The sequence below is a fragment of the Aegilops tauschii genome, chromosome 7 (assembly GCF_002575655.3).
Source record: "Aegilops tauschii subsp. strangulata cultivar AL8/78 chromosome 7, Aet v6.0, whole genome shotgun sequence".
NCBI lineage: Eukaryota > Viridiplantae > Streptophyta > Magnoliopsida > Poales > Poaceae > Aegilops > Aegilops tauschii.
The window spans coordinates 254,346,990-254,418,218 of NC_053041.3; the positions used below are offsets into that span (position 1 = coordinate 254,346,990).

At 48.2% G+C, this 71,229-nt stretch overlaps 3 protein-coding genes across 4 annotated transcripts; 2 read left to right on the plus strand and 1 right to left on the minus strand.

The window, feature by feature from the left end:
• Nucleotides 1-3,482: 3,482 nt before the first annotated feature.
• Nucleotides 3,483-12,703, plus strand: LOC109781614 (chitin elicitor receptor kinase 1). Its single transcript, XM_073502830.1, has 11 exons — nucleotides 3,483-4,318; nucleotides 9,294-9,329; nucleotides 9,562-9,714; nucleotides 10,202-10,401; nucleotides 10,678-10,767; nucleotides 10,924-11,017; nucleotides 11,099-11,250; nucleotides 11,330-11,424; nucleotides 11,523-11,661; nucleotides 11,902-12,000; nucleotides 12,241-12,703. The coding sequence occupies exons 1-11, from the start codon at nucleotides 3,661-3,663 to the stop codon at nucleotides 12,403-12,405; spliced, it is 1,881 nt and encodes a 626-aa protein (XP_073358931.1). The 5' UTR covers nucleotides 3,483-3,660; the 3' UTR covers nucleotides 12,406-12,703.
• A 13,346-nt stretch (nucleotides 12,704-26,049) lies between these two features.
• On the plus strand, nucleotides 26,050-28,196 carry LOC109781615 (uncharacterized). The gene is made up of 4 exons (XM_020340203.4): nucleotides 26,050-26,865; nucleotides 27,023-27,181; nucleotides 27,500-27,764; nucleotides 27,880-28,196. Exons 1-4 carry the CDS (start codon nucleotides 26,050-26,052, stop codon nucleotides 27,912-27,914), a joined length of 1,275 nt encoding a protein of 424 aa, XP_020195792.1. The 3' UTR covers nucleotides 27,915-28,196.
• Nucleotides 28,197-29,094: 898 nt separating this feature from the next.
• LOC109781617 (retinoblastoma-related protein 1) lies at nucleotides 29,095-35,282 on the minus strand. Of its 2 annotated transcripts, none has more exons than XM_045231722.2 (18): nucleotides 34,863-35,282; nucleotides 34,031-34,135; nucleotides 33,818-33,945; nucleotides 33,636-33,732; nucleotides 33,478-33,524; nucleotides 33,112-33,307; nucleotides 32,919-32,985; nucleotides 32,565-32,747; nucleotides 32,264-32,457; nucleotides 31,302-32,172; nucleotides 31,019-31,154; nucleotides 30,852-30,924; nucleotides 30,592-30,768; nucleotides 30,380-30,499; nucleotides 30,144-30,279; nucleotides 29,935-30,047; nucleotides 29,705-29,820; nucleotides 29,095-29,627 (listed from the first exon to the last, which is right to left on the minus strand). In XM_045231722.2, the coding sequence occupies exons 1-18, from the start codon at nucleotides 35,013-35,015 to the stop codon at nucleotides 29,477-29,479; spliced, it is 3,063 nt and encodes a 1,020-aa protein (XP_045087657.1). In that variant the 5' UTR covers nucleotides 35,016-35,282; the 3' UTR covers nucleotides 29,095-29,476. The 2 variants fall into 2 exon arrangements, with proteins under 2 accessions (XP_045087657.1, XP_020195794.1); XM_020340205.4 differs by having other exon boundaries at nucleotides 29,935-30,050.
• Nucleotides 35,283-71,229: the final 35,947 nt, after the last annotated feature.

Genomic DNA, 71,229 nt, shown 5'->3' on the forward strand with positions numbered 1-71,229 from the left:
GCCTAGAGTATATCTCTCCTGATCGGAGGGGCAAATCCCATCTTGCTCGACCATGTCTCGCAGCATGGGTCTGGACAAGCCTTAAATCTACCTCTGTAACTACCCAATCAGGGAGTAGCGTTTGGTTGGCCCAAAGCAGGTCTGTCACCATCCCGAGTACATGTGCCAGCCCATGTCTTAGGACATAGAACGTATGTTCTACTATAGACTCACAGATGACCTATCACTGCGTCTCATAGTCAGGTATGTCCAATTCGGACCTTATCTCGACTCGGATCTGACTATGTCGAATCCGACCAGATCCTTCTGAGTCCATATTATCCGACTAGCATCCAATGCTCCATGGCTAGTGAGACCGAGCCATCAACCGTGTCATATGCTAGTCTAGTTGGTTGTGCGTCCACACAGCCCGACCAGGGACATTTTAGGATAGTCATCATACAATGCATAGTCCCACAAACAAGTCACGTACTTGCTGATACACATCATTGATAATGTCCAAGGACTATCTTTATTCATAAACACATGGGAAATATCATCATACATGATTGCCTCTAGGGCATACCTCCAACACGCGCCTCCCAACTTGTGCTTTCGTGGCCCAAGTTGCCTTCCACCACTTGGCCTTTCTAGGCCCGTTGAGGTGTTCCAAATATTTTAGACCTTTTTATATATTTTTTAACAGCCCCGGAAACATTTTCCACCTATATATATTATTTATCGGTAATACTCGGTATTATGCTATACTCTCCAAAACCCTTTCGGTGACCTTGTAACGCTTCCGGATCCTCTCGGAACTATTCTGAATATCAATGAAACAATTCCACAAATATATTCTCATTGCTCCCATACTACTAACACTCAGCGCATCATGATCGCCTTAAGCGTGTGACCCAGTAGGTCGGTAACTCATAGACATGAACGAAACTCCTTCGTTCAATGACCGACATCAGAACCTTGGACGTCCATATCGATCCCTATGAGCACACAAATGATATTCGAGTGAAACTTTGGTTATCATGTGATGTTCCCTTTGCTTCACGATACTTCACAAAACCCGGGATGCATCAGTATCCTCTCGAGTCATCACATGCTCACTGTACCGTTATCCTCAATACCGGTTTTGTTCTTCTTTCTCGTTATTGTGTTCTGGCATCCCATGACATGGTCACCTGTGTCTGGCTAGACGATGATGGATGTCGTCACACCGAGAGGGCCCTAAGAATATGTCCCCACCGAGAGGGCCCTAAGAATGTCTCTTGAGATATCTAGTCCCTTGTCAAACTTTCCGATGAGCCTGTAAGTTGTGTTATGATCACCATGTTAAATGTGACGTTTGAGAAACCCCAAAGTCCACCGAACCATAAGAAGTGACTACAATACTCTCATGGTCTAAGGAGCAAAATCACATGTTAACACTCTGAGTTATTACAATTTATTACAAACAATATAAACTCAATTCATAACAGACAAGTTTGGGTCGATTCAATATGATCGCTCTTCCAACGTCATAATCTCAATGTTGTTTTAGGACTATCGTTTAACACTTAACGATATCCTAAGATCCAAAAAACATGATCACCAACAACATTTGAGCTAGTCCGAGAGGCAAGACTAGGAACCTTTTATTTAACCGTTTATTTTTCCACACGTGCATATGAGTTTTCCACTGAATCGCATATTCCAGAATTCTTTAACTATGAATCCAAAAATATAATAATACAAATATTATTGCCTCTAGGGCATATTCCAACAGACACCGCAGAGTTGGCCACACGAGCGTACGACGCAGCGACGCTCCGGTACATCCGAAGTCGGGCGGTGATCAACTTCCTTGAGGAGGATGACTACGCAGAGTTCCTCGCCCCTTCGGTTCGGGTCGTGTCCCGTGAGGAGGAGAAGGCATGCCGTTGGGCTGAGGCGCAACGCAACGCCAAGACCAACGATGTGCTTTACATGGCGAAGTTCATCCAGGCCCATCGAGAGGTCGTCGTGTGGAATTTTTCATTCTTCGTCGAGAAGGAGGCGCATCGCAAGGAGAGAAAAGAGGAGGAGGAGGAGGATCACATGATCTTTTGCCAAGTTTGCTGAGTTGTTTGACCAGCTTGAGATGGAGCTCTCCAACGAGGAGGAGAAGGTGAAGGCGTCTACCGGCAGTGACCACGAAGCAGGCCCTTCCGGCGAAGGTGTGATCAACACCGACTCGGACTTCGATGCCTTCGACCCGTATTGTATGCGTACAAAAAAGCGTTGGATCCGTGATGGTCTACTGTGGCAGTGTCGCCGTAGTAGTGATGTTCTATCATAGTAGTGTGCAATTGTGTGTTTTTAATATTTAATGTTCAACATTTTATAGTAAACTTCGTAATTTTGAAATATGCAATGAATTATGTTCAAAATTCAAAATCGAGGGCATTAGTTTTAAGGCATTTGTTACAGAAAAAAATAGTGCTCTAAAACATGTTCTCATCACCTATAATCAATTTTAGGGTATCTGTTGAAGATGCTCTAATAATCAACCAACAAACCGGTCTTTGTCTCTCCCCCCCCTCTCCAACACGCCATATATTTAGGGGATATAATTAGTTGGGGAATGTCAAGCTAGCGAAAAGCTCTGACATACTGGATATCACAGAACACATTCTCATTCATGCTAGCCGACTCAAGCTGTGCCTAAAGCCGCATAGACAAGAATAAAGAGAGTTCGGGTAGGAGCTGTCTCTAGTTTGGTAAAGAGAGGAAAGGCCCGCGACGATTATTCGGAAAAGATCAACATTTCATTATTGGACACTTGAGTTTTGTTGAATATAAACATGAGTTGATATTAAATTTCCTTGATTCCATTCCTCATTTCGACGATTTCGCTGACTAAAACAGACAACCAAGTAACCAACCACATCGTGCATGCGTCTCGATCACACAACGGCACTAATAAACCAGTCTTTATTTCTCTTACTCTCCGACACGCCATATAATTAGGGGATATAATTGGACGGGGAATGTAAAGCTAGCGAATCACAAACCACCGCATGAACGGCCGCCGTCCAGCTTTGCTCCAGATGGTAGTTCCAGAGCACACGACGCCGCCGTCGGCGCCCAAGTCCCAAACAATCCCCGAAATGAATAGCTCCAAATGTCACCGGCCGACGTGCCTACGGCCGGGGGGAGGTTCCGGAGGCAGCATACATGTATACCTCGAGAGTTGCTTTGCCATGAATTATTCTAGTAATACTAATTTAATCCAGAAGCGAACGTGTAATCGCATTACAATAGTGCATCAGGTTAGAGCCTAATAATCTCGCAATTAGCAGTACGCGCGACGGGAACATTCCCCCCGGATGGGATGGGACACCACCCCGTGCCCAGCGCAGCGGGACCTCAGGAATTCGTAGCACGCTTCGTTTGACCGCGCGGCAACAGCAGCCGCCGCGCTTCGCTTCCCTGGCACGACCGCGTCCACCTCCCGCTGGCTGTTTCGCCCAGACCCGCCAGTGAAACGCCGTGGCCTAACTGCCGAGTGCCCGCGACGAGTCAAACTCCCCGACGCGTCAGCGTCTTCTCCCCTCGCTCCCAGCCCATCCCCTCTGGCTACAGACTGTCGAATGGTGCCAAGCTTCCTCCGCCCCTCCCGCTAGGGTTCCGGCTCCGCGCCACGCCGCCATGGAGGCTCCGCTCCTCCCCCTGCTCCTGCTCTTCCTGGCCGCCGCGGCGGGCCCGAACGCGGCCACCGCAGCGAGGGACGGCTGCACCTCGGGCTGCGACCACGCGCTGGGCTCCTACTACGTCGCGTCCAACCAGAACGTCACCTACATCGCCAGCCTCTTCGGGTTCTCCGACTACCGAGTGCTCGGCAAGTACAACCCCGGGATCCCCAACCTCGACTTCGTCGCCGCCGGGGACCGCCTCAACGTCCCCTTCCCCTGCCAATGCATCGCGCCGCCGTCCGCCCCGGCCTCCACCTTCCTCGCCGCCCCTATCCGCTACGACGTCCACACCGGAGACACCTACATCAGCATCGCCGACCAATTCAACAACCTCACCACCCCCGCCTGGCTGCAGGCCACAAACACCTACCCGGCCAACAACATCCCCGACGTCGGCTCCGTCAACGTCACCGTCAACTGCTCATGCGGCGACCCTGGGATTTCCACCGCTTACGGCCTCTTCCTCACATACCCGCTCAGGGACAGAGAGACCCTCGCCTCTGTCGCCGCCAATCATAGCTTCTCGTCGCCGGAGCAGATGGACCTGCTCAGAAAGTATAACCCCGGGATGGATGGTGTCACCGGGAGCGGCATCGTGTATATCCCAGCCAAAGGTCAGGCTTCACAACTCCATCGTATATAGATTTAGCTGACTCAACTGTGGCGTGCAGTTTCAGTTTAATTGAATTGAATTCAAATAGTGCTGCTATTCGAATTGAATTGTGGGGATAAATTGCTCTAGAGAAGTGCGGTGTGCAGTTTTATGCTCAGTTGTAGAGTGATATTGGTGCTCTGTTCAAAATTCCTAACGAAGTTATAAAATGGGCACCAGAAACCATTTTGGATTCTCAAGTTCGATCTATATTAATGATTGTGGGTGTAGAATGAACCGATTGGACTCTGGTTATGATGCCGGCGGCATATATTTCTTCCTTCATGTACCATTTTGTTCCAACATATTGATTGATATTGTTCTATGTTGCTGATTCTGTGGGTTGGGTCATGCCAATTCTGCATACTAGACTATACCCCGCACATTGCCACGGAATTGGATATATAGTTTCTAAATATTGTCTAGAATACTAGTTAAGTCCTTACATTTAAACTATGTGAGAAATTTCTGCATAAGCAAAAAAAAAAACTTAACATGAGAAGTTGTGCATGTCACAATTAAATGCAATTTGATTAAAAACCCACTTAAAATGTGCTAATGCATGTTGCATAGTATAGGATTCTCATGCGTAGATCAGACAGATGCTGGTGGATCAAGCTAGTAAGTCTACAAAAATGCTAAAAAACTGACGTCAGATTTTTAGCATGGCAAGTCGAACGTTTTTCATGGCAATTTATGTTGGCGTGAGGATGTCAAATCTGGTTGGCGAGCACGGTAATTTCTGGCAAAAAAATAAACTGAGGCGGATTTGCCATGCTCACCAACTAAACTTGCCACCCTCGGTAAACATAATTTGCCGTGAAAAAACTTTCAGTTTGCCATGCCTAAAAATCTGACGTTTGCTGGATATTCGGGTCCTAAATCTAACGACTACAACAATTTTGATGATGTGGAAGCACACATGTTCAGATAACTAGAAGTAGTGGGGATCACTCTTTTAGGTTTATAGGATACGGTAACTTTAGTAAGAAAATTGCCTAATATTTCTGGGGACCCAAACGATCTTTGCATAATTCGTGAATAGTGCTGCTATTCAAATTGAATTGTGGGGAATTCGGTTAAATTTTAGCTTTTGTTTAGCTGACTGAAAAGGAGTATTGGGGACTAATTGTCATACTAGGGAAGTGTTATGCAGTTTCATGCTCAGTTTTAGAGTGATACAGGTGCTCTATTCAAATCTTATTATGAGGTTTTGGATTGTTAATTGTTCGTAGTTCCAGCTATATTAATGTTTGTGAGTAGCAAATAAACTGATTGAACTCTGGTTATGGTGCTGACCCCACATATTTCTTTCTTCATGTGCCATTTTGTTACCACATACAACAAGCCTTTAGTCCCAAACAAGTTGGGGCAGGCTAGAGGTGAAACCCATAAGATCTTGCGACCAACTCATGGTTCTGGCACATGTATAGCAAGCATCCATGCACCCTTGTCCATGGCTAGTTCTTTGGTGATACTCCAATCCTTCAGATCTCTCTTTACGGACTCCTCCCATGTCAAATTCGGTCTACCCCGACCTCTCTTGACATTATCCGCACGCTTTAGCCGTCCGCTATGCACTGGAGCTTCTGGAGGCCTGCACTGAATATGTCCAAACCATCTCAGACGATGTTGGATAAGCTTCTCTTCAATTGGTGCTACCCTAACTCTATCTCGTATATCATTATTCCGGACTCGGTCCTTCCTCGTGTAGCCACACATCCATCTCAACATACGCATCTCCGCCACAGCTAACCGTTGAACATGTCGCCTTTTAGTCTGCCAACACTCAGCGCCATACAACATTGCGGGTCGAACCGTCGTCCTGTAGAACTTGCCTTTTAGCTTTTGTGGCACTCTCTTTTCACAGAGAATGCCAGAAGCTTGGCGTCACTTCATCCATCTGGCTTTGATTTGATGGTTCACATCTTCATCAATACCCCCATCCTTCTGCAGCATTGACCCCAAATATTGAAAGGTGTCCTTCTGAGGCAGCACCTGCCCATCAAGGCTAACCTCCTCCTCCTCGCGCCTAGTAGTACTGAAGTACTCGGTTTTAGTTCTACTAAACCTAAAACCTTTCGATTCCAAGGTTTGTCTCCATAGCTCTAACTTCCTATTGGCCCCCGTCTGACTATCGTCAACTAGCACCACATAATCCGCAAAGAGCATACACCATGGGATATCTCCTTGTATATCCCTTGTGACCTCATCCATCATCAAGGCAAAAAGATACGGGCTCAAAGCTGACACCTGATGTAGTCTTATCTTAATAGAGAAGTCATCAGTGTCGACATCACTTGTTCGAACACTTGTACAACATTATCGTACATGTCCTTGATGAGGGTAATGTTCTTTGCTGGGACTTTGTGTTTCTTCAAGGCCCACCACATGACATTCCGCGGTATCTTATCATAGGCCTTCTCCAAGTCAATGAACACCATATGCAAGTCCTTCTTTTGCTCCCTGTATCTCTCCATAAGGTCGTACCAAGAAAATGGCTTCCATGGTCGACCTCCCAGGCATGAAACCAAACTGATTTTTGGCCACGCTTGTCATTCTTCTTAAACGATGCTCAATGAATCTCTCCATAGCTTCATTGTGTGGCTCATCAACTTAATTCCATGGTAATTAGTACAACATTGAACACCCCCCTTGTTCTTGAAGATTGGTACTAATATACTCCGTCTCCATTCTTCTTGCATCTTGTTTGCCCGAAAAATGAGGTTGAAAAGCTTGGTTAGCCATACAATCACTATGTCTCCGAGGCCTTTCCACACCTCAATGGGGATACAATCAAGGCCCATTGCCTTGCCTCCTTCCATTTTTTTTAAAGCCTCCTTGACTTCAGACTCCTGGATTCGCCGCACAAAACGCATGTTGGTCTCATCAAAGGAGTCTTCCAGTTTAATGGTCGAACTCTCATTCTCCCCATTGAACAACTTGTTGAAGTACTCCCGCCATCTATGCTTAATCTCCTCGTCCTTCACCAGGAGTTGGTCTGCTCCGTCCTTGATACATTTGACTTGGCCAACATCCCTCGTCTTCCTCTCTCGGATCTTGGCCATTTTATAGATGTCCCTTTCGCCTTCCTTCATGCCTAACCGTTGGTAGAGGTCCTCATACGCCCGATCCCTTGCTTCACTGACAGCTCGCTTTGCAGCCTTCTTCACCATCTTGTACTTCTGTATGTTGTCTGCACTCCTATCCAGGTATAGGCGTTTGAAACAATCTTTCTTCTCCTTAATCACCTTCTAGACATCATCATTCCACCACCAGGTATCCTTAGCTTCGGTTCTCCTTCCCCTAGACACTCCAAACTCCTCCGAGGCCACCTTATGAATGCAAGTCGCCATCTTCATCCACACATTGTCCGCATCCCCTCCTTCCTCCCAAGGGCCCTCCTTAATGACCCTCTCCTTGAACGCGTGAGCTACCTCCCCCTTGAGCTTCCACCACTTCGTTCTAGCGACTTTGGCACACTTATCTCGCTGGACACGAATCCGAAAGCGGAAGTCAGCAACCACCACTTATGCCGAGGGACAACACTCTCTCCAGGCATCACCTTACAATCTAGGCATGCGCGCCTATCTTCTCTTCTCGAGAGGATGAAATCAATCTGGCTAGAGTGTTGACCACTACTAAAAGTCACTGATGTGATTCTCTCTTTTTAAAGAGGGTGTTAGCTATGATCATGTCATAGGCTAGAGCAAAGCTTAAGACATCTTCTCCTTCTTGATTCTTGATGCCATAGCCAAAGCCCCCATGCACCCCTTCAAAACCTGTGTTAGATGTACCCACATGGCCATTGAGGTCTCCTCCTATGAAAAGCTTCTCGCCAATCAGTACACTCCTAACCATGTCCTCCAGGCCTTCCCAGAACCCCCTCTTGGTGTTCTCATTGTGGCCTACTTGCGGGGCATACGCGCTGATAACATTGAGAACTAAGTCCCCAACTACCAGCTTGACCAGGATAATCCGGTCCCCACGTCTCTTGACGTCTACCACTCCATACTTGAGGCTCTTGTTGATCAAGATTCCTATGCCATTTCTGTTTGCAGCCGTCCACGTGTACCACAGCTTGAAGCCGGTATCCTCCACCTCCTTCGCCTTCTGTCCCCTCCATTTGGTTTCTTGGACGCAAAGGATATCAACACCTCTCCTCACCGCTGCATCAACTAGCTCCCGAAGCTTCCCTGTCAGTGACCCTACGTTCCAGCTACCTAAGCGGATCCTCCTAGGCTCGGCTAGCTTCCTTACCCTTCGCACTCGTCGAGTCAAATGCGAAGACCCTTGCTCATTTTTCACTAGATCCGGGCGCCGATGTAGCGCGCCACTAAGGATGCGACGACCTGATCCTCGCTCACTTGCCACCGTATCCAGATCAAGATACGGCGCGCCACCTGAGGGGTGACGGCCCGGCCCTTGCCCGTTTGACACCACACCCGGGTTCCGATGTGGCGCATCGCTGAGAGGGTTGCGCCCCAACGAAAATCTTTTGGGTTTCATCTCCATATTGATATGATTTTTTTGCCATGTTGCTGATCATGTGTGTTGTGTCATGCCAATTCTGCATGTATGGTAACTCGGTAAGAAAATTGCCTAAATAATTCCTTGGACCAAACGATCTTTGTGTACTATTAATTTTGAGAAACAAGTTGAAGTGAAACCCTCAATCCATTTGATGATACCATGTGGTTACAATGTTGACATTGATGTTTAACTCAATTTGATTCAACGGTTTTCCTCAAGAAAACAGTTGCCATGAATTGCATAGTTATGCAGAGGCTTAGTGTGAACTCTTTGTTGCTTGTATCATCTTCATGAGAAGTATTGAGTCAATAAAAAAATTCCATTATAAAAAAGTTCAATTACATGTTGCGTACAATTGATCACGTGTTCCTGAAATATTTTCCTCTGCTTGTATGGTTTTCCAGATCCCAATGGAAGCTACCTTCCTCTGAAATCACAAGGGTAAGAGTTGTTATTTTAACTTATATTTCTATCCTCTTGATTTTCTTGGTCATGTTATGTTTATTCTCATGCAGTTATGCTGATAAGTATCCTCATCTTGTGCAGTACAGGCAGCCTTTGTCCTTCCGGGAGCTAATTATTGCTCGGTGTTAAGGTTTTTGGAAAGAAAACTGGATATTGTTGATTCTTGTGAGAGAACTGTGATGTTTATTCATGTTCAACTCGTCGCGACAGGGAAAAAAAGTTCAGCGGGAGCAATAGCAGGAGGTGTTGTGGCTGGTGTACTTGCACTAGTGCTGGGTGTTGTGTTATTCTTGTTTTATAGGCGAAGAAAGGCGAAACAGGACGCTTTGCTTCCATCTTCTGAAGAATCTACCCGTCTAGGTAACAATCAGTTCTGTAGGGATCTCTGACTACTCTGACCCTGGAACTGTGAATTATTCTTCTAATTCTTTTGTAGAAAAAGCATTTGCATGTCCTAATTTCACGACTGCAAGTTAATTTATGCCCTTTGTTCGTCTCAACAATGTTCTGCTACAAAGATACGAGGGGATTTGGGTGGTTTGAAGTAATGCTTGTCTATCATGGGAGCAATTATATTGATCTGTGTGGACCTGGAAATATTGTGGAGTAAATAGAGTATGATATATGTTATGATTATGAGTAATAGTTTCGGGGCTATAAGTGTAACCAATGAGCTAGTTTAGGGACCTATAAGTGTACTTTTGGGAGATAGAGAAAGTTAGAGAACCTTGAATTATGCTTCCATTTTCCCCTTATTTTGTTCTTCCCTGAACTGAACAGGCCTTGACAAATATTATAACAGAATGTGACTTCTGCTATTTCTGAACTATTATTCTTTTTGTTCCAGCCAGTGCAGTATCCATGCAGAAGGTGACACCATCGAGCAGTCAAGCTGATGGAGCTTCACCAGCTGCTGGCATTACAGTTGACAAATCAGTCGAGTTCTCATATGAAGAACTTTTTAATGCTACAGAAGGCTTTAACATAATTCATAAAATTGGACAAGGTGGTTTTGGTGCTGTCTATTATGCTGAGCTCAGAGGCGAGGTTAGTTCATTTTTATTTCATTTGCATTCCAGAATCCCACATGCCACAAACATGTACTCCTTCTGCAAAGAAATAGAAGAGCGTTTAGATCACTAGAGTAGTGATCTAAACACTCTTATATTTCTTTACGGAGGGAGTACTTAACTAGGGGATTGAACAATGGTGGAATAATGTAACTCTGCGCTGGTCCATGAATTGTGATCATGCAGCTTCATGACATGTTCTTCATTTGAAATGACTTGCTTTATTTCTCTTGTGTCATCCACTGTTGTCCAGAAAGCTGCCATAAAAAAGATGGACATGCAGGCTACTCAAGAGTTCCTTGCTGAGTTAAAAGTTTTGACACATGTTCATCATCTTAATCTGGTTCGTAAATCTTCTATTTCTGTACCTAAAAATACTGTTATTTTAATAGGATGATGATATAGATTTTCCATGTGGACGACCTCGTAATATCACACTATTCTCTAGTCAGGTTAATTTAACCTTTTCACTGCCGTTTCAATGTTCAATTTCATGCAGGTGCGCTTGATTGGTTATTGCACGGAGAGTTCTTTGTTCCTTGTCTACGAATTTATCGAGAATGGCAACTTAAGCCAGCATTTGCGTGGAACTGGTAATGTTCTGCCTCCCAAAATATTGATTCTGCCTTGTCTGTTCCTTCCGGCAAATTAATCTCTCCGCGCATTTGTGATAGGTTATGAGCCTCTTTCTTGGGTTGAAAGAGTTCAGATTGCACTAGATTCAGCAAGAGGTCTTGAGTACATTCATGAGCATACCGTTCCAGTGTACATACATCGGGACATTAAATCCGCAAACATATTGATAGACAAGAACACCCGTGCAAAGGTAGGAATGATTCAAGGAGAATTCATGTGTTTCATATGTTCTGTCCACCCTTGATGTAATATTTATGTGTATCTTCCAGGTTGCAGATTTTGGTCTAACAAAACTTACAGAAGTTGGTGGTGGTACATCTTTGCAAACACGTGTTGTTGGTACATTCGGTTACATGCCTCCAGAGTAGGTGTCCTGAACATCTACTTGTCGTTGTGCTATCCGCAAAGTAATATTCCATGCTTGCGATGAATGTTGACATTTATGGGAAACGGTGTTTGCAGATATGCCCGATACGGTGATGTTTCTCCTAAAGTCGACGTCTATGCCTTTGGTGTTGTCCTGTACGAACTCATTTCAGCCAAAGATGCCATTGTCCGATCAACTGAATCTGCCAGTGATTCAAAGGGATTGGTTTATCTGGTAATTGTGCTGCTCAGCCAACAAGTTACATTCTGCTCTTGATGCTTGATAAAACTACTAGGGTACCTGTTTCGTGTGTCATTCTGCCTTGTTACTTCTAGTGGCATTACGGTCAGATTAATATGGATGTTTTGTTATCATACAGTTATGCTTTTGAAGCCACCACACACAGACTGGCTTTGGGTTCTTGCTGAATTCACCTTGCATGTTTGATGACTTACCAAACTGAAATCTGTGTAGTTTGAGGAGGCTCTCAACGCACCGGATCCGAAGGAAGGCCTCAAGAGGCTGATCGATCCAAAGCTGGGAGACGATTACCCCATCGACGCCATTCTCAAGGTTAGCAAGACATGCTCCGGCTTGCCTTCCTTGCGTGGTTGGATTGGATATATGCCAGCCAGGATAAAACATTTGGTGCCTTTTTATTTGCGAATAAAACATTTAAATTAATCAACCAGAGACATTACAATCTTGTTGACAAATCATGTCGACCTCATCCGTGACACACCTTAACCACATGTCAGTTTTTGGCAACGGCTTACCCATCGTGATAAAACATTTGTTGGCTTGTGGTTGCAGATGACGCACCTGGCGAACGCGTGCACACAGGAGGACCCCAAGCTGAGGCCGACGATGAGATCCGTGGTGGTGGCGCTGATGACGCTGTCCTCCACGAGCGAGTTCTGGGATATGAACGCCCTCTACGAAAACCCGGGCTTGGTGAACCTCATGTCCGGGAGATGACCTCCTCTCTTTAGCCACATCCACATGCCTCCCCTGGCGTTGTACATCGGGGTTCTACAGTCAAATGCGGGACGATAAGGCGGCAGTGACAGCCTGACAGCATCGATTGTTTTGGCTATATCTTCGACGTGTAATTTCCCATCGGTATAGATTCTTTTTATTCTCCTTTTATTTATGCCCGAGTTCATATTTTTCTTCTTCTTGGAGACCTTAGCGCCACGTTCATCTGAGTTGTATCATTGTATGTGTCAAGTGTAATATATTGACGTGGCAATGGAAATAGCTAATAGGCCTTGTAGACTGTGTGGCAATAATCTTGGCAGAGGATGCGTGGAGTCTCTTTTCCTCAGTGGGAACTACGGAAACAGTATATATAGGAAAGAAATATTGGTAATGAATGCACTAATACTAGTAGTGCCTGATTGCTCCGTTGGCTGCTAGCTCCAGTAGCTTTCTACTGCTAGCTCGTCGGCAATCGGTCGAGACGTTAGACGTGTGATATTGGCGCTACGTGGAGATATAGTCAAAGATGTACAGTGCTCGTCCCGGGAACAGATGGCAGATTAGCGTTAGCGGTTTTCCATTTTCTCAAGCGAGCTTAACCTTTTTTTTGCGGGTCGAGTTTAACTTTCTGTTCGACGTTGATGGTTAATAAAAGCAAGGTACAAATATGTTACAAGTTATAGTACAAATAGTTATACAGGAAACAAAATGTCCTCGGCCAATCCCAGCTCTAGGAATCATAGTCAAACCCATTAAAGATTGTTCTACGGTCAGGGCTAAAAAAAAAGACGTTGATGGTTAATCTGATGATTCAATATGATTAGACTGCAGGGCCTCAGACCGTTAAAATATCTTATTACTAGCAGAAATTACACACAAGAAATTGATATGGCCGAGTTGGTCTAAGGCGCCACTGTCAACACACATTGTACCCTTTATTTTTCCTTGGCGCAAGATGAGATTCCAAAATCCAAATAACAGGCGGCAGCTAGGCTTCCAAACCGTGGTACTGACACCGCCATGTATGTCGACGGTCCCGGGAGCCCAGTCCCACACGGCCTCAACCACAACGAGTTCCACACTACGCGTGCATGTTTCGATCAATGGCTCATGCCTTAAATAAGGCTGGTGTGTGCTTCATTGTCTTCATTAATTTATAATTACTCGTTATCGTGCAGTATGTTTCTGAGCTGGTTATTAGGTGCTATCTCCGTTCTGGTTTATTAGTCTGCTTCGTTTTTTTTATGCTAAATTTTTATCATAGATTTAATTAACAAAATGTTAGTGCATGTCATCAAAACTTATATCGTTAGATTCGTATCTGAACTAGTTTTCAATAATATTATTGTTGTGACATGCAACGGCATTTTGTTCATTGAATCAAAGGTCAAAGTTTAGCTGATGTAGGGTGGAACCCTATACGACCGATCTTTCACGAAAGGAGCGGATCCCAACTAAGAACACGAAGAACACGAGGGGAAACACGAGGGAAAACACAAGAGAATCACTCAAACCAACAACATACAGTCACACATATGCTAATCCTCGAAACACGAGAGGAGATACAAGATCCACGATCAACAAAGGACGATACAAAGGGTAACCGGTTCTTTTTCATGAGGAGGTCTTGATGGGGCCACCCAAGAGGGGGTCTTGAATCCAAGGGGGATCTTCTCCATAGAGGGACCGCGGTCTCTCTCAAGGAGTAGATCCGTATGGATGGGCGAGGCTCTATCTCACAAGTGAGCTATCACAATGCTAACCCTAAAACATAGGTGGAGGGGGAGTATATATAGTCTAAGGGGCGAAGGGGTACATGGGCCTCGGCCGAGATACACTGCACGCAGACAGGGGGGGGGGGGGGCGGATGTCCGGGGCTTCATGACGAGCCGGATGTCCGGGCTGGGGTGGCCGGATGTCTGGGCTGGCGTGGATGCGTTCTGTGAAGGATGCCGGACTTCCGGGCTGGGGCCGGATGTCCGGGGCCTGGGGGGCGGATGTCCGGGCCCCATAGCACTTCGGTTGTTGGGCTGCTGCTGTTCTTGACATCTTCAGGGGCCGGATGTCCGGGCCAGGGCCGGATATCCGGGTCCTGTAGCCTTTCTCCGGTTCCTCTCGTCGTGCTCCTTCATCCTTGTACTTGGGGACTTGTCCATGATCCCGAGCATCTCCGAGAGGGTCTTCTTGGTACCTAAGCACAAGTAGTGTCTTTGTATGAGGTAGCAACCATGTCTTGCACGAATGGAAAGGGGAAACATTTAGGAGCGGGTTCACCTTGTGTCCAATGGCGTATGCTTGAGGTCTCGTCGTATGTCCACTTGGGGCTTGGGGAGTAGTCGTAGTGTACATGGGGATGATCGTAGGATGCTCCGCATCATCTCCCCTCCCTTGGGAAAGATCCGACCTCGGATCGAAAACCTCATCACCATGAAAACGGTTGTCGTGGACGGACTTGTAGTTGGACGAAGTGGAAGACATGGCGCAATGCAAGTACTCCAAGGTGTCTCCGGAGTGGTACACATGCAAAAAGAGCAAACACAAACGACACTTGGAAATACAATGGTTAGCGCACACAAGGTGTCCATCATGTAAGAATGAGTCCGTGCAGCAAGATTGTTCGTGGCAAAGTGCATGAAGCTTATCAAGATGATATTGAATGATATGCAAAGCGTTCATGGGAGCAAAAGCATTCATTGTGCACACAAATGTATTGTGAATGTGATCAATGCAACCACGGTGCAAAATGATGTCATAGTGAGACGGTTTATCAATAGCATGAATATGGCAATTGGTGCTCAATGTGGGTATGTGATCATGCAATTGATGGTAGGCAATGCGATCATGATGTATGAATATGCCATCAAGGAAGATCACAACAAATTTGCTTAGGAAGTGCATAAACTCATATATCATGGATGACATGGGAATAGGTGCAACAAGACAAGCATAATGTGTGTCAATCCATGCATAGGGTGCAAACTTGTGGTGAGTATGATATGTCCATCGAGCATGACATGTGTGAGCACAATCAATAAATATGAAGGTGTGGGTGCAATGTGTCAAAGGAGTGTTGATGTACCAATGCTCGATGTCGTGGCATGAGTGGAGGTTCGAAGGTGCATCCAATAAGTCTGAGCGCTCCTCAATGTGAAGGTCCATAGAGCCAATCTTCAATGCCGGTCCCCCCTCCAATAGATGTATCATGTAGACAAGAAGAAGGAGACAACAATGAAAGAATGACCCATCCAATATGCATATTTGAGGATGGCTCAAATGGAAGGAGTTCACCTTTATGAGAATGTCGAAAATGTTGGTGTCGCGCATTGTGTACGCCGTCACATGACCAAGTTGTCTCTTGATGGTACCGCCTTTTGAATCCTTCAAAACGAAAGAACATGACAAACACTCGGAAAAACAAATGAGGTTAGCGGAAGTGCAAAACCTATCATTCGTGTGGTAAGATACCCAACAAGTGTATGCATCATGCTCATCATAAGAAAGGACAAGGGGGCATTTCATAGTATGGAGGCATATGATGCGAGAACAACCAAATACAATAGGCTCAATCAAACAAGCATGCAGCACAAGTAAGGTTTCAAAGTCTCCAAGATCAATAAGCAAAGTATGGTTGCACTCACTACAAGTAGATATGAGAGAGGCAACTAATGGACACAAGAGACAATGATCAAGATATATCATGTGAGAGGCATGAACATATATGTCATCAACCCAAGAAAGCGAGTAATAATGGAACATGGGTGATGCGACAAAGCAAGCAATCATGGTGATCAAGTCAAGCAATCTAGTAGTGCGAAGATGCAACGTACTAGAAGGAATCATGGCAAGCATGTCATGTGTGCAAATAGTGGTCATGAATAATACACATGACATATCACAAGCATGAAAGCAAGATATGAGTAAAATATCATCAATGTATTGGCGAGAGGCCATATGTAAATAGCAATGGGACATCATGACTCTCCGAACACAACAATCAACAAGAGCATGAGGTACAAGGAAAACATGGTAATAGTAACAAGGATCTCCACCAAGCATGCAAATACAGATAGAAGTAGCATAATGGTGTATCATGGGTAAATGCAAGCAAGGGTCACAATTGCATGGCAAAGGCATAGAAGCAAGCATAACATGCAAAGGGAACACGATAGAATGGGCATAAGGTGACAAGTGGTAAATAGCCCATAGCCGTGTGAGAGACAAGTAGAAGAGGTGTGTGTAGTCCTTGCGCGAAGGGAACGGTGGTGAGGATAATCCACGGGATCCCAAATCGTCGTTGCTCTCAAGAGCTCGTTTCGTCAACTCTTGGGATTGAGAGGTTGACAAGTATACATGAGTACCTACACAAAACAAAGGCAAAGGGAAAATTGTATGTGCGGGGTATATGTACACATCATCCATCATGATGCGCACATGCATGTGTTGGTTAGCACAAAATAGCCAATGCTCAAATAAATTAGATGCGTGATATAGAAACATGTCATCCATCATGAGAGGTTTGTTATTATGTATAGCATAATGGAGACTCAAATTATGTAATTCATCATAAGAAATATATGGAGCATTATTATTCATGGGATGCATATGGTGCACACAATTATGGGAATCATGCAAAAAGTATGGAATGTATCAAAATCTCCTAATATGTATGAGGAAACTATGGGGGTCTCCTCATGAGCATTTGCAGAAACATCACATGGAGAATATTGACAACATCCAAAACAAAGCATATTTGGTTTTATGTGATCATGGCATGGTATAGTAGCTGAATTGCGCAAATCATGTAAAGGAAGCATGGCAATATCATCACATGAAAAACAAAAGCCAATGACCATCATCTCGTCATCTATGCCATAAGTGCAAATGGGATTTATTTTAATGGCACATGCATAGTTACTATGTTGAGATTGAAATGAAGCAATATGGGAGATCTGTTGGGGAACGTAGTAATTTCAAAAAAAATCCTACGCACACGCAAGATCATGGTGATGCATAGCAACGAGAGGGGAGAGTGTTGTCCACGTACCCTCGTAGACCGAAAGCGGAAGCGTTAGCACAACGCGGTTGATGTAGTCGTACGTCTTCACGATCCGACCGATCAAGTACCGAACGCACGGCACCTCCGAGTTCAGCACACGTTCAGCCCGATGACGTCCCTCGAACTCCGATCCAGCCGAGTGTTGAGGGAGAGTTTCGTCAGCACGACGGCGTGGTGACGATGATGATGTTCTACCGACGCAGGGCTTCGCCTAAGCACCGCTACAGTATTATCGAGGTGGACTATGGTGGAGGGGGGCACCGCACACGGCTAAAAGATCAAACGATCAATTGTTGTGTCTTTGGGGTGCCCCCCTGCCCCCGTATATAAAGGATCAAAGGGGCGAGGTGCGGCCAGCCTTGGGGCGCGCCAGGAGGAGTCCTACTCCCACCGGGAGTAGGACTCCCCCCTTTTCCTAGTTGGATTAGGACTTGGGAAGGGGGAAAGAGGAGAGGGAGAAGAAGGAAGGGGGGGCGCCGCCCCCTTCTCCTTGTCCTATTCGGACTAGGGGGAGGGGCGCGCGGCCCAGCCCTAGCCGCCTCTCCTCTCTTCCACCTAGGCCCACTAAGGCCCATTATGTTGCCGGGGGGTTCCGGTAATCTCCCGGTACTCCGGTAAAATCCCGATTTCACCCGGAACACTTCCGATATCCAAACATAGGCTTCCAATATATCAATCTTCATGTCTCGACCATTTCGAGACTCCTCGTCATGTCCGTGATCACATCCGGGACTTCGAACAACTTTCGGTACATCAAAACATATAAACTCATAACATAGCTGTCATCGAAACGTTAAGCGTGCGGACCCTACGGGTTCGAGAACTATGTAGACATGACCGAGACACGTCTCCGGTCAATAACCAATAGCGGAACCTGGATGCTCATATTGGCTCCCACATATTCTACGAAGATCTTTATCGGTCATACCGCATAACAACATACGTTGTTCCCTTTGTCATTGGTATGTTACTTGCCCGAGATTTGATCGTCGGTATCTCAATACCTAGTTCAATCTCGTTACCGGCAAGTCTCTTTACTCGTTCTGTAATACATCATCTCGCAACAAAATCATTAGTTGCAATGCTTGCAAGGCTTAAGTGATGTGCATTACCGAGAGGGCCCAGAGATACCTCTCCGACAATCAGAGTGACAAATCCTAATCTCGAAATACGCCAACCTAACAAGTACCTTCTGAGACACCTGTAGAGCACCTTTATAATCACCCAGTTACGTTGTGACGTTTGGTAGCACACAAAGTGTTCCTCGGGTAAACGGGAGTTGCATAATCTCATAGTCATAGGAACATGTATAAGTCATGAAGAAAGCAATAGCAACATACTAAACGATCGAGTGCTAAGCTAACGAAATGGGTCAAGTCAATCACATCATTCTCCTAATGATGTGATCCCTTTAATCAAATGACAACTCATGTCAATGGCTAGGAAACATAACCATCTTCGATCAACGAGCTAGTCAATTAGAGGCATACTAGTGACACTCTGTTTGTCTATGTATTCACACAAGTATTATGTTTCCGGTTAATACAATTCTAGCATGAATAATAAACATTTATCATGATATAAGGAAATAAATAATAACTTTATTATTGCCTCTAGGGCATATTTCCTTCAAGATCTCACTCATAGCATATGAAAAGTTCAATGGATTGTCAAACATGAAGTGACCAATAGAATTTTCACATGATATCCTATGGAGCATAGCATCACAACTAGGCAACTCAACATGCTCATCATCATATTCATCATAAATTGGTAAGTCATGACATGAGGAAGTCGCACTAGCATGAAGCATGGGAATAGGTGGATCAACATCATGCAAGCAATCATTGGTGAGATAGTCCACTAGTGGGACAAGAGAAGCACCATCACCTACCTTACCTTTGGAGCATCGCTCATGTGTTGTAGGTGAGGTGTCGAAGACCAAGTCGTGGTCATCTTCATCTTGATGGAACCATGTGGGTGGTGCATCGTCTTCCACCATGGCCATCGGTTTTGCCATTGGAGGGATGGACTCGTCGAGGGTAGGCTATCGTCATGTAGGAGACCTAGCACCAAAGAAAACACACTCGGAGTAGAGGTTAAGTTATTAGAAATCATAGTGGCCTCACATGCCGTGTCAACTACCTCACTCACTAAGTGTTGTGGCTCACTCACTCCCTCTTGGATGCTCTCACTCGTATGGTTGGTGGAGTCACTCAAATGGCTCTCAACCTCATATAGGATGTGTGGCATGCTCTCATGTGTGGGGCTAGTGGTGGTCACACTCATCCTCTCATAGGAAATGCACTCAATGTCACATATGGTGGAGTCACTCATATCACTCATGGTGGGGTGGCTCTCCTCACATGGGAATTGGGGCATCTCTTCATATGTGGGTGTCGGAGAGATGTTGGTGCAAATATCTCCATGCTCAACTCGTATCGCCGCCTTGGTTGAAGGGATAGTCCCATGCTCAACCTTCTCATCCAAAATGCCTCCAAAGATAAATGCCGTAGGATATGGCAAAACATCACTCTCCTTCGAGACCAAAGAGAGTGTCTCATGCGCGGTCTCGTAGCTTGACTCGGAGTAGGAGTCCAAAATGGGCGCCGTCTTCATGTTGTTGAAGAGGTTCATGCTCGTCGCCGTAGTCGAAGGGGATGGCCCTAGCTCGACCTTCTTGTCGCCGTCTTGTTGTTGGAGGCCCATATGATGTGGCACATCGTAGCTCGTCTCCATGACCGAAGGGAAATTCCCATGCTCGGCCATCTTCCTTGAGGGGCTTCCGAAGATGGAAGTGTCGCCCTCGTTCGTAGTTGATTGCCTCGTTGTTGAAGATGTCGATGTAGGCGAACTCGTGGGAAGTAGGCGAAGATGCCGTACGTCCAAAGGCGAAGATGCCTTGATAGCACTTGGCGAAGATGCCGAAGTGGTGGTGGTAGCCGTAGCTCCGTCTTGATGGTGCTCGTCTCGCGGTCTTCTCTTTTGCTCATGAAGCTTGGACTTGGCGTGAAGTAGGGCTTGTTGGGACTTGTACGTTTGCACTTGTGGAGCATCTTCATGATGATGGTGTCGTTGTCGCACTTGAGCTCGTAGTAGATGTCGTTCGTCATCGTCGTGCACATGATGCTTGGAGGTGATTTTCCCTTCATGACGATGTGGATCATGAACGTGATGGTGGTCGCCATGGAGATGTGGACGTGGACGACTTGCGCATGTATCGCTTGGGCGCTCCGAAGATGGTTGACTTGCTCGCCGTCGCCTTGAGGATGATGAAGGGGAAGAACGGTTGATCAACAAGGTCCGAATCTCCTCCATCCATGCATTGTTCTCCTCCTTTTGTGCGGAAAGCTTGTTGTCGAAGTAGTCTCTTGTATGTGCTTCGGAGTCTCGTATGTCGATGGCGAGGTTGTCGATGCGCTCTCGCAATCTTGATTGTGCACCTTGCATTTGTCGTTGTAGATCGAAGATGGATGCTTTGGTGATGTAGTTGTTCGCGCCGTCGTTGTTGTCGAAGACCGGAGATGAAATGCCTTGCCTATCCATCACAAGACTCGAGCAAATATGAGTGGGAGAAAGAGAAGAACTATACCAAATGTACCTTGACCGATGTTGAAGATGGATCAATGATCACTCAATAATGTAACAAGGAAATAGCACAATTGGTACCGATCTTGTCAATTTCTCACACCTGCACAAGTAAGGCTTATGGTGGAGCTCGGTGAGGATAGTGGCACAAAAATTTGATGCAAAATGTTAGCAAGAGTCAATAATGTTGAAAGAGATTCACAAATTCGCAAGTGAAATAAGTAGACCAATAGCAATATGTGGCACACAGAAATGCACACACAGATAGATAAATGGGGTCGTGCAACCAAGGATTGAGCTCAAAATGTGGAATCCACGGAAAATGCTCTTGTTGCACAACTCTAGAGAGACGCTAGCACGATTGCTCAATAGGCGGATACGACACTTGTGCACAACCTATAGGAGACAAAAATGCAACGACTTCTATCCCAATTATGCTATGTATATATGGTTCCCGGTGTTTGATCCAAGATGATCGGATATGACAATCTTATGCAATGTGGTATGATGTTATGGCTATTTCTTACAACCTCTTTGTTCACTCTTTTTTTTGCTTAAAAGCTTATTCTCTTTTTTTCTTTTGTATGGCCACTTTGCGAAATGCACAAACCAAGATAGCAATTGTGTATATGCGGGAACAATCTTGTGGCACAAGGGATGATATGATACCAATATGATATGGTATGTATGCAATGGATGGTGTAGATCACTAATGTGCACAAGTAACGTTGCCGTCAATACTCAAAGGCTAGTCTCGATAGGCAAGTGACGCAAAATGGGCTAGGTGTTATCAATGCAATGGCAAGGAGAATATACAATGGATGTCGTCGAGGTTACCGTCAATGGTTTGGCATGTGTAAGCAAGGCCAGATAATGATGAAGTGGTCAATGTCGATGACGACCTCGTGGCGATGATGAGTGGCGGTGTTCTTGATGTCGAACCGTCCTTAATTAGCCGAAACACCTTAGGAAACGGAAAAACCGCGAACTCAAAATCTTAAATGTCAAATGGTGATAGCGGAAAGCAGTGGTGGTTTTGCAGAAGCTCAAAGGGATTGCGGAAATGCGTTGATGGGTTTTGGAGTACGCAATGCGGAAGTGGAGGGTAAGGTGGTGGACTATACACGGTGTCGGAGTTGGAAGCACGGTTCCTAAATAGCTGAAACACCTTAGGAGACACAACTCACAACTCAAACAAAATTAGGTTAAGTTGGGGTGGCGGAAGTGTATGGTGGGCAAGCCTATGCGAAAGTGGTGGTGGTGGTTGATGAAGAAGCAACCGTCCCTAAGTAGCCTAAACACCTTGGGAGACTCAAGTCACAACTCAAACAACCACAAATGGAATGGGAAAGAAAATTGGTTAGGTTGCAGAAGTCGGTGGTGGTTATGCGGATGATATGGTGGAAGCCCTAGGCAAAGATGCCAAAGTTCCAAAAATTTGATGGAGTCAAATGGTTTTGGAAGTATTTTTGTGTGATGGGGATGTCAATAGCTTCAAAACGAGCTAAAGAACGTCAAAAACGGACTCTGGATGAATTAGTTATGGTCAAAACGGTGAAACACCGAAGGTTGAAATGCCAGGGGCCGGACATCCGGGGCTCGGGCCGGATTTCCGGAACCTGATGTCCAGAACCGCGGCGAAATTGCACTTCGGGAGCCGGATGTCGGGCCACGGGCCGGATGTCCGGGGCTACAAGCCGGATGTCCGGGCTCCAAATTCGAGGATGAACTCGAGGAACTCGATTTTGGGGGCGGAAATTGATGATTTCGGGGGCAAAATTGGAGAGATTTTGTGGATGGAAAGTGGGAAAAATTGGGGGAAAGCTAGATCCACTCGTAACAAAGCAAATCCATGGATTAAATCCAACAAAACTTCATCACACCAACAAATCACAAAAAAAATTGGGCGGCTATTTTTGGTGGGGATTTTCGAAATTGGGGAAGGACACAACAAAACTAGGCTAGAAAAAGAAGAGGGGAGGCTCTGAAATCGTGATCAACGTGGCTCATGATACCAAGATGATGTAGGGTGGAACCCTATACGGCCGATCTTTCACAAAAGGAGTGAATCCCAACTAAGAACACGAAGAACACGAGGGGAAACATGAGGGAAAACACAAGAAAATCACTCAAACCAACAAGATACGGTCACACATGTGCTAGATCCTCGAAACGCGAGAGGAGATACAAGATCCACGATCAACAAAGGACGATACAAAGGGTAACCGGTTCTTCTCCGTGAGGAGGTCTTGATGGGGCCACCCAAGAGGGGGTCTTGAATCCAAGGGGGATCTTCTCCGTGGAGGGGCCGCGGTCTCTCTCAAGGAGTAGATCCGTATGGATGAGCAAGGCTCTATCTCACAAATGAGCTATCACAACGCTAACCCTAAAACGTAGGTGGAGGGGGAGTATATATAGTCTAAGGGGCGAAGGGGTACATGGGCCTCGGCCGAGATACACTGCATGCAGGCAGGGGGCGGATGTCCGGGCGTCGGGCCGGATGTCCGGGGCTTCATGACGGGCCGGATGTCCGGGCTGGCGTGGATGCGTTCTGTGAAGGATGCGAGATTTCCGGGCTGGGGCCGGATGTCCGGCGGCTCACGTCGGGCCGGATGTCTGGGGCCTAGGGGCCGGATGTCCGGGCCCCGTAGCACTTCGGTTGCTGGGCTGCTGCTGTTCTTGACATCTTCAGGGGCCGGATGTCCGGGCCAGGGCCGGATATCCGGGTCATGTAGCCTTTCTCCGGTTCCTCTCGTCGTGCTCCTTCATCCTTGTGCTTGGGGACTTGTCCATGACCCCGAACATCTCCGAGAGGGTCTTCTTGGTACCTAAGCACAAGTAGTGTCTTTGTATGAGGTAGCAACCATGTCTCGCACGAATGGAAAGGGGAAACATTTAGGAACGGGTTTACCTTGTGTCCAATGGCGTATGCTTGAGGACTCGTCGTATGTCCACTTGGGGCTTGGGGAATAGTCGTATTGTACTCCCTCCGTTCGGAATTATTTGTCTCGAAAATGGATGTATCTAGAACAAAAATACGTCTAGATACATCCATTTCTGCGACAAGTAGTTTCGAACGGAGGGAGTATATGGGGATGATCGTAGGATGCTTCGCATCATTAACACAAAATACAAAAAGAACCAATAAATTAGGACGGAGATACATGTACGGTGTACGTACTCCAGCTCCGGTAGCGATACGATACCCAGTCTATTTTCTCCATACCTCACCTCAACGCTGGCGGTGAGTATTTGCTATCGTGGTCTGCCGTTTCTAGAAGGAATTTCCTTTTTTGGTACTAGTACTAAAATGCAAATTTAGCACGACTGTATTTACTCAAAATAGTACTGTAAGAAACAATAGATTTGCAAAAAAGAATCCAAACACTATCCGTCCAGCATGGTCACAGCTTCTAGAAAGAAAGAAGAAAGTGTGAACCGGCTCGCCCGCGTGCGTAACTTCATCCCCATTCCCTCAAACAAGAAAAAAATCATCACCATACGCAGCGACGCAAGCGCTGCCGTAAGCGCCCGACGCCACGTGGCCTCGCCCCGCACCCTATAAGTCCCGTCGTCCACCACCCCAACTGTGCAGACTCCCACAGCGCAGCCGCCTCCTCCTGTTCGCTCCTCGGTCCTCTTCCGTCCCTCTCCCTCCTGGTACGCGCCGTCCTCTCCCTCTTCCCCTCCCTCTGCTTCTAGCTCTGCTCCCTTCTTCCCTTTGGTTCCTGCGCATTCACGGCCCGTCCCATCGGCCAGGGTAGCGGCGGCGAAGAATCCTCTGGTTTCTCAATTTCTGTGGTATCTTTAATTTGCTGAATCAATCAATCAATCCACTGGCAGAGAAACCTTTTCGTCTTTAGATATCCTCTTGGCCCAGTCCCGATTATGACTGCGATTCGCCTTTCAAGAAAATGTTTGTGATTCATCAAAACAAAAGAGAGGAAGAAACCTGTTTTCTCTTCTTGTAGTAGTATATTTATTGCTGGTTGTTTGCGACTCATACATACATACATACATACATACATACATACATGGGTTACTGGTGGCCAAGAGAATCAAGCCTTTCTATGTGGAGATAGATGCTTCTTGTTCAAGTCAAGAATTGGGTCTCGATGCACCTCTCAGTTTTACAGGGGCGCCCTTCTTTTATCAGTAATATATTATTTAAAAGAAAATAGAATAGCGTTAGTGGTTGGAAAGGTTCAGAGTTTCTGTTGCCTGACCATATCCAGTTCCCCTTGTTAGTGACGATCTCTATGTGGACAATCAAATCACTCTTGATGCTTATTGAACACTATATATATAGGTCACCTGTGAAAGCTACTGTCTTCTGTATTATCGAATTGGCACAGGGGAGATTACCACGAAGCAAGCTGGTGTACGTACGCTCCTTGTTTATTGGTTGAATTTTGTCTTGTCAAGTTACTCAAGTATTCATGTGGATGCTGTCTTTCTCTACATGCCTAGTAAAACTTTCAGCCATAGTTGCTTCCTTGCTCCTCAATGGAATACCTGACCTGGGAGCTTTCACACTCCTCGTACAAGATACTCAATAGTCAGCTTGGTTCAGCAGTGGCTACTAAAGGTTGATGGCATGGTTGTCTTCAATTAATTAATCTGCCAATGAACATAAGTTTATACTGTATACCCACTTTTATTACTTTCCCAAGACAAGTTACACCTGAACCAAACAACAGATGTTCACCTCTGCCGTTATATGTTCACTCAAAAACGGTTAGAAGTACGACGCTCTACCGTTATTTGTTTCCTCAGGTGTTAGCTGAATTTGTTGTTCATAGATGCTTGTTGCTATTAAAGGCCTTTTATTATTATTATTTTTTATGCAGAGGCCGGGGGTTTAACCTCCTTTTCTTAAAAAAAGGCCTTTTTTCAGACAAATATAACAGAAGATTCTTCATATGTTGGTTTGCTTCTTTTTCTGCATGATGCTACTTTCTTCTGATAGATGCTCGACTTTTGCAGCTGCTGACAAGATGAAAATGGCTGGCTCTGCTGTGCTGCTCATTTCGCTCCTGTCGGCTGTCGCCCCCCTACCCTCTGAAGCCCTCAACGTGAGAGGCCATCTGCTGAAATCAAAGACGTTCCGTTCTCCGCCCATCTTATTGGGACCTGGATCAGTCTCAAACAAGTACCACCATGATGTCGACTTCCCCCGAGGCCACCTTGCAGTCAAGAGCTTTGATGCAGAGGTCGTCGATGAGAATGGCGTCCCTGTCCCGCTCCATGAGACTTACCTGCATCACTGGGTTGCAGAACCATACTATGCTCTGAAGAACAGTCAGAGCCCCGATACGCAAAATCTTCCAAAAGGGATGCTTAAAAGGAATGATGGAGTGTGCAAGACCACACTAGGCCAGTACTTTGGGCTCGGTTCCGAGACTCGCCACACTGCCACATGGGTTCCTGATCCTTATGGAATTGAGATTGGCAATGAAGACAAGGCCCCTGAAGGCTATGAGGAGAAATGGTTGCTCAATATTCATGCCATCGACACAAGGGGCGTGGTCGACAAGCCTAGCTGCACCGAGTGCAAGTGCGACTTTTACAATGTCACAATTGATGAGTATGGGCGCACAATCTCAAAGAACTACACTGGTGGGCTATTTTGCTGCTATGATCAGACCCAGTGTCGGGTCAAAGAAGGGTTCAATGGCGAGGTGCGGAAGTTGTTCTTGCAGTACACCGTGACGTGGCTCGACTGGACTGATGCGGTGGTGCCTGTCAAGATTTACATATTTGACGTTACGGATACCGCTATGCTCGATGGAACTCCTGAACATTCTTGCAAGGTATGCAAATACTACTTCCCAGTTGCCACAACAGCAACTGTTTCAGATTTTTAAAAATTAACCTATTTTTCCAAATACACCATTTTTTTTCTTTTTACGGATTCAAATACACAATCTTTTTTCCTTTTCCTTTATGAATTAAAACATTGGTTTACAGGTTGAGTATCAAGTCGAGGAATGCAGCGCAGAAAACCGAGCCAACAATGAGTGCATCCATACTAAGACTGCTAGAGCGGCCTTGCCGCGTGGAGGAGATATCGTGTTCAGTGTTGCGCACCAGCACTCCGGAGGAGTCGGTGCTTCTTTGCATGGCCAGGTAATAGATTAGCACCCTGATCGCTTTACCTATTGTGCTTATGCACTTCTCAGAGTTATTCTGAGGGGAAACACTCAATACTACCTATCTAAAACTTGGAATTGGGATTCCAGCTCCAATTCTGTCTGCAACCAAGCAGCTGATATTCACTGAGTTCAATTAATTCCTGAATACCATGCTCAGTTCTGCTAATCCAAACAGGGTATTACACGGTTTAAATGAGACCTTATATGTATATATGATGTCTAAATGGTAACATCACAACATGTTATTTGTGAAGGGAAGCCTAACTTCTAAGGTACATTGGACTTGCTACAGGACGGACGCCTTCTTTGTGAATCGCTTCCAACTTACGGCACGGGGAAGGAGGCAGGGAACGAGGCGAACTACATCGTTGGCATGTCGACGTGCTACCCTAAGCCAGGATCCATCAAGGTCAGCGACGGCGAGGTGCTGACCATCGTCTCCAACTACAGCAGCGACCGCCAGCACACCGGCGTCATGGGCCTGGTCTACATCCTCGTGGCCGAGCCGCAGCAGCCGACTCCGGCGCCATCCCTGTGCTTCAGTTTCCCAGTCCCATGTGAGTTTCACTAAAAAGTTTCGCTCCTTTTGCGGCCTATCTATTTTTCAAAGAACATACTCCGAAAACTGCAAATGTGTAACTAATTCTCGTTCTCTCTTCTGTGCATGAGTAGGGTGCCTACCGGCATGGATGTCTAGCAACATGTGAAGAGTAGATTATCATCTACCCCTAGCTAATGGAGTGCAATGCAAATGGTGAGGAGTGGAGAAGCTGAAACAATCACCGTGGATCAATCGTCATAGTTATACGATGGATGTGTTTTTGTCATACTAGTATTACTAGCTAATATACAGAAGCAGTCACCAGTCAGTGAGCAATGTCGTTTCGATGGACCTGATGTTCTATAATTAATTGTTATCAGTAGTCGTGTATATGAAGCTGAGTTGTATGAGTTGATCACCGCCATAAGAGAAACTAGTGTCGATATAATAGTAAGTTGTTGTAGCTGACGTTGGCTAAGGAGGTTTTAGGGTGGGATACTCGCTGGACGCGAAGGTTGTAGCCGTGTAGACGTTGGGTTATAGGGAAAAGGACTGGAGAATTGAAGGGGTAGAAGAGAGCATAGGTAGGAACTCGATATTTCATTTCTTGCTTCGTGGCAAGGTTGATATGTCCTTATATAGACCCTTTAGGTCAGTTAGCGCAATATAATTCAACACACCCTGAATACTAATAAACTAGATTGGGTGGGTCCATCTAAGAGATAATCAGACTCTACCCACAAATAGACTCTTCCACTAGAACACGTACACTCTGGATACTTGTAAGCTAAGGAAATGTTCTTTCTTCCATCATCAGAAAACAACGTGTTAGAAGTTGAACTAGTAAAGCGAACCAACTTGTGGTTGGATGGTTAGACGGATTGTGGTATCCCTAACCCACTAGGGTTCAAATCCTGATGCTCGCATTTATTTCAGAATTTTCAGCAATGCACATTCAATGAGAGAAGACGTTCTCATCGACAAAAATAAGAAAAAAGAAGAAGTTGAAGCAGTGAAGGAGCTCCAGCTATTTCTCAGCATTTCCCTCAAAAAAAACTATTTCTCAGCAAACTACTACTACATCTGTACCAGAATACTTATAGCCGGAGAAAACTAGTACAAGTTCCCCTGACAAGTATTTTGGTAGAGGTAGTTGTGAAAAAAAATGTTGATTTCCAGTGGGCCTGGATTTCTATCAACATCATTCAACAATACTGGAGTACTTCAGTACATCACGCTGAAAAGATTTGGAAACAAGTCTTTTACGCTATCATTCATCAGTAACAGTGGTTACACCATGACAGACAGAATAGTCAAAATAGATAAGTTAGTAGCTTCCAAACAAAGAAAGAAAAGGCAGCCCTCATTTGCAAAATTGTTACACCCTCTGTTCACCAACATAGGACGTTTTGACCGTCAAAACATCTTACATTTAGAAACAGAGCTAGTACTACTACTTATCGCTGACATTAGCATAAACCCCTTGCAAACCAAGAGAGGCTCAAAAATCAGAATCCACGCGGCACAGGTCAGGGGGTCCCTCCCTCAGGGCAGCCCTTCTTTTTATATATCACAAGAGTAAAGAGCTGCTCACACAGAGTGACTCCCCATGTCAGGGAACACAGATCATCAGAGACTAAAACATCTAACACTACTAGATCAGGCTCACACCTAACAGATTAGCATTTGTATCAATATAGGTCGTGATGGCGACGCCGCACGACCAAGCTAAGGGTCCTGCTGCTCGCCCTTTACCGGCGTCCTGGTGCCGAAGACCGCCATCGCAGCAGCGGAGCCGCCGTTCTGGTCGCTCAGGCTTCGGGCCACCACCAGATCGCTCACCACGTCGAAGTTGAGCCTTCCATTAACTTTCTTCCCGCTGCACAAATTGCAAGTGTTCTCATGATTTGCTTCTTGACAGTCGAACGAGGACAATTTCCAGGCTCTGGTTTTTACCTGTTTAGGCGGGTGTTAATCGCATTCAGATCCTTGGAGGGGCTCTGAAATGCATGGGTGCTCTCCCCGACACACGCGTAATAGCTCTTGGAGCTCGGCGAAAGCAGGGTGTCCATCTGAAATCATCAATTTTATCACACTGTCAGCAACATTGATCAAGGACTAGTGCAACAATTTAGAGTCAAACATGACCAGGATGATTGCTAAATAAAGCATAGAAACTTTTTCACCTTTGACGATCGTAGCGGGGAGACATATACATTATGAGTGGCAGAAACTTTCTTTGGAGACATGTCAGGAAGGTTCGGAAACCTAGACAGCCGAGGAGATTCTGGAAATGGGGCTGCTGATGTGACAAAAAAAACAAACACTTCAGAAAAATCATTTGCAAATCAAGTATTTGAACAATCTTGCTTATTTTCAGCTAATCAATGCATACCATCACCACCACTTTTTGGCTCATTGTTTCTGTTTGGACTGGTACCAGGTCCAAGATCCACCAACAAAGGCTTGACGGTAGGAATAAATACTTCGTTGTAGAAAGTGATGATATCAACATGGTCCTCTCCTATTTTCTGTCATGAAAACAGTTTATCAGATACTCCCTTCAGAATACCAGCCAATTGAAAAAGGGGAAAAAATCCCTTGAACAATTAAAACAAGGTGAAGTTTTACCCCGCTGCGGCTCCTTGATGGCCAATTAACATAAACACTACGGAAAACCTGTGGCTTGCATTGAGACTGTTTTCTGTAGCTGAAAATAATCTCCTTGAAGGTAAGGGCTAGTTGAGATATCTGTGAAAAAAGATATATGGACAGTAAAATAATTGTAGCGAGCAAGGCCTTTATCTGAAGGTTTTCCAAGGACAGTGGTAATTTAAACATACCTTTGCAACTCCATATATGCAGCACAGTATGATCTGGTCAATGTGCCTGTTGAAAAAAAGAGCGGTTTGTTGGCTGATAATTTGCTGGACAAGGGAGTATACTCGCTCCAGAATTTGCTGACTAAGTTGCAATCTTTCACAGAGACATTTGATTCTAATGGCTGCAAGTTTTGTTATCTGCAGGGGGGCAAAAAGGGTACAGTATGATCAGCAAGCATTTTAGTGCATCACATTACATTGCATCAAAAACAATAACCCACCTTGCTCAAGAATACACCTATTCCTGTCTCTGCGCATGTTTCTCCTCCTGCTGCCGGATTAGGTCTTGTTGGGCTGCAATTAAGAACACAGAAGGCAAAGTTTCAGTTTAGCATCTCGCCTCGCTAACCTGAAGAGTTCACATAGGAATCAGGAAGAAATGTCAAACCTTGCAAACGCCGACTGAAGAGGAGGTAGAAACTTTGATTTGATGACATCCTTTACTGGTGATCTAAATGAGTTGTCCACCAGCACATTTCTCCTTTCAGTACATGCTCTTTTGGGAGATCTAACTTCATCTTTATCTACAGAAAATATCATTGACACACAGGAAGTTTAGTAACTTCATATACCAAGTGGGAAAGCCCTAAAAATGCTACTCAAATAGCAGCACAGATTCGAAAACATGATATAACAGGCATATGTTAGTGGTGACTTCCCAAAACTGCTACCTGGTTGCTTATGAAATGGGAGAGGTGGAAGGCCACCCAGTGAAATATCATGATGCACCGCAATAGCATCAAGCGAAGGCATTGGTTCAGCCAGTAAACCTAGCCGGTTTATTTCTGCAGACAATGTAGGTCTAGCAACAATTAAGGAATTGTACATTGAGGAGCCTTTCTCCCATGCCATGCTTTCCAGAAGTCGCTCCTCAAGTGAATTCAAATGACGTTTCAACTCTCGTGGAAGTGAATCTTCATGTCTGACAAAGCTCTCTATGACTTTGCTCAAATCGAAAGCTGTTATGCCAGTTTTCTCCAGCACAGCTGGGAACATCATTGTGACTGTCTTGTGAGTGGCCAGAACTAACTCAGCAGAACAGGCAATCATACAACGATGGAATCGCTCATTAGACAGAAGTGACGTAAGATTGCTCCCACTCAAGATCTGTGACTCTGCTCTGCACATTGACTCCAGAACTCTATAGTACAGCTTAAGAGCTTCCATTTTCCTTTGCTCTGTCCAGATAGCATCCATCCCGCTTGTGTTTCGCAAACTAGTACACATACGCTCACCAAAAGAACTGCCTGTGAATATGGCTCCAAGTATAATGGCAGCTCTGCATGTGATGTCATCTGTTACATCCTTATCACATGCAGAGAAGAAGCGCAGCAACTCCCCAGAAGGTTTGGAAGGGAGAGGCGATATTGCACTTCGAAGCCACTTGGCAGTTGTCATGGCTGTGCTCACTGGGGTGAAAGGAGCCATCTTTGAGTTGCAGAAGCTATTTCCATTAGGTGACGGACAGAAACGTGGAGGAGACATTGGGGCTCGACTTGCTGTTGATTTGGTAGGTGAGGCCATAACATCGTCATACTTTCTCTGCAAGATCACAGATAATTAGGTTAGTAAAGATCAAAGCTTTTGAGCTATGGAAGAATGTAGGAACAGGCATAGGCTCATTAGTAATTACCTTTGTGCCCGGCAATTTAAGGGCACCTCCTGACAGACTTCCACTGCCAAGCAAACTGTCCTCTTCATTAGCAAACATCCGTGCATCTAGTTCTCCCTTTGTATCAAGTCCATTCACATATTCCTTTTCCAGGACCTGCAAACTTGATTTCAATGAATCTTCCTCAAGAAAATTCTTGAAAAACGTCAAGCCCTCTGCATTAAAGAACAAAGTAGCTGTGACATTGGCCAACAAAAAATTCATGAAAGACAAACATAGAGTCAAAACTTTAAGAACTTCTGTTTGCAGCCCAGACTCATACCTGGATCAATAAACGATAAACTGCCCTGCTGGCACTCTGAAACATCCGAGCATGGTTTCTTTTTTAAAATATCCTTTATGAGAATGTTTGTCTTCTGCAATGCTTTGCTCAACTCATCTTCTGAGGTAAGATATCTTTCACAGAGGGATGCAATAAGATTGACTCCCTTATCTGACTTCTTAGCTGATTTAAATCAATATAAACAGCATCCATCAGTTTAAAGCTGTAACTGCCAATGGCTGTGTGCACCAATCGATGCAGAGGCTAGGGTTTAACCTCCTTTTCAGATAAAAAGGATGTAGCTACCAAACAAGCTGAGCATGAAAATAGTCAAAACAAAGAGGGAATCATTACCAAAGCAGGACGAATCCTCGATGCTGAAGTTCCTTAACCGCACGGGGATATGAATAATAAGCACAGCCTGCAAGCAATAAGTATTCAGTGTTTACAAGTTAGACTAATATCATACACGGACATTTTGTCTCGTTGCATATGAAGAGAAGATCAGGCAACACATCTGAGATAGATAATAGTAGGGAGTCCTTACCAACACAGAAACCAACTCAGTTGTGGATGTTAAAAGATTCTTCACGGCGCTTGATGCTTGGTTTCTCAGAACTAAGAAGAGTAACCATCCAAAGTCATAATATTCAGAAGCTTGTTGCACATTTAGCTCTGAAGAATTATTTGCAGGTTTGCCATCATTTAAGAGGAATAGCTCCTGGTATGCGCGCCTGTAATGCCTGAACAAGAGAAACATCGCTGCCGCTTGTCAAACACAATACTAGTTCATAAATGCTCAAGACCAGGAAAAAACTACAAAAAAGAGCGATGAGTGCAGCAGCAAATGAGCTAAGATTCAGTGAACAGAGTTGCCATGTGGGCATTTTAGGTTACATGCAGAGGAACTTACCGGCCTAGGGAGCATAAATGGACAAGATTGGCCTGCAGCTCCTGTAACTGAACACAAAACAAATAAATGGCATTAATCAGTAAGGGATGAACACATAATATGTGTTTCAGTTCTCAAAACAGGGGATAAGCCATTTTTGTGTGTGCATAATTAAATACCTCAAGCCTCTTCTCCCAATCTGAACCATAGAGACCAGTCAGAATGAATCCAACCTTTATGCAGAACTGAGGCATCTCCTTGAAAAAATCAACAATCCTGCAGAGCATCGACAGAGATGAGAAACAGACTAGCTAAAGCAATTAACTGAGAACTTGGTTAGAAGAAAAACTGCAGTGCTCACTTGAGATCGAATGCCCTCAAAATCTGGCGCAGCGTGATGCCACGGTCTTCCTTGGCCTTCCCTGCGTTGCCGAGCTTTGACACGCAGTAAAGGACACAAGCGCACCAGGACCTCTCAATCTCCTCGGGCTATTAAGCACAAGAAACACAAATTTTAGCTGCTGCTGTACATCAGAACATGACATGGTTTGTGGATGAAGACGCCGAGATTTACCGATCCACTGCCCAAGGATGACATGCTGGACAGGAGGATGATCTTGGTCTCCTTAAACAGCTGCATCGCCTGCCTCGTCGTGCTCTCGTCGAGCACTAGCTTCCTCTGTTCGCCGGCAAATAGAGTAGTTGGCAGGATTAGATAATGAACAAAAACTCAAGACATGGAAATAGCGCACAAGATGGAAGCTTGTCGTCTGCCCTAAATCATGGTCAAAGATCAGGCGGAATAAATAATTCAATACACTCTGACTGCAGGTAAATGAGTTTGGCTCGTGTTGAGTTGAGACGGATATAGAACACATGAGTTGTACTACAAGAGATAGCACGAATTAACAGTAAAGAATGCAATTTTTCAAGATTTGGAGGTAGTAACCACAGGTCACAGAAATTTACCGCTAGAAAATCACTCGCCCGAAAAAGATGCCGCTAAGATAATCGCGAAATAGCACCGCCCCCAGAGGATTTGAAAGCGATAAGCGCAAAATCACACCGAACCCGCAGAAGAATCTGAAGGGGCGAGAAGACAATGTAATCCAAGGGGACGAGAGCGCAGAATCCCAAGGATCTGGAGGATGGGGACCGAAAAGATGAGAAATTTCCCCCCAAACAATCGTACATGAAAAAGATAAGCGGGAATCGAATCCAGCATATAGAGCGGGAGAAGATTGGGCCGAGACCGCAAAATTTGAGAATGGCGCAACGCCCGCCATGACTTCTTATTGAATCTTGGCGGAGACAATCTAAGCGGGGAAAGTAGCAACAGATCGGCACCAAGAACTGAACCCCTGGTCCAAGAAGGGGAAAGAAGGCGATTGATTGGGAGCCCATACCTTGCAGACGTCAGCGAAGCGCTCCTCCATTGCGGCGGCGGCGTTGTTGCTGGCGTTGGCGCCGCCGTTCATCCTCCCCTGGGCCGTGGACGTGGAGCACGCCGTGACCCCCGACCCCGACCTCGCGGGCTGCGGCGCGTCTGCTCCGTCCATAGGCTGCCTCCCCCAGTAGGACCTCCGGGGACGGGCGGAATCTGGAGGCTATGGACTCCGGCGAGCCGGTGCGGCTGGGAGAGTAGGGTTGTTGCGGTGGGGCGGCGTGGCGGAGAAGGGTGTGGGAGGCAGGGCAGGGGAGAAGAGGTGGGAGTGCGCGCCAAAAGAGAGGATTTTTATGTCCGGTGCGGCGGCTGCGCGGTGGGCCCGCGCGGGGTTTTGGCGGGAGAGGCGCGACGGAGATGGCGGGAGATCTGCCCTGCCCTGGGCTGGGCGGGCCCTATACGGCGGTGGGGGATGTCGGGATCCGCGGCCACGTGCGGCTCGCGGCGGCGGAACGTGTCCGGCTCGGTCTGACGGTGAGAGGCTTGCGATGCACGATTCATACAGTTCCGTGCTCCTGTGGGGTTCAGTGCTGCATACACTTGTACCGATTCCACGGATGCCGTTGAACTCCCTCCTTCTCATCAAAATATATCAATATAAAGTACCTCCTTCTCATCAAAATATAAATATAAAGTGCGCTTCACTTTTTCTTGTCTTTACCGTGCAACTTTGAGTAAGATTTTTACTTATTGTATGTCTACAAAACTACTCCCTCCGTTCCAAAATAGATGACTCAACTTTGTATTAATTTTGTACTAAAATTAGTATAAAGTTGAGTCATCTATTTTGAAATGGAGAGAGTACTATATAGACATATGAAACAAAATGGTTTTGCATGACAAATGCGACGATGCAATTTACAAATGTTTCTTTGTTGAGAATCAACAATTTAGAGATGTTCAATCGGTACATTTTTGTACTATTAATGCTCAAGGTCATGTGTCAAAGACCGTACAAAGTCAAATGTGTCTTATATTTTGAGAAGGAGAGAGTATAACATAATAGTAGCATGTACTATATGTTGTGTCGTTGTTTCTTTTAACAACTTTAGCACATACGTGAGTTGTTCTGACAGCCTAACGGGTGAGAAAATTAATGTGTTCATCCAAATGTTCATAAATGTGGTACGACAACATCCAAACGGCGCACCCGTTCATGGCCAGAATGCGGCACTACAGCATCCGAAAGGTTCGCCCGCCTATGACATAAAGGTGCACGTCAAGGTCTAGAAAAAAGCATATCGGTAAAAACTGCTCAATGTGTTTGCTTTTCTCTAGTAACGGAATTAATTACAATGTGCTCTCTCTCTTAAAAGTTCAATTTGGTAGCGTGCGGCATGGACAACGAAACGGAATACCGCCTTTTATCAAATTTATTGGGTCAACTGGCGAAGCTTGAAGCTCATTAATGGGCATGTTGAGCAAGCCGAATAGAAGGAAACAACATATGAGCTAGTGTTTCAAGGTCCACGAATAAAAAAACGGTTTGCTTAGTCATCCCTTCTTTCTTCTTTGTTCATTAACTAAAGCTTGTTTGCTTAGTCATCCCGCCATGGGCCTAGGCATCTTCTCCTTTGCAGTACTCGTTTCTTTTCTGAGCGAAACGTTTGTTTCACTTATGCGTAGTGTAGTGGGTAATTTTTGTCAACCATAGAGGTAGATTCAATGCTATATGCGTGGACAAACAAAAAGAACGAAGAAAGTACATGTCATTATTATTTGTTATAAAAATCCTATGAAGACATATCAACATTGTTCGTTTTCGACCTCCTCATCTCTTTCTTTCTCACGCTTGTCTTCAACCAACCACATGCCTCAACCACCCGCATCCAACAGACTCTACCACGCACCACCTCGTTGTGCCGCCCTTCCCTGAACCTTCCCCACCGTTGTTGTTAGCCACTACCCCGACCATCAACATAACCCCATGATTTTTAGGAACCCTGGTGGCCCCGGCATCCTTGATCCCCTCCTTTCTCCCCTCGTTTTTCTCACCTTCACCTTGGTCGTTGCACGTCGCTGCCGTTCGCAGCCAATGTTGAGGATATCACTTATCGTTAGCGTCTCGGTCGGCTGGGGATTATGAAAGCACATTTGCTCCCTTGGTGGTTTTGGTAATTCATGTCAACATACATATTGTTGGACTAACATCTTTATCTAGTATATTTCAGATAAGTTCAATAGTGGCATGGCAAGGACATGAGGATGTGTACCCCTTCAAAATGCTAAGGACATGGAATTGGCAAAGCTTCAAGACTCTTCATTTTTTGTTAAGTGATCCAAGATCACACTGAGTCTATAGGAAAGCAAATACTATTAAAATGGGATGAGGTTTTGATCATGACTCAATTGCTCAAATGCTTAGTGATATTGCTCCAAAAATCCTCAAAGACCTTCTCCAAATCTCATATGTCCAAACCCTAAAGTTCCATCTTGGTCCCACCGAAAACATCTATCCCGGACCCACCGAGCCTATCCTATACACTGCCAAAGCCAAACCCTAGAATTTCGGTCTCACCGAGACTGCGATCGGTTTCACCGAGTTGCAACGACCAAATTTCTGTGAACCAATTCGTTCATTTCAGAATTATCGAGTTAAATGATCGGAACTACTGAAACGAAGTTCGGCCTAGGTTATCGCATATCGGTATGTCCGAGATTTCCAATTCGGTCCCACCGAAAAGCCCAACGCTCATATCTTTTGCGCAGGTCGGTCTCATCGAGATTTTGCTCCGGTATCACCGAGTTGAGTCGAAAGTGTGAACGGTTGGATTTTGGGAGAAGGCTATAAATATCCCTCCACCTCCACCTACTCTCTAAGAGAGCAATCAGAACGAATCTACACTTCCACCATTCATTTTTGGAGAGAGAACCACATACTCATGTATTGAGATCAAGAGATTGCAATCCAACCATTTGAATCTTGATTTCTAGCCCCCCAAGTTGCTTTACACTCCAAGCCCTCTCCTACCCAAGCCCGTGAGAGAGTGATTGAGTGTTGAGGAGACTATCATTTGAAGCACAAGAGCAAGGAGTTCATCATCAACTACACAGCTATTACCTTTTGGAGAGTGGTGTCTCCTAAATTGGTTAGGTGTCACTTGGGAGCCTCCAAGATCTTGTGGAGTTGAACCAAGGAGTTTGTAATGGCAAGGAGATCGCCTACTTCGTGAAGATCTACCATGAGTGAGGCCAGTCCCTCGTGGACGTAAGCCATGATGGAATAGACAAGTTTGCTTCTCGTCGACCCTTCGAGGGTGGAGCCCTCCGTGGACTCGTGCAGTCGTTACCCTCCATGGGTTGAAGTCTCCATCAACATGGACGTACGATAGCAACACCTATTGGAACCACACCAAAAATCACCGTGTCTTCATTGCGTTTGATCTTCCATCTCTACCCCTTGACTTCCCGCACAAATGCATGTTTTATTATTTCCGTTGCTTTATTTCTAGATATGCATGTGTGGGTAGTCTTGGTGATATCTTAACTAGTGCCAAAATCAGCCTAGATATCAAGAAATTTAAAAACTGCACCTTTGGTTGGTTAAGAGTCTATTCACCCCCCTCTAGACCTATCTTCTTCGACCCTACAATTGGTATCAGAGCTTTGGTCTCCGTTGCTTCGGTTTAATCACCATTGGAAGAAGATGGATGTGTCTAATTTGGGGAGTCTTAGATGTAGAGTGCTCATACTTGATGGAGAGTACAATAACTCTTGGGAAAATGAAATGCTTGCTATCTTTAATGAATTTAACTTGAGAAAGTATGTTCATTGTCCTTACGTGTCTCCTATTGATCCCTTGCACCCCACTCATGAAGAGGAAATTGGCATGCTTCATAATCTTAGAACCGTCAATCTTATCATTAGAGGATTACCTACAAATGTGCTTGTTCAGATGCAAAACTTTGAATGTGCATATACTTTGTGGAAGGACATAGAAATGTGTTTCCTTGATTACTCTTTAAAGAACCTTGATGGGATTCTTCATAAATCTATTGCCTTTCATAAGTTGAAGACTAGTGATGCTAAGTTTGATGAATGTATATTTGAGCTTCGTGATCTTATGCATGTTAAAGGTGACGTTGGAACCATTAGCAACATCATAATGGAAGCATTAGACTTCAAAAACTTGCACATTGTCATGATCATGAAACTAATGAATCCATTGCCTTAGGTGATGGTCACATACATATTGACAACGACAATGTTGAGCATGGCTACAATGATAAAGACAAAGAATTTGACATTGAATATGAGAAGATTATGAGAAATCTTAGTCTCATAGCAAATCTTCGAGATTACATGGCTGGAGGAAAAGAATGGATTCTTGATAGTGGATGTACCGATCACATGACCGGAGATGGAGAATGATACGTCCCAAACATATCTACTTTTTTCAAACACTTTTGCTCTTGTTTTGGAATCTTATTTGCATGATTTGAATGCAACTAACCCGGACCGACGTTGTTTTCAGCAGAATTGCCATGGTGTTATTTTTGTGTAGAAATAAATGTTCTCAGAATGAGATGTAAATTTAGAAGAATATTTCCAGAATATATAAAAATATATCGGCGAAGAGAACTGCCGGAGGGGGCCACCCAGGAGCCACAAGCTCAGGGGGCGCCCACCCCCTAGGACACGCCATGTGAGCTTGTGGGCATGCCCCCATCCGTCCTAATTCCAACTCCATAAATACCTATTCGCGCGGGGGGGGGGGATAAGAGAGAACGAATCATCGTGTTTTACGATATGGAGCCGCCGGCACCTCATGTTCTTCATCGGGGGGCTGATCTGGAGTCCGTTCAAGGCTCCGGAGAGGGGGGTTCGACACCGTCGTCATCATCAACCATCCTTCATCAACAATTCCATGACGCTCGCCACTGGAGAGTTGGATGAGATTTGTCATGTAATTGAGTCAAGTTGTTAGGGCTTGATCCCTAGTATCCACTATGTTTTGAGATTGATGTTGTTATGACTTTGCTATGCTTAATGCTTGTCCCTAGGGCCCGAGTGCCATGATTTCAGATCTGAACCCTTTATGTTTTCATGAATATGTTTGAGTTCTTGATTCTATCTTGCAAGTTGTATGCACCTATTACGTGTTATGATCCGCATACCCCAAGGTGACAATAATTGGGATTCTTTTCGATGATTATCGTAGTATGAGGAGTTCATGTATTTGTTGGAAATATGCCCTAGATGCAATAATAAAGTGGTTATTATTATATTTCCTTAATCATGATAAAGGTGTATTATTCATGCTATAATTGTATTGATCGGAAACTTAAATACACTGTGAATACATAAGCAAATACCAAGTCCCTAGTAAGCCTCTATTAAACTAGCTCGTTGATCAATAGATGGTTAACGTTTCCTCACCATGGACATGAGTTGTCACTTGATAACGAGATCACATCATTAGGAGAATGATGTGATGGACAAGACCCATCCATTAGCTTAGCATATGATCGTTCAGCTTATTGCTACTGCTTTCTTAATGTCAAATACTTATTCCTTCGACCATGAGATCATGCAACTCCCGGATACCGGAGGAATACCTTGTGTTCTATCAAATGTCACTTCGTAACTGGGTGATCATAAAGGTGCTCTACAAGTATCTCCGAAGGGTCTGTTGAGTTGGCATGGATCGAGATTGGGATTTGTCATTCCATATGATGGAGAGGTATCTCTGGGCTCTCTCGGTAATACAACGTCACAAGAAGCTTGCAAGCAAAGTGACTAAGGAGTTAGTTACAAGATGATGTATTATGGAACGAGTAAAGAGACTTGCCGATAATGAGATTGAACTAGGTATGGAGATACCAACGATCGAATCTCGGGCAAGTAACATACTGACAGACAAAGGGAACTACGTATGTTGTCATAAAGGTTCGATCGATAAAGATCTTCATAGAATAGTAGGAATCAATATGGGCATCCAGGTACCACTATTGGTTATTGACCGGAGAAGCATCTCGGTGTAACATCCCAAAATTCTAAATTTTGGAATGTTATAATAAACAGATAGATTGGATTGATTGTTTGATTGATTGACTGAAAGTGAGTGGAATTCGAAATCTTTTGAAAGTTAAATGAGAGGGAATAAAAGGACTTTCCCAAACTTTCATTTTTCTTTTATGATCTCCATGAATTCAAATTCTTTTCACCACAAAACCCTGGAGAGAAGATGACATGACTTCTCCCATTTATTTAAATGACAAGGGGTGTTGAAAATATTTGAATTTCATTTGAAAATATTTCCTATTTCTGAAACTTTATGCAACTCAATGATTTTCACGAGAGAAGATAAAATGACTTCTTCAAAACAAATGAAATATGAGTTGGGAGTTTCAAAGGATTAAAATCAAAGTCCCACTGAAATTATTTTTCAATATTGGAGTTATTTGAGTTTTATTCAAATTATTTTTCTCCAAAAATAAAATATATGGAAAATAGGGTAACATGATTCCCTACATCAGAAAATTGGAGAGAAATAAATTTGAAATCATTTTTGTATTTTTAAAATTATTTTTATTGGATTTTATTAAGGCACTAGCACCGTTTGATTTATTTAAATTTGTGTGGATTTTTTTTTGACTTTACAAAAATGTCTACGTTGTAGGAAATCTTTTTCTAAATTTTTTGATATATTATATGCCTATATAATATTTTATTTTATATTTTATTTCTTTTCTTTCTCTCTTTGTTAAAAAAAACCTCTTCGAACAGTGCCCGGCCGAAGCCCAGCACTGCTCTGTCTCTCCTCTCTCTCCCTCCGCCGAACTGGGCCGGCTCAGCTCCAGCTAGGCCGCGGCCCAGCGTGCCCGCGCCCGTCCCCGACTCCGGCGGAGTCCGCCTCCACCACGGCATCGCCGCCGCCGCCCGTGCCCGTGCGGGACTCCCTCCGCCGCCTCTCCTCTGCCCCCTCCCGCACGCCACCGCGCCGCCCCTCCCCCCTTAAATAGCGCCGCCTCGGGCCCCGACCTCTCTCTCCTCCTTCCCCGCCGCAACCGCCGCCCTCGCCGGAGCCCCGCCCCGACGAGATCCGCCGCCGCCGCCTCGCTTTGTCCCGTCGCCGAGGACCGCCGCCGACGCCGCCATCCTCCTCACCTCGCCGCGCCGCGCCTCCCCGTGCTTCGACCCGAAGCAGCCGACCGCCGGAGCCGCCTCCCCGCTCGCAGCCGACGCCATCGCCGCCGTCCCACCTCGCCGGCGACCTCCAGCCACCGCGGTAACCGCCGCCTGCCCCTGTCCGTCCGATCTGGATCCAACGGTCCAGATCGAGGTGTTTTTCTTTTCTTTTCTTTTCTTTAAAAAAATGTTTTGTTAATGAACGTTCGTTGGTTAGAGTTAGAGAGTGAGCGTTCGCTCAGTAGGTTTTTTTTTCTTTTATTTTTCTGTCCAGGGACCTAGTAGCAATTTGTTTTTCTTACAGAATAGCCCCTGGTTTTCAAACACTCACAACTTTTTACTCGTTTGTCCAAATCCAACGAAACCAACGCCCACTTCTTCGTTATGATCCCCTCTATCCAGTAAAACAACTTAAACATGTTTTTGAAAGTTTTAAAATTTGAATTCAAACAGATTTGTATTCAAACTTCGTTTGATCGTAACTTGAGTTTTATAACTCCGTTTGAGTTGATTCTTTTTGCAATTCGAAGCTCTTGACCTAAACTTTTTGATAAGGCCAAATTCACATAATTTTGGTACTGTTAGAAATTGTTTTATGTTGCAAGAGTTATTTGCTTGGTTTTGAAGTTTTTCTGAATTGTTTTCCTCGTTCTTTCTGATCTTTTGAGTGATTGCTTATGTATGGTTGCTATTGCTTGCTCACGATAGATTGACCGGAGTGTGACGAGTAGATCTATCCAGAGTATTGAGTGCGAATCATCTTCATCAACATTGCAGGCAAGTAACACTTTGATCATACTTTTCCATACCCAGTTTTATTTGCACTAGATCAATCCTCAAACATTGCATGATTAGGATCTAATTAAATTGTGGGTATTGGGAAGTAGTTGAGGTAGTACCTATTACCTGTTTTATTTATCAAACCCTTGGGAGTTACTTCTACGTTTGCTATTATATTGCCATGCTATGCTCGTAGACGTGGATTGGGTTTGAGAGATATTCATGACAGATGTGAGATTGTTAATTAATGGTTTACTTAAGGTGGCAACTAAAACTCACATCTGGTTGGATTGAGGCACCTGGGGAACCCAGTGCTGCCTGTATTTTTGGATATCCCGGGGTACCCGTGTGATCATCCTATGGACCGCCACCCAGGCTCAAAGGGATCATAAGATTATTCATGCTAGAAACTTCCGTGTGCAGCCACAAGCTATTATGGGCTCTAGCATAGTTGAGTAGGTTACATGATCTCTTGAAGAGGTGGGCTAGCAGATGTAGGGGAAAGTAGGTGTAACTGTCCACCCGGAGTAAAGAGTAGTGTTTCTGAAAGACTGTGTCTCGGTCATCCGTTTCTCAAACATCATGCAGTGCGAGAATCAAGCGGAGGCGATCGAGTCTTGTGGGGAAAAGTGCACAAACCTCTGCAGAGTGTACAAACTAATCATGATTAGCCGTGTCCCCGGTTATGGACATCTTGAGTATCTAGTTCTTGGATTATCCCGTTGATCTCATTAGGTTACTTTAATTAATCTTGGTGGGTTAATGATGATACTTAATTGGGATTGAGATGCTGTCAACCATCTCAATGTTTCACAACCACCATGATAGTTAAATAAAATTTATTCCTTTGCAGTAGGGAAAATTTGGCTTTTCGCAAAAACAATATAACCATAGAGCTTTTTCCACCAGCCATATATGCATGTAGTATAGCATTACTATGTTCATTACTCTCTATGTGTTACATTGCCAGCATATTCCATGTGCTAACCCGTTTTCGGGCTGCAACGTTTCATGTTGCAGGATTCTTACGACGAGTAAGTGATACGTTAGGGTTACGATTTCTACACTCAACTTTGCCGTTGGTGTTGATGGGAATCCACAACCTTGTTACTTCCGCTATTTGGATTGAGGTAATAGTATTTACGTTACTTTATACATGTGATTTGCCTCTGTTATAAATCCTCGAGTACTGTGTGTGTCAGCATACCGATCCAGGGATGACACTTAAGCACAGAGACTTGATCCATTCGGGTCGGGTCGCTACACTCGGTCATGTCTACATCATTCTCGAACCCGCAAGGTCCGCACGCTTAACGTTCGTTGACAAGATAATACTATATAAGTTATGTATGTTGGTGATCAAATGTTGTTCGGAGTCCGGGATGAGATCACGGACATGACGAGGAGCTCCGGATTGGTCCAGAGGTAAAGATTGATATATAGTATGATGGTATTTGGTCTCCAAAAGAGTTTCGGAATGCACCGGAAGGGGTTCCGGGAGGTCACGTGGAGTTATTGGGCTTATTGGGCCAATGAGGGAAGCACACCAACCCACAAGGGGCTGGTGCGCCCCACCTCTAGGCCGTCGGTCCTTAGGGAAGGAAAGGAGGGGGCCAGCCCCTCCTGCCTTTCTCTCCACGTGCCAAAGGAGGAAGGAGGAGGGCTGGCCCCTCCTGCCTTCTCCTCCACGCGCAAGAAAAGGAAGGGGGACGCCTAGGGCAGGCGCCCTAGGGCTGCCGCCAGCCCTTTGGGGGCGCGCCTAGGGCTGTCTCCCCTCCCCCTCCACCTATATATATATATATATATATATATATATATATATATATATGAGAGGAGGGGAGGGGCAACACACACCACGATTCCAAGCCGTGTGCGGCGCCCCCTCTCCCTATAGTTCTTCCTCCATCCATGTCTGTTGTGCTTGGCGAAGCCCTGCAGAATAGTTTCACCACCACCGTCACCACACCGTCATGCTGCCGGAACTCATCTACCACTTTGCCTCTCTTGGTGGATCGAGAAGGTGAGGATGTCATCGAGGTGAACGTGTGCTGAACGCAGAGGTGCCGTGCGTCCGGTACTTGATCGGGACGGATCATGAAGGTGTACGACTACATCAACCGTGTTGATAAACGCTTCCGCTTAGCAATCTACAAGGGTATGCAGATGCTCCCCCTCTCGTAGTTATACATATACATGGATAGATCTTGCGTGTGCGTAGAAATTGTTTGTTTTCCACGCAATGTTCCCCAACAGTGGTATCAGAGCCAGGTCTATGCGTAGATGATATGCACGAGTAGAACAGAAAGGAGTTGTGGGCGGTGATGTTCATATTGCTTCCCACTAATGTCTTATTTTGATTCGGTGGCATTGTGGGATGAAGCGGCTCGGACCAACCTTACATGTCCATGCACATGAGACCGGTTCCACCGACTGACATGCAACTTGTTTTGCATAACGGTGGCTGGCGGGTGTCTGTTTCTCCCACTTTAGTTGAATCGGATTTGACTATGGCGGTCCTTGCAAAGGTTAAATAGCAAATTTATAATCACTATTGTGGTTATGCGTAGGTAAGAACGGTTCTTGCTAGTTGCACGTAGCAGCCATGTAAAACTTTCAACAACAAAGTAGAGGACGTCTAACTTGTTTTTGCAGGGCATGTGGTGATGTGATATGGTCAAGATGTGATGTGATATATGTTGATGTATGAGATGATCATGTTTTATAATGAGTTCACGACTTACATACCGGAAGGAGCCTTAGGGTTGTCTTTAATTATTGTATGACATGTGTGTCAATCACTTAAGCGCCATGTAATTGCTTTACTATATTGCTATGCGTTAGAAATAGTTGTAGAAGAAATAGTTGGCGAGATGACCCCAACGCAACAATGGAGATCAAGGTGTCATGCCGGTGACGATGGTGATCATGCCGATGCTTTGGAGATGGAGATCAAAAGCACAAGATGAGATGGCCATATCATGTCACATATTTTGATTGCATGTGATGTTTATCCTTTATGCATCTTATTTTGCTTAGAACGACGGTAGCATTATAAGATGATCCCTTCACTTAATTTCAAGATAAAAGTGTTCTCCCCGAGTATGCACCATTGCTAAATTAAGTTCGTTATTTCGAAGCAGCTCATGATGATTGGGTGTGATAAATTCTACGTTCACATACAACGGGTGTAAGCCTGTTTTGCACGTGCAGAATACTTGTGTTAAACTTGACGAGCCTAGCATGTACAGACACGGTCTCAGAACACTAGAGACCGAAAGGTCGAACATGAGTCATATAGTAGATATGATCAACATAGAATGTTTACCATTGAAGACTACCCTATCTCACGTGATGATCGAACATGGGTTAGTTGATTTGGATCATGTATCACTTAGACAACTTGAGGGATGTTGATTTAAGTGGGAGTTCATTAGTAATTTGATTATTTGGACTAAAATTTATCATGAACTTAGTATTAATAGTTTTTGCATATCTATGTTGTAGATCAATGGCATGTGCTACCGTTCCCTTGAATTTTAATGCGTTCCTAGAGAAAGCTAAGCTGAAAGATGATGGTAGAAACTACACGGACTAGGTCCATAACTTGAGGATTATTCTCATTGCTACATAGAAGAATTAAGTCCTTGATGCATCGCTAGGTGACAGACCTGCTGCAGGAGCTGATGCAGATGTTATGAATGTCTGGTAGGCTCGATCTGATGACTACTCGATAGTTCAGTGTGCCATGCTTTACGGCTTGGAACCGGGACTTCAAAGGCGTTTTGAATGCCACGGAGCATATGAGATGTTCCAAGAGCTGAAGTTAATATTTCAAGTAAATGTCCGGGTTGAGAGATATGAAGTCTCCAACAAGTTCTTTAGCTGTAAGATGGAGGAGGACAGTTATGTCAGTGAACACATACTCAAAATGTCTGGGTATCATAACCACTTGACTCAGCTGGGAATTGATCTTCCAGTTGAGTGTGTTATTGACAGAGTTCTTCAGTCACTGCCACCAAGGCTACAAAGGCTTCGTGATGAAATATAATATGCCAGGGATGACGAAAACGATTCTCGAGCTCTTCGTGATGCTGAAATCGGCGGAGGTAGAAATCAAGAAAGAGCATCAAGTGTTGATGGTTAACAAGACCACCAGTTTTAAGAAAGAGGACAAGGGAAAGAAAGGGAACTTCAAGAAGAATGACAAGCAAGTTGCCCCTCCCATGAAGAAGCCCAAAGCTAGACCCAAGCCTGAAACCGAGTGCTTCTACTGCAAAGGAAATGGTCACTGGAAGCGAAACTGCCCCAAGTACTTGGCAGATAAGAAGGATGGCAAAGTGAACAAAGGTATATTTGATATACATGTTATTGATGTGTTCCTTAGTAATGCTCGTAGTAGCACCTGGGTATTTGATACTAGATCGGTTGCTCATATTTGTAACTTGAAACAGGAGCCGCGGAATAAACGAAGATTGGCTAAGGACGAGGTGATGATGCACGTCAGGGATGGTTCAAAGGTTGATGTGATCACCGTCAGCACGCTACCTCTACATCTACCTTCGGGATTAGTTTTAGACCTCAATAATTGTTATTTGGTGGTAGCGTTGAGCATGAATAGTATATATGGATCTTGTTTATTGCAAGACGGTTATTCATTTAAGTCAGAGAATAATGGTTATTCTATTTATACGAGTAACATCTTTTATGGTCGTGCACCTTTGATGAATGTATATTCTTGTTGAATCTCGATCGTAGTGATACAAATATTTCATAATATTGATGCCAAAAGATGCAAAGTTGATAATGATAGTGCAACATACTTGTGGCAGTGCCGTTTAGGTCATATTGGTGTAAAATGCATGAAGAAACTCCATGCGGATGGACTTTTGGAATCACTTGATTATGAATCATTTGATACTTGCGAACCATGCGTCATGGGTGAGATGACTAAAACTCCGTTCTCTGCAACAGTGAAGTGAGCTAATGACTTATTGGAAATAATACATACAGATGTATACCGTCCGATGAGTGTTGAGGCAGGCGGAGAGTATCATTATTTTCTAACCTTCACAGGTGATTTGGGTAGGTATGGGTATGTGTCGGAGTAAGTGGCCACGGGTAGCCTAACCGACTACCCCTGGCTCTTCGGAAAATTTATCAGGCCTTTGGGCCTTCAAGCACTCCAAGCATTTGGGCTGCCTTCCCTGGCCGGCTACTACTAAAGCCGACTCCCGGAAGACGACCCAGCCTCACCGACTCCTCCCTAGGGCGACTACGGGGTGGCCGACTCCAAGAAGCCGGCCAAGAAGGACGCCGACTCCTAGGAGCCGGCCAAGACCGCAACCACTCCCACATAACGGCGACGTGATGGGGTGAGGCCACAGTGCGGTCCACGACCCCCGAAGCCCGAGGCGGGCATGGCTACAGGAGGTCGTACGGGGTGGACGTCTCCCGTGCGGCTCGGCACTGTAGCCACGCTAGCCTCGACGTCATCCACGACCCACTCCTGTACGGCCCAAGGACTGCGGGCCCTTTCAGCCAGAGAGAGGCGTGAAGGCGGCCCGGCTTTTCCTAGTCGGCCAAGAGTATAGCCGGCCTCCAGAAGCCGGCTACTCTCTTCCTCGAAGCAGGAGCCCCATTAAGGAGACAAGACGAGGTGAGGCTACAGTGATAGCCCCCGAGGCGGCCCACTGTAGCCACGCTCACCTCGACAAAGCCCTCATCATCAGAGGTGCGGCTACAGTAAGCAGCCGCCGACAAGACCCTAGGCGGTGGGACCGGCCTGTCGACCAAGTAGCCGGTAGCCGGCGGGACCCAGCAGCCGGCGGGACCCAGTAGCCGGCGAAGAAGCCGGCGAGCGTAGACACTGACGGCTGGGACCAGTTCCCAGTCGGATTACCATTGTACCCCCGGGGGGTAGGCCTATATAAACCCCCCGGAGCACCCATGCAAAGGGTTCGCTTCTAGGTTCGACCCAAGCATAGCACACACACCATAGATAGAGAGAAGCAGGAGCTAGCCTTGCTCTTCTTCTCCCTTGACCTCAACAGCTCTAGGAGCGATTGTAGCTACCCTTTATCGATCTAGTGATCATGCGGAGACCCCGCAGAGCAGGACTAGGGGTGTTATCTCCTCGGAGAGCCCCGAACCTGGGTAAGATTCGCCGGCGTGCATGTCTTCGCCTCATCCCGTTTCCGGGCACCGGCGACGTTTTATTGGCTCCCACAATGATAAGCCATCCCTTGGCATATGTCGCACCAACCACCCGACATTTGGCGCCCACCGTGGGGCCAGGTGCACCGTCGTCCGGAGACCTGTTCTGGACGGGAACCCTCTTCCTCCCCCGCGAGCGCAGCCAGCCTGCTGCGCCCGATGGCGTTTGCCTCGACGCGCTGCAAGGCGTCGACGACGCCTGCGCAGCGAGCCGTCTCGCCGATCTGCTTGGCGAGACTCGCATCTCCGACGAGCCTGCGTCCGACGCAGGCACCGACTACCCCGAGAGCCGCCTCGTCAGCCTCCTCGACCAACTTCACGTCTCCAGCGAGCCCGCTGCGGACATGGAGTCGGTCGACTCCACCGACCCGATGCTCATCGACTCCGACACCGCGTCGCTCGACGCCTACCCCTCCGACGTGGTGGTCTTCGACGACCCCCTCCCTCGAGCTGACAGCGGCCGCAGCGCTGTCACCGAAGTGCTGGTCATCAGCCACGTCTCCAACTCGGGCGAGAATGCCCACGACGTTCAGCAAGCGGCGATGCACGACCTCTCCGTCCCCATCCCGGCCGACGCCGACGCCGAGACCCTGGAGGCACGCCGCCTTGCCCTCATCGTGGAGGGCAAGAAGATGGCCTCGATGAGACGCCTCACCGAGGCCCACCAGTGCGAAGTCGACCGCGCCGCCTTCGGGACGCCGCCGCCTAGCGGCCCGAGCCGAGCCGGCTTCGTCCAGAAGCGCGGCTCAGCCGTTGCCAGCATGCTGGGCGCAGATCGCCCCGTCTACGCCATCCCGCTCGAGAACCTGCGAGACGGCACGAAGCCGGCGCCCGAGCTGATAGCCATCCCCCGCGCCGGGAGCACGCCGCGACGTCCCGCTCGCCGACTGCGAGCGGCGCGCGCCAGAAGAAAGACAAGGAGCCGGCTGCCAGCCGCAGCCGGACTTGCATTACCATCGAGCGCGACGCGGATGGCCGCCCTCGAGTTGTAGAGCACCAGGGAAACCTGCCCCCTCCCCCGCCTCGAAGAGAAAGACGCCTCACTCCACCGCCTGTCACACATCCGACTCTTGGCGACCGACTTGGCCGCCGAGAAGGAGTCGGCGAGAACGACGCCCGCCACAGGATCGACCGCCTTGCTCGGTCCTTGGCGTTAGAAGAAGAAGATGATGTCGGCCCGCCATGCTTTGGCCCCCGCATCCGCGATGAGCCCTTCCCCAAAGGGTTCTCGCTTCCCAGAGACACACCCAAGTACAACGGCTCGGTGAAGCCGGAAGATTGGCTCATCGACTACTCCACAGCCGTCAGCATCGCCAACGGAAATCGGCGTGTCGCCGTGAAGTACGTCCCCTTGATGCTGCAGGGCACGACGCGCACATGGCTCAACAGCCTCAAGCCCTACAGCATCAACAGTTGGCTGGACTTCACCGAAGTTTTCGTCCGCAACTTCACCAGCACCTACAAGCGGCCTCCCAAGCCTCGCCAGCTCTCCCTCTGCGTCTAGGGGCCCAACGAATCGGCCCGCGACTACCTCACGCGATGGGCCGAGCTCCGCAACTCCTGCGAGGGAGTGCACGAGGTCCAGGCCATCGAGTACTTCACTGCCGGGTGCCGAGAGGGCACCCTCCTCAAGCACCGACTCCTCTGCGACGAGCCGGCTACCCTCAACGATCTACTAGTCATCGCTGACAAGTACGCCACTGCCGACTCCTCCATGAAGACCGAGCTCCGAGTAGACGCCTCGGGGAAAGTAATTGCTCCGGCTCCCAAGACGCCGGCTGGCGACCCTAACCGGCGCCCCTACCAGAACGACCACAAGCGCAAGGGCCCCATGCCGACTTCCTCCAGTCGGCAGGTGGCCACAGTTGAAGACGAGCAGCCCGAAGAGCGGCCCGCTCCCAAGAAGAAGGGTGGCCAGCCGCCCTGGCAGCCGTCTTTCTCCTACGAACAAGCACTCGATGCTCCCTGCAAGTTCCACAGCGGCGCAAAGCCGTGCAACCATACAACACGGAAATGCCACTGGCTCACCCGCATCACCAAGGGCGAAGGGATGGTGCCGCCTCCGCCTCCCGGCCCGCCGCCTCCGGCTCCCCAGCAGCCGGCGGCCCGGCTGGCAGTCGGCGCCATCCAAGACGAGTTCCCCGAAGCGCACGACGCCTACATCGTCTTCACAAGTCAAGTCAACGACAAGCGCAGCCAACGCCGGCAGCACCAAGAAGTAAACGCAGTCGCCTCTAGCACCGCCGAGTTCATGCACTGGTCGGAAAAGCCCATCAGCTGGAGCCAGGCCGACCACCCAGAGGTGATGCCTTCGCCTGGCTCCTATGCTATGGTCTTGGACGTCACCCTTGCGACGGAGAGGCGAGCTGCCAGATTTTCCCGCGTCCTGATAGACGGCGGAAGCAGTATCAACATACTGTACCGCGATACCATGGACAAGCTGAACATCAAAGCAAAGCAGCTCATGCCGAGCTGCACCGTCTTCCATGGTATCGTACCCGGCCTATCTTTCTCTCCAATCGGCAAGATCAAGATGGATGTTCTCTTCGGAGACAAAGATCACTTTCGCCGGGAAGCAATATGGTTCGAGGTGGTGGATTTGGAGAGCCCCTATCATGCACTACTTGGCTGACCTGCTTTGGCCAAGTTCATGGCTGTGCCCCACTATGCCTACCTGAAGATGAAGATGTCGAGCTCGAAGGGGATCATCACGATAGCCGGCGACTACAAGAAGTCCATCGAGTGTGCCATCGCCAGCAGCCGGCTGGCCGAGTCCCTCGTGGTGGCGGAAGAGAAGAAGATGTTGGAACGGGTTGTGGCCATGGCCGGCAAGCAGCCGGCCTTGTCCCCCAACCCCAAGGACTGTGATGCGCAGGGCTCCTTCCAGCCTGCCAAAGAGACAAAGAAGATACCTCTAGACCCGGAGCACCCGGAGAGGTTCGCTGTGATTGGGGCGAACTTGGACAGTAAATAGGAAGGCGAGCTCGTCGACTTCCTCCGTGAGAATCGAGACATCTTTGCATGGTCCCCAAAGGACATGCCGGGTGTCCCGAAGGATTTCGCCGAGCACAAATTACATGTCTGAGCTGATGCGAAGCCGGTCAAGCAACCCCTCCGCCGACTATCAGAAGAGAAGCGAAGAATCGTGGGAGAAGAGATAGCCCGGCTCCTTGCAGCCGGCTTCATCATGGAAGTGTTCTTTCCAGAATGGCTTGCCAATCCAGTTCTGGTTTTGAAGAAGAATAACAAGTGGCGCATGTGTATAGACTACACAAGTTTGAACAAGGCCTGCCCAAAGGATCCGTTTGCTTTGCCACGGATTGACCAAGTGATTGACTCCACAGCCGGATGCGAGCTGTTAAGTTTTTTGGATGCATACTCAGGGTATCATCAGATCAAGTTGGACCCAGCTGACCGCCTGAAGACTGCCTTCATCACACCCTTTGGAGCTTTCTGCTACCTGACAATGACATTCGGCTTGAGAAATGCCGGTGCCACTTTTCAGCGTTGCATGCAGAAATGTCTCTTGAAACAACTCGGCAGAAATGCCCACGTCTACGTAGACGACATTGTGGTGAAGACAGAGAAGCGCGGTACCTTGCTGGAAGACCTGAAAGAAACATTTGCCAACTTGCGCCGATTCCAGATCAAGCTCAACCCCGAGAAGTGCGTGTTCGGAGTGCCAGCCGGCCAGCTGCTAGGCTTCCTGGTCTCCGAACGCGGCATTGAGTGCAACCCTGTCAATATCAAGGCCATCGAGAGGATGGAGATTCCCACCAAGCTGCGAGATGTGCAGAAGTTCACTGGCTGCTTAGCCTCCCTGAACCGTTTTATCAGCCGACTAGGAGAGAAGGCTCTCCCTCTGTACCGACTCATGAAGAAGTCCACTCACTTTGAGTGGAATGATCAAACCGACCAAGCCTTCCATGAGTTGAAGAAAATGTTGACCACTCCGCCTGTCCTGGCTGCGCCGACTGAGAAGGAGCCCATGCTCCTCTACATCGCCGCGACAAGCCGAGTCGTCAGCACTGTTGTTGTGGTCCAGCGCCCGGAGGAAGGCCGAGCCCAGCTGGTCCAGAGGCCGGTCTACTATCTCAGCGAAGTACTGTCCAGCTCAAAGCAAAACTACCCGCACTACCAGAAGATGTGCTATGGGGTGTACTTCGCTGCCAAGAAATTGAAGCCCTACTTCCAAGAGCACCCCATCACGGTCGTGTGCACTGCCCCGCTCGCCGAGATCATAGGCAGCCGGGATGCATCTGGCCGGGTGGCCAAATGGGCCATTGCCTTGGCGCCCTACACGATTTTCTATCAACCCCGCACCGCCATCAAGTCGCAAGCATTGGCCGACTTCCTCGTCGACTGGGCCGAGACCCAGTACTTACCGCCGGCTCCCGACTCTACCCATTGGCGGATGCACTTTGACGGGTCCAAGATGCGCACCGGCTTGGGAGCCGGCATCGTCCTCACCTCTCCCAAAGGCGACAAGCTCAAGTACACGCTGCAGATCCACTTCGCCGCCTCCAACAACGTGGCCGAGTACGAGGCGCTCGTACATGGGCTCCGGCTAGCCAAAGAACTCGGCATACGCCGGATCCTGTGCTACGGTGACTCAGACTTGGTGATCCAGCAATCATCTGGCGACTGGGACGCCAAGGACGCGAACATGGCGAGCTACCGTTTCCTTGTCCAGCAGATGAGCGGATACTTCGAAGGGTGCGAGTTCCTTCACGTGCCAAGGGCCGACAACGACCAAGCAGATGCCCTAGCACGGATCGGCTCCACCCGACAAGCCATACCGACTGGCGTCTCCCTCCAGCGCCTCCTCAAGCCGTCCATCAAGCCGTCTCCAGAGTCGGATTCCATCTTCGTACCGCCTGCGCCAGAAACAGCCGGATCCGGCTCAAGAAACCCCACAAGCGGCATGGGGACTTCGACGACTGCCCCGTGGACTGACGTAGTCGCACCCGGCCCAGGGATTTCAGAACCCGGCCCGGGGACTGCAGCAGTCGGCCCGGGGACTGCAACGACACAAGAAGCGGTGGTCGACTCCAATGCAACACCCAACCCACCCACCCGAGTCATGGTGGCCACATTAACAGCAGAAGAAGTCACAGCTCCCTCATGGGCCCAGCCCATCCTTAAGTTCCTAGTCAGCAGAGAGCTGCCGGCTGATGAGGTCACAGCAAGACTAGTGCAACGATGAGCCGCAGCATACACAATAATCAACAAGGAGCTCGTGAAGCGCAGCGTCACTGGAGTCTTCCAGCGTTGCGTCGAGCCAGAAAAAGGAGTGGCAATCCTCAAAGACATCCACCAAGGCGAATGCGGCCATCACGCCGCCTCAAGATCCCTCGTGGCCAAGGCTTTCCGCCATGGGTTCTTCTGGCCGACTGCCTTGGAGGATGCTAAAGAAATAGTCAAGAGCTGCAGAGGATGTCAAGTCTTCAGTTCCAAACAACACCTGCCGGCTTCTGCCCTCAAGACCATTCCCCTCACCTGGCCTTTTGCTGTCTGGGGACTGGACATGGTGGGCCCTTTCAAGACAGCCCGCGGTGGCTTGACACATCTACTCGTTGCGGTGGACAAGTTCACAAAGTGGATTGAAGCCAAGCCAATTAAGAAGCTGAACGGGCCAACTGCCATGACATTCATCACCGACATCACTACTCGGTACGGCGTGCCGCACAGCATCATCACCGACAACGGCACGAACTTCGCCAAAGGCGCACTGGCACGTTTCTGCGCGACGCAGGGCATCCGACTGGACTTAGCGTCCATTGCCCACCCGCAGTCAAACGGCCAGGTCGAGCGAGCAAATGGACTTATCCTCTCCGGCATCAAGCCCCGACTGATTGTACCACTGGAGCGATCGGCCGGCTGCTGGCTCGAAGAGCTGCCGGCTGTCCTCTGGAGTCTGCACACTACACCCAACAAGTCAACCGGCTTCACTCCATTCTTCCTTGTGTACGGTGCCGAGGCCGTCATCCCAACAGACATCGAGTTCGACTCGCCTCGGATCACCATGTACACGGAGGAGGAAGCCAAAGAAGCAAGAGAAGACGGCGTCGACCTACTGGAAGAAGGCCGGCTGTTAGCCCTCAGCCGGTCCGCCATCTACCAGCAAGGCCTGCGCCGCTACTACAACCGCAAGGTCAAGCCAAGATCCTTCCAAGAGGGCGACCTTGTGCTCCGGCTGATCCAGCGAACAGCCGGCCAGCACAAACTCTCGGCCCCTTGGGAAGGCCCTTTCGTCGTCAGCAAGGCACTCGGCAACGACTCCTACTACTTGATCGACGCGCAAAAACCAAGAGCACGCAAGAGAGACGACTCCGGCAAGGAGTCGGAGCGACCATGGAACGCAAACCTCCTAAGACGATTTTACAGCTGAAAAGCAGTATGTATCACGTTCCCCTTTTTGTATTAAGTACAAACCAACAGGCCCCCCGAACAGTACTCGGGGACTGCCTTTTATTTATCTATGAATGACGAGTGTCATATCCATGAATGTATTATTACATTTTGAATTTTTGTCCGGCACCGGGTCCGACTAGTCGGCCCGGGGACTGGCCGCCTTGAGCTATATCGAAAGTTCTTCCTAAAGTCAGCAAAGTAGTGCGCCGGCTCCCGAGTCCTCCCTTGTTGAAAGTCGCAGCTCAAAGAACTGACTGTCTGACTAGCAAGAGGAATGACAGAAAGTACGCCCACACGAAAAACGGCTAGGGAACAACTAACCTATACAAAGAGACGGCCTCCAAATATGCCTGCCGACTATCAAAACAGCCGGCTGGCCGGCTTCCTAAAAAACTTAGCTTAAGTCCGGCAGAGCTAAAAGTACTTCCCCCTCCCCAATCGGCCAGGCACTCCCCGGCTACAGATTGCAGAGCAACTGTTTGACTAGGGAGGCGGCAACCAAGGGAGGGCGGCAAAGGGAAAAAGCAGAAGGACAAAAAGCAAAAGTACAAGGGAAGACCGATTGCATAACTTATATACATAAAGCCGCCCACAGGCCGGCAACAAACTTGAGTTTGAATACACCCAGTGGGTGGAATTGTGCAGACTTAACCAAACATTGTTGGAAAGTAACAAGACAGGAAAACAAAAGAAAGAAGACTAAGGCGCGACAGGAAGGCCGAGCTGGTCGGTAAAGGCGGCCTCGCCGGCTGAAGGAGTGGCCGCCTAGCTGGTCCCGGCTTGACCACCTCCCGCGGCAGGAGACGCACTCGCATGCGACGTAGTGCTGGAGGCGCGGTCAGGCTGGCTGGCTACTCCACCAGCCGGCTTGGCGTCTTCACCCTCCTCCTCCTCCTCTTCGCCCTCGTCGCTGGAGTCGATTTCCTCCGCCGAGTCCTCGTCGTACGCCGGGTCCAGCCCGAACCAATCTTCCGGCTGGGCGACTCCATTGTCGTCCACCTCGGGGGCGAAGACGTTGGTGTCGGTATAGTCGGCGATCGCTGAAGCCCGCCGAATGATGGCCGGCCGCGCCGGCTCTAGCTCCGTGTCGGCTTGCTGCCGCCAGGTAGCCAGCTGGTCCAGGTTCAGGCCAGGATACCAGGCCTTGACGAACTCCAGCGCCCGCCTGGCGCCGGAGCGAGCCGCTGACGCCTTCCAAGCCTCGAAGCGGCCGACTGCCACCTCCAGCCAGTCGGCGGTCCGACTGGGGGTGCCAGGGACCACTTGGCCGGGCCAGAGGGTGGCCAAGACCTGCGACCCCGCGCGCTGAAGCCGGCGGAGCAGCCTGTGAGCCGGCTGGATGCGAGCCTGGATCGCCAGGAGCTGTTCCTCCAGCGAACGGCCGGCGGTTGGCGAGATCTCGAAGCCGGCTTGCCTCTTCGCCTGGCGACGGGCTTCGATGGCCTGGTTGGCGGCAGTTGAATAGCCGGGGAAGTACTCTGCGCGAAGAAGAAAAGAAAAGAAGAACACCAGAATCAGAAAAACAAGCCAAAGTGGCAGATGACAAGAAAGGATGAAGGGGTAGACGAATTACCGTCAACCAGATCCTCGATCTGGCCATAGCCGGAGACCAGAGTCTGCCTGGCCTCTGCCCAGCCGGCCGCCTCCGTCTCGAACTCGGCCTGGAGGGTGGCTTCGCGATCCTGCGCAGCCTTCAGCGCCGCCTTGTGGCCTTCCTCCTGGTCGGCCAGCTTCTTGACCAGGCGGTCGCGCTCCTGCACCAAGGCGGCAAGCTCCGCGTCCTTGGCACGAAGAGCAGTCTGGGACTCCCCCAGCTGTGCCCTCAGACTGGCGTTGGCCGCTGCAGAGATAGAAGAAGAAGAACAATAAGAAATCATCAAGGAAGATCCGAGCCGACTGCTCAGCAGTCGGCCCGAATCTCGGGGACTACACCCAGTGGGTGCGCTGACGCGCCCCCACATGAGATAAAGATCAAGTCACATACCTCGGCTCTCAGTAAGATCGGCGGTCTTCTGAGTCAGCTCCCGAGCCTGGGAGTTGAAGGCGGCCGCTCGGAGGTTGTGGTAGTCTTGCAAGACGGACAGAAGACCGAAGTGAGAACAAAAGCAGCAAAGACAAAATCTCCAAGAAGTTCCAAGCTGCCTGCTCAGCAGCCGACTCGGAACTCGGGGACTACACCCAGTGGGTGCGCTGACGCGCCCCCACGAGAGAAATCAAGATCAAGAAAGAACAAGATAGGAATGCTAACCCGGATGGCTGCCCGCGTTGCGAGGAATTCGTCGGTGAACTGCCTCAGCGCCGCGGCTTGGCTTTGGAGCCGGGTCCGGACGTCTTGTGCAGCGACGTTCACCATGGCTGTCCCTCCGCCCGGCGTCCACCCCGAGGTAGCGCTGGCCGCCTCCGCGTGTCGGGCCGACGAGCTGGAGCCCACGGCCGGCTGTGGCTCCGACGCAACCTTCTGCGGCTCCAACGCGGCCTTCCCTGCACGCCGGCTTGGCGGAACCCGGACCGCCACCTCAGCTCCCGCGGCCGGCTCGCCCTCCGCCGACTGTGCGGGCGCAGGCTCAGGCTGGCCGCCTTGGGCCGCCCTAGTCGGAGGAGTCGGCCCCGGCGCCTCCCCCAAGATGATGACGTCGTCGCCGCTTCCTCCCAGCCCCGGCTGGGAACCGCTGGCTCCCCCTGGCAAGGGATCCACATCCCCGAGCGCCATGGTGCGTAGGGGGGTGACCATCAAAGCCTCCCCTGCCGCCGCCTCGGCCTCGGCCTCTGCCTGGGCCTTGGCTGCGGCCTCGGCGAGCGCCTTCGCCGCCTCCTCCTCCCGAGCTGCCTGGGCGGCGGCTGCCCTCCGTGCCTCCGCCTCCCGCGCTTCCTGCTCCTCCCGCACCTCCTGCGCGTTCCTTTCCGTCGCCTCCAGGAGGGCGGCGCGGGGATCTACGCGGCGGGTGGTGCTCCCAGAGCCCCCTGGCGACCCGACGACGGAGCCGGCAGCCGCCCGCTGAAGTGACAGCGGAGCTCTGACCGTTGAAAAAGAAGACGAAGGTTCAAGAACCACCAAAGGAAAGAAAGAAGGAAAGTACATAGAAAGAGAGAACTTACGCCGACACAGTCTGCGGCTGCTTCACCACTTTGCGGAAGCGAGCCGCCTTCGCGGCCGCCTCTTCCCGCCTGGTGGCTGCCGCCCCACCCCTGGGCTTCTTCGTCCGGCTGCCGAACATGCCCTGGGTGGCGCGACGTTTCTGGCCTCTACCCCGAGCAGGCTGCGCGCCGGAGGAGCCCGCGCCGCGTCCGGATGCCGGCTGGCGGTGCAGGACGGCTTCGGCTTCGTCCTCGTCCGGCCAGTCGTCGAAGGTAGCGGAGAACCCGGAGCCGCCTGCTTCGCCGCCGGCTTGGCCACCGGCCGGCTCGACGGCATCCTCCATATGGACCGCCCCCAGGTCGGGGTCTTCCTGGTCGTGCTCGGTCCGATCGGGGACGAAGCGGCGCTCCACGTCTGTCCCGCCGGCCGGCCGAAGCAGAGGACCCTGTCAGAAGAACGAGCCGACTGAGTTAGAGTCGGCCCAGAAGAACTCGGCGACAAGGCTGAGGGAGAGAGAGAAAAAGAAACGAGGGGAGCGTACCGCAGGCGGAGGATTGGCACGGCTGTATGGCTCCTTGCCGAATTGCCAGTCTTCAGAAAGTTGGCAGTTGGCAAGGTAATTCACCATGGAGGCGGCGTCGTGTTGCGGCATCTCCTTGGTGCACATTCGGCTCAGATCGAGCTGGCCGCTCATCTGACAGATCAGATGAGGCCGGCTCTGGAGCGGAAGAACCCGGCGCGTGACGAACGCGGCCAGGAAGTCGGGCCCGTCAGGCCCTCCGACTGGACCATCACCCGCAGTCGGGCGATGGCGGCGTTTCCTGCTTGCGACAGCGTCACGGCCCGGAAGGACCACTGGGGCAGCCTGCCCGCCGGCGGGCCGGCCACGTAGGCCGGCAAGTTGAGGTAGTCGCCCCGGGGAGCGATGCTCCGCACGTAGAAGTATGACTTCTGCCACTTCTTCACCGATTGGATCAGCGTGATGATGGGGAAGGTGTTGTCGGTGCCTGATCTCCGCGACTCGATGAAGGCGCCGGTCTGAGCCGGCACGCCCCGCACGCGCGTGCCCAGCTTCGACTGGAAGAACTCCCCCCAGAGCTCGAGGGTGGGGAGGACGCCAAGATAGCCCTCGCACAGGGTGACGAAGGCCGACAGCAGCACCACCGCGTTGGGGGTGAGGTGGTGCGGCTGGAGCTGATAGAATTCCAGCCTGGAGCGGAAGAAGGCGCTCACTGGCAGGCCGAAGCCGCGCAGGAAGTGCGAGCGGAAGACCACCCGCTCGCCCTCCCGCGGCGCCGGCCTGATTTCCTTCTCCGGCGCGAGGCGGACCTCCACTTTGTCCGCGCTGGGCAGACGCCGGGTGTCGCGGAGGAAGTCGATGTGGTCGTTATGGACGATGGAGCCGTCCCAATCCCCGCCAAGCTGCTCTACGTGAGGAGGCATGGCGAGGGCTAGCGTGGCGGCAGAGGAGCGTGCGGAGGAAGAGCGCGGCGGCGAGGCGCTGTCGCGAGAACGAGCAAGGGAAGAAGATGGTGGGAGTAGGAGGAGCGTGCGAGGGCCTGCCGCCCTCCGCCTCCCCCTACTTATAGCCTCACGCGGCCGAAGAGGCCGGACGTGGGGGGGAGATGTGGGATTAACTGCGCCCACTCCCCCCACGTCTCACGTTTATTACGCATAAGTGCGAGCCGAAACTGCCGCTCGGAACGTGCGGGCGGTTTCGGGATACAAAGGATCCGCGCCTGGGCCGGGGCGCGGACGTTGCGGGCCCCCTCCCTGCGGCGACGTCCCGTCACGCGCGTGGGCTGGCAGGCTTTCCGGCCACATGGCACGCCGACGGCCCGAGGCCGGCCCGCGGCCCGGTGCACGTGCCTGCGGTTCCCGCCCCCCGACTCCAGAAGATTTCGACTAAGGCGGCGCGCCTGACCAAGGCCGGCTCCCAGCTGCCGGCTTGTCACGATAGGAAGCTGATCGAGCTTCTTGAACCCTACTCCACCTCGAAGCCCAATCAGCTTCGGGGACTACTGTCGGAGTAAGTGGCCACGGGTAGCCTAACCGACTACCCCTGGCTCTTCGGAAAATTTATCAGGCCTTTGGGCCTTCAAGCACTCGAAGCATTTGGGCCGCCTTCCCTGGCCGGCTACTACTAAAGCCGACTCCCGGAAGACGACCCAGCCTCACCGATTCCTCCCTAGGGCGACTACGGGGTGGCCGACTCCAAGAAGCCGGCCAAGAAGGACGCTGACTCCTAGGAGCCGGCCAAGACCGCAACCACTCCCACATAACGGCGACGCGACGGGGTGAGGCCACAGTGCGGTCCACGACCCCCGAAGCCCGAGGCGGGCATGGCTACAGGAGGCCGTACGGGGTGGACGTCTCCCGTGCGGCTCGGCACTGTAGCCACGCTAGCCTCGACGTCATCCACGACCCACTCCTGTACGGCCCAAGGACTGCAGGCCCTTTCAGCCAGAGAGAGGCGTGAAGGCGGCCCGGCTTTTCCTAGTCGGCCAAGAGTATAGCCGGCCTCCAGAAGCCGGCTACTCTCTTCCTCGAAGCAGGAGCCCCATTAAGGAGACAAGACGAGGTGAGGCTACAGTGATAGCCCCCGAGGCGGCCCACTGTAGCCACGCTCACCTCGACAAAGCCCTCATCATCAGAGGCGCGGCTACAGTAAGCAGCCGCCGACAAGACCCTAGGCGGTGGGACCGGCCTGTCGACCAAGTAGCCGGCAGCCGGCGGGACCCACCAGCCGGCGGAGAAGCCGGCGAGCGTAGACACTGACGGCTGGGACCAGTTCCCAGTCGGATTACCATTGTACCCCCGGGGGGTAGGCCTATATAAACCCCCCGGAGCACCCATGCAAAGGGTTCGCTTCTAGGTTCGACCCAAGCATAGCACACACACCATAGATAGAGAGAAGCAGGAGCTAGCCTTGCTCTTCTTCTCCCTTGACCTCAACAGCTCTAGGAGCGATTGTAACTACCCTTTATCGATCTAGTGATCATGCGGAGACCCCGCAGAGCAGGACTAGGGGTGTTATCTCCTCGGAGAGCCCCGAACCTGGGTAAGATTCGCCGGCGTGCATGTCTTCGCCTCATCCCGTTTCCGGGCACCGGCGACGTTTTATTGGCTCCCACAATGATAAGCCATCCCTTGGCATATGTCGCACCAACCACCCGACAGTATGTCTACTTGATGAAACACAAGTCTAAAACATTTGAAAAGTTCAAAGAATTTCAGAGTGAAGTGGAGAATCATCGTAACAATAAAATAAAGTTTCTACGTTCTGGTCGGGGAGGCGAATATTTGAGTTACGAGTTTGGCCTTCATTTAAGACGATGTGGAATTGTTTCACAACTCACGCCACCTGGAACACCACAGTGTAATGATGTGTCCGAATGTCATAACCGTAATTTATTAGATATGGTGCGTTCTATGATGTCTCTTGCCGATTTTCCTTTATCGTTTTGGGGTTATGCATTAGAGACAGCCGCATTCACGTTAAATAGGGCACCGTATAAATCCGTTGAGATGACACCATATGAACTATGGTTTGGCAAGAAACCTAAGCTATCGTTTCTTAAAGTTTGGGCATGCGACACTTATGTCAAAAGGCTTCAGCCTGATAAGCTCGAACCCAAAGCGGAGAAGTGCGTCTTCATAGGATATCCTAAATAAACTATTGGGTATACCTTCTACCACAGATCCGAAGGCAAGATGTTTGTTGCTGAGAATGGGTCATTTCTAGAGAAGGAGTTTCTCTCAAAAGAGGTGAGTGGGAGGAAAGTAGAACTTGATGAGGTAGTTGTACCTTCTCTCGAATTGGAAAGTAGCACATCAGAGAAAACCGTTCCCGTGATGGCTACACCAACTAGAGAAGAAGCTAATGATGATGATCATGAAACTTCAGATCAAGTTACTACTAAACCTCGTAGGTCGACTAGAACACGTACCACACCAGAGTGGTACAGTAATCTTGTCCTGGAAGTCATGTTGTTAGACAATGGCGAACCTGCGAACTATGCAGAAGCTATGATGAGCCTAGATTCTGACAAATGGCTTGAGGCCATGAAATCTGAGATAGGATCCATGTATGAGAACAAAGTGTGGACTTTGGTGGACTTGCCCGATGATCGGCAAGCCATTGAGAATAAATGGATCTTCAAGAGGAAGACAGACGCTGATGGTAATATCACTGTCTACAAAGCTCGACTTGTCATAGAAAGGTTGTTGACAAGTTCAAGGGGTTGACTACGATGAGACTTTCTCACCCGTAGCGATGCTTAAATCTGTCAGAATCATGTTAGCAATTTTCACATTTTATGATTATGAAATCTGGCAAATGGACGTCAAAACTGCATTCGTTAACGGGTTTCTTAAAGAAGAGTTGTATGTGATGCAACCAGAAGCTTTTGTCAATCCTAAAGGTGCTAACAAAGTGTACAAGCTCCAGCGATCCATCTATGGACTGGTGCAAGCATCTCGGAGTTGGAATATACGCTTTGATTAGGTGATCAAAGCATTTGGTTTTATACAGACTTATGGTGAAGCCTGTATTTACAAGAAAGTGAGTGGGAGTCTGTAGCATTTATGATATTATACATGGATGACATATTGCTGATTGGAAATGATATAGAATTTCTGAATAACATAAAAGGATATTTGAATAAGAATTTTTCAATGAAAGATCTTGGTGAAGCTGCTTATATATTGGGCATCAAGATCTATAGGGATAGATCGAGATGCTTAATAGGACTTTCACAAAGCACATACCTTGACAAAGTTCTGAAGAAGTTCAAAATGGACCAGTCAAAGAAAGGGTTCTTGCTGTGTTGCAAGGTGTGAAATTGAGTCAGACTCAAAGTCCGACCACGGCAGAAGATAGAGATAGAATGAAAGTCATTCCCTATGCCTTAGCCATAGGTTCTATAATGTATGTCATGCTGTGTACCAGACCTGATGTGTGCCTTGCCATAAGTTTAGCATGGAGGTACCAAAGTAATCCAGGAGTGGATCACTGGACAACGGTCAAGAATATCCTAAAGTACCTGAAAAGGACAAAGGATAGGTTTCTCGTTTATGGAGGTGACAAAGAGCTCATCGTATAGGGTTACGTCGATGCTAGCTTCGACACAAATTCGGATGACTCTAAGTCACAAATCAGATACATACTTATATTGAATGGTGGAGCTGTCAGTTGGTGCAGTTCTAAGCAGAGCGTCATGGCGGGATCTACATGTGAAGCGGAGTACATAGCTGCTTCAGAAGCAACTCATGAAGGAGTCTCGACGAAGGAGTTCATATCCGATCTGGGTGTAATACCCAGTGCATCGGGTCCAGTGACAATCTTTTGTGACAATGTTGGAGCAATTGCCTTAGCCAAGGAGTCCACGTTTCACAAGAGAACCAAACACATCAAGCGACGCTTAAACTCCATTTGCGTAAAGGTCAAGGATGGAGACATAGAAATTTGTAAAAATACATACAGATCTGAATGTGGTAGACCCTTTGACTAGACCTCTTCTGCGGGCAAAACATGATCAGCACCAAGACTTAATGGGTGTTAGATTCATTACTATGTAATCTAGATTATTGACTCTAGTGCAAGTGGGAGACTGTTAGAAATATGCCCTAGAGGCAATAATAAAGTGGTTATTATTATATTTCCTTAATCATGATAAAGGTTTATTATTCATGCTATAATTGTATTGATCGGAAACTTAAATACATGTGTGGATACATAAGCAAATACCAAGTCCCTAGTAAGCCTCTATTAAACTAGCTCGTTGATCAATAGATGGTTAAGGTTTCCTCACCATGGACATGAGTTGTCACTTGATAACGGAATCACATCATTAGGAGAATGATGTGATGGACAAGACCCATCCATTAGCTTAGCATATGATCATTAAGTTTACTGCTACTGCTTTCTCAATGTCAAATACTTATTCCTTCGACCATGAGATCATGCAACTCCCGGATACCGGAGGAATAACTTGTGTGCTATCAAACATCACTTCGTAATTGGGTGATCATAAAGGTGCTCTATAGGTATCTCCGAAGGTGTCTGTTGAGTTGGCATGGATCGAGATTGGGATTTGTCATTCCGTATGACTGAGAGGTATCTCTGGGCCCTCTCGGTAATACAGCATCACAAGAAGCTTGCAAGCAAGGTGACTAAGGAGTTAGTTACAAGATGATGTATTGCGGAACGAGTAAAGAGACTTGCCAATAACGAAATTGAACTAGGTATGGAGATACCGACGATCGAATCTCGGGCAAGTAACATACCGACGGACAAAGGGAACTACGTATGTTGTCATAAAGGTTCGATCAATAAAGATCTTCTTATAATATGTAGGAACCAATATGGGCATCCAGGTCCCACTATTGGTTATTGACCGGAGAAGCGCCTCGGTCATGTCTACATCATTCTCAAACCCGTAGGGTCTGCACGGTTAACGTGCGTTGATGATATAATACTATATGAGTTATGTATGTTGGTGACTGAATGTTGTTCGGAGTCCCGGATGAGATCATAAACATTACGAGGAGCTCTGGAATGGTCAGGAGGTAAAGATTGATATATATGATGATGGTATTTGGTCTGTGGAAGAGTTTCATAATGCACCGGATATTTATCGGATAACCGCAAGGGGTTCCGAGAGGCAACGGAGAGTTATTGGGCTTATTGGGCCAACGAGGGAAGCACACCAACCCATAAGGGGCTGGTGCGGCCCACCGCTAGGCCGCCGGCCCTTAGGGAAGGAAAGGAGGAGGGCCAGCCCCTCCTGCCTTTCTCTCCACGTGCCAAAGGAGGATGGAGGAGGGCTGGCCCCTCTTGCCTTCTCCTCCATGTGCAAGAAAAGGAAGGGGGCGCCTAGGGCTGCCGCCAGTCCCTTGGGGGCGCGCCTAGGGCTGCCTCCCCTCCCCCTCCACGTGTATCTATGAGAGGAGGGGAGGGGGCAACACACACCACGATTCCAAGCTGTTTGCGGCGCCCCCTCTCCCTCTAGTTGCTCCTCCGTCCACGTCGGTTGTGCTTGGCGAAGCCCTGCGGAATAGTTTCACCACCACCGCCACCACACTGTCGTGCTGCCGGAACTCATCTACTACTTCGACTCTCTTGCTGGATCGAGAAGGCGAGGACGTCATCGAGGTGAACGTTGTCGGGGAACGCAATATTTCAAAAAATTTCCTACAATCACGCAAGATCTATCTAGGAGATACATAGCAATGAGACGGGAGAGTGTGTCCATGTACCCTCATAGACCTAAAGCGGAAGTGTTTAGTAACGCGGTTGATGCAGTCAAACGTCTTCACGATCCAACCGATCCAAGTACCAAACATACGGCACCTCGGTGTTCAGCACACGTTCAACACGATGACGCCCCTCGAGCTCTTGATCCAGTTGAGGACGATGGAGAGTTCCGTCAGCACGACGGCGTGGCGACGGTGATGATGAAGTTACCGGCGTAGGGCTTCGCCTAAGCACTACGACGATATGAACGAGGTGTTAAACTATGGAGGGGGCACCGCACATGGCTAAGAGATTGTCTGTTGTGCTTTGGGGTGCCCCTGGCCACGTATATAAAGCAGGGAGAGGAGGAGGCCGGCGGCCAGGAGGGGCGCGCCATAGGGGGAGTCCAACTAGGATTCCTAATCCTAGTTGGACTCCCCTTCCTTTTCCCAAAGGGGGAGAGAGGGAAGGAGGAGGAGAGGGAGAAGGAAAGAGGGGGGTGCCGCCCCCTCCCTAGTCCAATTCGGACTTGGCATGGGGGGTGGCGGCCACCGTTGCGGCCCTCCTCTCCTTTCCACTAAGGCCCATGAAGGCCCACTACTTCCCCAGGGGGGTTCCGGTAACCTCCCGGTGCTATGAAAATACTCGAATCACTCCGGAACCATTCCGGTGTCCAAATATAGCCTTCCAATATATCAATCTTTACCTCTCGACCATTTCGAGACTCCTCGTCATGTCCGTGATCTCATCTGGGACTCCGAACAATCTTCGGTCATCAAATCACATAACTCATAATACAAATCATCATCGAACGTTAAGCATGCGGACCCTACGGGTTCGAGAACTATGTAGACATGACTGAGACACATCTCTGGTCAATAACCAATAGCGGAACCTAGATGCTCATATTGGCTCCTACATATTCTAAGAAGATCTTTATCGGTCAAACCGCATAACAACATATGTCATTCCCTTTGTCATCGGTATGTTACTTGCCCGAGATTCGATCGTCGGTATCCTCATACCTAGTTCAATCTTGTTACTGGCAAGTCTCTTTACTCGTTCTGTAATGCATCATCCCGTAACTAACTCAATAGTCACATTGCTTGCAAGGCTCATAGTGATGTGCATTACCGAGAGGGCCCAGAGATACCTCTCCGTACACGGAGTGACAAATCCTAATCTCGATCTATGCCAACTCAACAAACACCATCGAAGACACCTGTAGAGCATCTTTGTAATCACCCAGTTACGCTGTGACATTTGATAGCACACAAGGTGTTCCTCCGGTATTCGGGAGTTGCATAATCTCATAGTCAGAGGAACATGTATAAGTCATGATGAAAGCAATAGCAGTAAAACTAAACGATCATTGTGCTAAGCTAACGGATGGGTCTTGTCCATCACATCATTTTCTAATGATGTGATCCCGTTCATCAAATGACAACACATGTCTATGGTCAGGAAACTTAACCATCTTTGATTAACGAGCTAGTCAAGTAGAGGAATACTAGGGACACTCAGTTTTGTCTATGTATTCACACATGTACTAAGTTTCCGGTTAATACAATTCTAGCATGAAGAATAACCGTTTATCATGATATAAGGAAATATAAATAACAACTTTATTATTGCCTCTAGGGCATATTTCCTTCAAACATGTGATGAACACGGAGGTGCCGTGCGTTCGGTCCTTGATCGGGACGGATCGTGAAGGTGTACGACTACATCAACTGCGTTGATATATGCTTTCGCTTAGCGATCTACAAGGGTATGTAGAAGCTCTCCACCTCTCGTAGCTATACATCTCCATGGATAGATCTTGCGTGTGCATAGAATTTTTTTGTTTTCCATGCAACGTTCCCCAACAGTGGTATCAGAGCCAGGTCTATGCGTAGATGATATGCACGAGTAGAACACAAAGGAGTTGTGGGTGGTGATGTTCATATTGCTTCCCACCAATGTCTTATTTTGATTCGGCGGCATTGTGGGATGAAGCGGCTCGGACCAACCTTGCATGTCCACGGACATGAGATCGGCTCCACTGACTGACATGCAACTTGTTTTGCATAAAGGTGGCTGGCGGGTGTCCCAACCCTTCTCCCGATGCACCATGAGGGTTCCGTGGTATATTATGTTGGGTTCTACGGTAGGGTGCATCGACTACAAAATAATATTTTCCTACGCATAGAACAACCAAGATCATGCTACGGGAGATGGATCACAAATCGTTACCACTAGACGCGCAGTGCCATGCAGCGGAAGAAGAGTTGGGGCAACGCGTCTGCGTGGATCGTCTCCTCCTCGTCCGATCTCCCTCGAACAGCCGGTCGTTGGATCCCACGTACAGGTTCGCCAGAGCGGCACAAATGTACCGCCTCTAATGGTATCCGCGCGTGCAGGAGGAACACCGTGCGATGGACTGCTAGGTCTGATCACACACTCAGCGACGAGTGGAGGTGGCTAGTTGCAACACATGCAAAGCCCTAGTGACGGCGCTGAAGCGATCAACCAAATGAGTGTGTCGCACCCCCACTACATATAGGCATCCGTTGTGGTCTCAACACTTGGGCCTCGCACGGATGCTAAAGCCCAAAGTCTATTCGGCCTAGATCCGAGTCCGAGTAGGATCGCATCTGACTCGTGGAGTCGGATCGGGCCTCACAGGTTCCTTCCCTTAAGCGCGCGACCCCTTAGGTTCAAGTCAGCTTGGTCGCAGGTTGGATCACCTCCGACCAGCTCAGCTGGTAGCGGCCTCTAGCAAGGCTTGTCAACCACCGAGTAGACTATGAAGCCGGTTGGTGAATGTACAACGTGTCACACTTTTGTTCCCTTTGCCACACAATATACGTTGTTGGGCTCAAGGCGAGTCTTTCATCCTTGTGCTAGCCCGATCTCTTTCTCCTTCCAGTGAATCCGACCAACACTTCAGATTATTTCGTAATCCTCATCGCATGGCCATGCTTATCCAGGTCGGATCACACGAGGGGCCCAGAGTATATCTCTCCTGATCGGAGGGGCAAATCCCATCTTGCTCGACCATGTCTTGCAGCATAGGTCTGGACAAACCCGAAACATACCTTCATAACTACCTAGTTACAGAGTAGTGTTTGGTTGGCCCAAAGCAAGTCTGTCACCATCCCGAGTACATGCGCCAGCTCAGGTCTTAGGACATAGAGCGTATGTTGTACTAGAGACTCACATATGACATATCGCCGCCTCTCATAGTTGGGTCTATCCGACTCAGACCTTATCTCGACTCGGATCCGACCATGTCGAATTAGACCACATCCTTCTGAGCCCGTATTATTCGGTTAGCATCCAATGCTCCATGGCTATGCTAGTCTGATACGTCTCCAACGTATCTATAATTTATGAAGTATTCATGCTATTATATTATCCATCTTGGATGTTTAATGGGCTTTACTATGCACTTTTATATTATTTTTGGGACTAACTTATTAACCCAGAGCCTAGTGCCAGTTTCTGTTTTTCTCCTTGTTTCAGTGTTTCCCAGAAAAGGAATATCAAACGGAGTCCAAACGGAATGAAACCTTCGGGAGAGTTATTTTTGGAACGGAAGCAATCCAGAAGACTTGGAGTGTACGTAAAGGAAGCAACGAGGCAGGGGGGGCGCCCACCCCCTGGGCGCGCCCTCCACCCTCGTGGGCCCCTCGTGGCTCCCCTGACCGACTTCTTTCACACACACACACACACACACACACACACATATATATATATATACCCTAAAAACTTCGGGGAACAGAATAGAACGGGAGTTCCGCCGCCGCAAGCCTCTGTAGCCACCAAAAACCAATCGGGACCCTGTTCCGGCACCCTGCCGGAGGGGGGACCCCTCACCGGTGGCCATCTTCATCATCCCGGCGCTCTCCATGACGAGGAGGGAGTAGTTCACCCTCGGGGCTGAGGGTATGTACCAGTAGCTATGTGTTTGAACCCTCTCTCTCGTGTTCTTGAGGTGATACGATCTTGATGTATCGCGAGCTTTGCTATTATAGTTGGATCTTATGATGTTTCTTCCCCTCTACTCTCTTGTAATGGATTGAGTTTTCCCTTTGAAGTTATCTTATCGGATTGAGTCTTTAAGGATTTGAGAACACTTGATATATGTCTTGCCGTGCTTATCTGTGGTGACAATGGGATATCACGTGATTCACTTGATGTATGTTTTGGTGATCAACTTGCGGGTTCCGCCCATGAACCTATGCATAGGGGTTGGCACACGTTTTCGTCTTGACTCTCTGGTAGAAACTTTGGGGCACTCTTTGAAGTACTTTGTGTTGGTTTGAATAGATGAATCTGAGATTGTGTGATGCATATCGTATAATCATACCCACAGATACTTGAGGTGACATTGGAGTATCTAGGTGACATTAGGGTTTTGGTTGATTTGTGTCTTAAGGTGTTATTCTAATACGAACTCTATGATAGATCGAACGGAAAGAATAGCTTTGTGTTATTTTACTACGGACTCTTGAATAGATCAGAAAGAATAACTTTGAGGTGGTTTCGTACCCTACCATAATCTCTTCGTTTGTTCTCCGCTATTAGTGACTTTGGAGTGACTCTTTGTTGCATGTTGAGGGATAGTTATATGATCCAATTATGTTATTATTGTTGAGAGAACTTGCACTAGTGAAAGTATGAACCCTAGGCCTTGTTTCCTAGCATTGCAATACCGTTTGTGCTCACTTTTATCATTAGTTACCTTGCTATTTTTATATTTTTCAGATTACAAAAACTTATATCTACCATCCATATTGCACTTGTATCACCATCTCTTCGCCGAACTAGGGCACCTATACAATTTACCATTGTATTGGGTGTGTTGGGGACACAAGAGACTCTTTGTTATTTGGTTGCAGTGTTGCTTGAGAGAGACCATCTTCATCCTACGCCTCCCACGGATTGATAAACCTTAGGTCATCCACTTGAGGGAAATTTGCTACTGTCCTACAAACCTCTGCACTTGGAGGCCCAACAACGTCTACAAGAAGAAGGTTGTGTAGTAGACATCAAGCTCTTTTCTGGCGCCGTTGCTGGGTGGTGAGTGCTTGAAGGTATATCTTTAGATCTTGTAATTGAATCTTTTTGTTTCTTGTTTTATCACTAGTTAGTCAATAAAAGAAAACTACAAAAAAATGGAATTAAGTTTGCCACTTATGCTTCACCTTTTTAATATCTTTCGTGAAAATGATGGAAAGGAAAATTGTGATCAAGTGCTAGAAGAAGAAGCCTATAAAATGTTTGGCACTAAATCTTTGAATGATGAGCATGATTGCAATGTTGTTGGTATGAACTCTTTGAATATCCATAGTACTAATGATGATTGCACTAGTCATGATGAAAATATCTCTTATAAGCATGTCAACTTTTGTGGAATACATAGAGTTTGCAAGTACACACCAATTAGGGAAGATAGATTTTGCAAGAGGCATAAGTACTTAGAAACTAAAT

Excerpts from the sequence above, each read along its gene's own strand:
- LOC109781615 (XM_020340203.4), top strand. The coding sequence starts at position 26,050 with ATGAAAATGGCTGGCTCTGCTGTGCTGCTCATTTCGCTCCTGTCGGCT. Across the intron at positions 27,182-27,499 it reads GTGCTTCTTTGCATGGCCAG|GACGGACGCCTTCTTTGTGA; the intron begins GTAATAGATTAG and ends GACTTGCTACAG. Across the intron at positions 27,765-27,879 it reads CTTCAGTTTCCCAGTCCCAT|GGTGCCTACCGGCATGGATG; the intron begins GTGAGTTTCACT and ends GTGCATGAGTAG.
- LOC109781617 (XM_020340205.4), bottom strand. The coding sequence starts at position 35,015 with ATGGACGGAGCAGACGCGCCGCAGCCCGCGAGGTCGGGGTCGGGGGTC. Across the intron at positions 33,733-33,817 it reads TTGAGGGCATTCGATCTCAA|GATTGTTGATTTTTTCAAGG; the intron begins GTGAGCACTGCA and ends GATGCTCTGCAG. Across the intron at positions 31,155-31,301 it reads CCCATTTCATAAGCAACCAG|ATAAAGATGAAGTTAGATCT; the intron begins GTAGCAGTTTTG and ends TATTTTCTGTAG.
- LOC109781614 (XM_073502830.1), top strand. The coding sequence starts at position 3,661 with ATGGAGGCTCCGCTCCTCCCCCTGCTCCTGCTCTTCCTGGCCGCCGCG. Across the intron at positions 11,251-11,329 it reads ACAAGAACACCCGTGCAAAG|GTTGCAGATTTTGGTCTAAC; the intron begins GTAGGAATGATT and ends TGTATCTTCCAG. Across the intron at positions 11,662-11,901 it reads CAAAGGGATTGGTTTATCTG|TTTGAGGAGGCTCTCAACGC; the intron begins GTAATTGTGCTG and ends AAATCTGTGTAG.